The sequence below is a fragment of the Mobula hypostoma genome, chromosome 4, assembly GCF_963921235.1.
Source record: "Mobula hypostoma chromosome 4, sMobHyp1.1, whole genome shotgun sequence".
Taxonomy (NCBI): Eukaryota; Metazoa; Chordata; class Chondrichthyes; order Myliobatiformes; family Myliobatidae; genus Mobula; species Mobula hypostoma.
This window is the reverse complement of record NC_086100.1, coordinates 81211700-81283788: the sequence shown is the minus strand read 5'-3', so window position 1 is coordinate 81283788 and position 72089 is coordinate 81211700. Positions and strand designations below refer to the sequence as shown.

Genomic DNA, 72089 nt, shown 5'->3' with positions numbered 1-72089 from the left:
ATTTTGAACATCCAGCATCACGATTCAAGATTTTTACATCTACAGAATCTCTTGAGTCGTTGATTCTTGTTTCAGTTTAGGCTGTTTCCAGAGTTCCATTTCAGCACTGGTCCAAAGAACAGTATGCTGTTGTTGTGGCCAGGATCAAGGGCACAGTCTCAGTGAAAGAGTGTGGGCCATTCAGGACAGAGGTGAAAAGAAATTTCTTCACCTGCAGGTCGGTGAATCTTCGCAACTTTTTGCTGATTCGATGAGCATATTCAAGACAGATTATTATATTTTTAGGTGAAATCAGGAACAGAAGTAGGCCATTTAGCCTTTTGAGTTTGTTTAAATTTATTGTAGCCATGGGCATGTCTGTATTTGGTATAAATGCTATGCAATAGCGCAGTACCTTATAAGATGGCGACAAACACAAATTAATATAATGCACATAAGTCAGACATAATGTACACATGTTAAAAATAAACAACAAAAATAAACACGAATACTAGTGTAAGATTAAAAGAAACAAAAGTAGTCTGAGGTTACAAATGCAAAATCCTGGAGCACTCACCAGGTTCAGCAGCATCTGTGGAGGGGAAGAAATAGTCAATGTTTCAGGCTGAGACCTTTCACCAGGATTGTAAAGGAAGGGGAAAGAAGTCAGAATAAGAAAATGGGGGAGGGGAAGGAATACTAACTGGCAGCTGAGGGAGAAATTAAGTAAGAAGCTGGGATGTGGTAGGTGGAAAAACTAAAGGGCTGAAGAAAAGGGAATCTGATAGGACAGCAGAGTGGATCACAAAGGAAAGGGACCAGAGTGAGGTTAGGAGAAGAGAAAAGATAAGAGGGGAGCCAGAATAGGGAGGGGGAGAAATTACCGAAAGTTAGAGAAATCAATGCTCATTCCTTCAAGTTAGAGGCTACCCAGGTGTATGAAGAATTAGTCCTCCATCCTGAGAGTTGCTCATTGTGGCAGTTGAGGAGGCCAAGGACCAACATGTCGGAATGGGAATGGGAATGGGTAGTAGAACGAAAATCAGTGTCCACCAGAAAATGGTGTTGTTACAGTTTTGCAAGTCAGTTCAAAAACCTGATGGAAGAGGCAGCTGTTGAACCCTGAGCTGTGGTTCTTTATGCTCCTGTACCTCTTGCCTGCTGGCAGCGTTGAGAAGAGAGCATTGGCCCAGAAGGCAGAGCTCTCTGGTGATGTATGCCATCTTTCTGAGACATCACCTCTTGTAGATGTCCACATTGGTAGAGAGAACTGTACCTTTGATGGAACTGGCTCAGTCTACTACTCATTCACACAATCATGGTTGATCCTCCACCTCAATAACATATTGTCATCCTATACCCTTATGTATCTCGAAATATCTCCACAGGTGCCTCCTTCTTAAAGTATATTTAACAATTTCTTTACACTGCCTTCTATGTGGAGAATTCCACAGGTTTATTTCCCCAAGGAGTGGTTTCCTCATCTCAATCTTTAATGTTTTGCTCTAAGTATGAACTGTGATCTTTTATCCTAAATCCCACCAGCTCTGAAGCTGGGAAAATTACTCTACCTGCATCTTGTCTGTACAGCTCATTGAGAAACCTGCACATTTCAATGACCCCATTCTTACTGTGACCTCCAGTGAAGACGAGCTGCTATGGTTTGTCATGGCAATTTCTTTGTCAGCTATAATGGGAAACAAGGGTTACCTGTTAATGACAAGGCTCCTGTCACTGAAAATGATGCAAAATATGATCACAGTAATTATTTCCAAGTTTAACAATTTTCTACTGCTGAGACAGTTCACAAGAAGCCCAATAGTTCCAAGCCAAGTGCTTGTTAGAATTTGTGATAGTTGGTTGAATGCTGCTCAAAACCTTTGCCAAGTAAAGATGAGCAGCTGAGAAGCGGGAGGATTGGGTGGAGGTAAATATACATCATTCTGTCTGATATAACTATAAAGAATTCATCAAGTTTAAAACCAGCAACCAGACCTTAATTCCCCATTCATGTACAGTGAATAACTACCTCGATCTTCTCGTTACTATCCATTGATTGGGCAGCACCTGGGCAGTTTGCTCACTTGAGCAGAATGAATACTGAACCAAGTGTCTCACAATGGTAGTCTGAGACAAGGATAGACTGGTGTGGGCAACAATATGTTAGGCTGCTCATTACAACTCTGAATCTGTTGTGCAATCAATCAGCCCTACAACAAAGTTTGTTTCTAATTTTATTTTGGCTATATTAATCAGATTAAAAGACCCTATGTAAAGAAACATGCTTATTTTAGGCAGCCATGTGAGGTGTCTGAAAAATGATCTGTGGTAATTATTTGACTTTCTTTTAAGCCATTTACTCTAGTATTTATCAGGATAATTTATATATGTGCAGACCTTTTTTTGAAATGAGGCACAGGAGAGGTGTTGGTGGATACCGCTTTACAGAGAATACGGTAGAGTTATTTGTGCAGAATATGTAAATATGGTGCAAAAAGAAAGCCTCTACACTTAAAGGTGCCAATAGTCTTTCAGCAAATGCAGACATTGTTTAGAGAAAGAACTGCATATGGAAGCAGGAGAACTGGAGTGACATTATCCTCATCTGAAAATGCATAGAAACAGCACTATACTTACTTTCAGACTTGGTGCTATTAAATTTACATTATTACATTTTGGATGTGTGGAGATCACATGCAGGAATAACTTCTTGAATCTGACTTCAAACTTTATACTGAACTAACACAATATTCCAGTATTAGATTGTTGATTTTGTAATCTATAATGCAAAACTGGCAACTTAATTTCAAAGTGCCTCAGAGGGTTTGTACTCTTTATGCCTCTAGACATGGAAGATCTATAGATAATCTGATCTCGAATACAAAAGCAGCATGCTCCAAATAAAACTGCATATTCTCTGCCTTTTTAAAAAAATATTTCCATTGAATAGAAGAAAGAATATGTCAACAGGATAGGAAAAGAAATAACCAAGATTGAGTGAGGTTTCAAAATGTCTCAAATTCACTATTTCTCTATTTATCTCTTTCTGTGAGAAAGTTTATTAATGATACAGGAAAACATTATTGCATAACACAGGGAAAAATTGATTAGGATCTCCATCTATAATAGTTTCTTTGCCTGACAAATTAATCAAGGATTACACTGTGCAGACACCAAATCTTCAACTCCGTTCTAAATTGTCTACCGCTAATTCTTAAACTGTGGCCTCTGGTTCTGGACTTACCCATCAGCGGGAACATGCTTCCTGCCTCCAGCGTGTCCAATCCCTTAATAATCTTATATGTTTCAATAAGATCCCCTCTCAGCCTTCTAAATTCCAGAGTATACAAGCCCAGTCGCTCCAATCTCTCGACTTATGACAGTCCCGCCATCCCAGGAATTAACCTTGTGAACCTACGCTGCACTCCCTCAATAGCAAGAATGTCCTTCCTCAAATTTGGAGACCAAAACTGCACACAGTACTCCAGGTGTGGTCTCACCAGGGCCCTGTACAGCTGCAGAAGGACCTCTTTGCTCTTATACTCAATTCCCCTTGTTATGAAGGCCAGCATGCCATTAGCTTTCTTCGCTGCCTGCTGTACTTGCATGCTTGCTTTCAGTGACTGATGTACAAGAACACCTAGATCTCGTTGTGCTTCCCCTTTTCCTAACTTGTCTCCATTTAGATAATAATCTGCCTTCCTGTTCTTACCACCAAAGTGGATAACCTCACATTTATCCACATTAAACTGCATCTGCCATGCATCTGCCCACTCACCCAGCCTGTCCAAGTCACCCTGCATTCTCATAACATCCTCCTCACATTTACCACTACCACCCAGCTTTGTGTCATCGGCAAATTTGCTGATGTTACTTTTAATTCCCTCATCTAAATCATTAATATATATTGTAAACAGCTGCGGTCCCAGCACTGAACCCTGCGGTACCCCACTGGTCACTGCCTGCCATTCCGAAAGGGACCCGTTAATCGCTACTCTTTGTTTTCTGTCAGCCAGCCAATTTTCAATCCATGTCAGTACTCTGCCCCCAATACCATGTGCCCTAATTTTGCCCACTAATCTCCTATGTGGGACTTTATCAAAAGCTTTCTGGAAGTCCAGGTACACTACATCCTCTGGCTCTCCCTTGTCCATTTTCATAGTTACATCCTCAAAAAATTCCAGAAGATTAGTCAAGCACGACTTCCCCTTCGTAAATCCATGCTGACTCGGACTGATCCTGTTATTACTATCCAGATGTGTCGTAATTTCATCTTTTATAATTGACTCCAGCATCTTTCCCATCACTGACGTCAGGCTAACCGGTCTATAATTCCCTGTTTTCTCTCTTCCTCCCTTCTTGAAGAGAGGGACAACATTAGCCACCCTCCAATCCACAGGAACTGATCCTGAATCGATAGAACATTGGAAAATGATTACCAATGCGTCCACGATTTCTAAAGCCACCTCCTTAAGTACCCTGGGATGCAGACCATCAGGTCCTGGGGACTTATCAGCCTTCAGACCCAACAGCCTATCCAACACCATTTCCTGCCTAATATAAATTTCCTTCAGTTCATCCATTACCCTAGGTCCTTTGGCCACTATTATATCTGGGAGATTGTTTGTGTCTTCCCTAGTGAAGACAGATCCAAAGTACCTGTTCAACTCGTCTGCCATTCCCTTGTTCCCCATAATAAGTTCACCCGCTTCTGTCTTCAAGGGCCCAATTTTGGTCTTAACTATATTTTTCCTTTTCACATACCTAAAGAAGCTTTTACTATCCTCCTTTATATTCTTGGCTAGTTTACCTTCGTACCTCATTTTTTCTCCGCGTAGTTGCTGCCATGTTTGGCTGATTAGATATTTGCATTAATGATCAGGTGTACCTAATAAAGTGGACACTCGAAGCATGTACTGTTAAAAATGTTTGGCTGGTTATATCATTTCAAATGTGCAGGAATGTAAGAAGCCACAGAGTGTAGTGAATGTTGCCCAATATATCACAGGCACATCCCTTCCCACCATTGGTAGTATTTACAGAAGGTGCTGCTTCAAGAGTCCAACATTCTACCATGTATTTCCATTAAGTCTCTCCACCATCACGCCCACCATCTGGTAGGAGGTACAGAAGCTTTAAGTCTCGCTCCACTGGGTTCAAGAGCAGATACTTCTATTTAACCATTTGGTTTTTGAACCAATCAGCACAACCCTAATCACAACAGTTTAGCAACACTATGACCACTTTGATCACTTTACAGTAAAATGGAATTGGCCTTTTTTTTGTTCTACTTCTGTTCTTTCTTGTAATAAAATTATATTTAATTTATGTTTTGCATCTGTGCATGTATGTTTTTGTGCATATCACAATAAGAATCAAATTTATTATCACTGACGTGAAGTTTGTTGTTTTGCAGAAGCAGTACAAGGCACAAAATTACTAAAAGTTACAAATGAATAATTAGTGCAAAAGAGTAGTATTGCAGCGTCCATGGGCCATTGAGAAATCCGATGTCTAGAAGGAAGAATCTGTTCCTAAAACATTGAGCATGGTTCTTCTTAAACCTGACTATGACTTTGACTATCAATTAGGTGCAAATGAATAAGCTCTAGCTCACTGTGGCTGGTTAGTTTATATCTACCACGTTTAGGAACATCATATTATGGGATGCCTTTGAATTGTCAGCTAACTGGCAAGATACTGTTTATTGAAAGCTACCAGAGGAGTGCCTCTTCAATAACATCTAACAAATGTAGCTATTCCCTCTCCTCAGCCAAAATTACCGCAGAAGTGGATGTGATGGGGCATGCTGGAGGGGAGTAGCTGCACATAAATAACTGTATTAATCATCCTTACTTATGACCAAAGTTTTCTGATTGTACATAGCCTCTGCATTTATAGCTTGAGGTCAGAGATACAGTTGTTTGGAGAAGTATTCAGCCCCACAGCTACTTTCACATTTTACTGTCTCATTTTCTAAATTTAAAATATATTAAAGTAGGATTTTTTTGAGCGAATATACAAAATGTGTTGGCGCGTGCCCAAGTGATTAATGCGTTCGTCTAATGATTTGAAGGTCACTAGTTCAAGCCTTGGCTGAGGCAGCGTGTGTGTCCTGGAGCAAGGCACTTAACCACACATTGCTCTGCGCCAACATCGGTGCCAAGCTGTATGGGTCCTAATGCCCTTCCCTTGGACAACATCGGTGGCGTGGAGAGGGGAGACTTGCAGCACGGGCAACTGCTTGTCTGCCATACAACCTTGACCAGGCCTGCGCCCTGGAAACCTTCCAAGGTGCAAATCCATGGTCTCATGAGACTAACGGATGCCTATATAATATAAAAAACATAGTGCATCATGTCAAATCAAAAGAAAAATTCCAAAACCTATCAACAATTTACTAAAAATTAAAAACCAAAATTGTAAAGCTGAAAAAGTACTTATCTCCTTTGTAACTACTATGCTAACTTTCCTCATGTGCAATATACAGTATTACCTTACCAACTCACGGAGTTCGCTGAGGTCAAAAATTGGAGAATCACCTGTTTCCAAGCAATTCATAAGAATAAATATCCCCCCTCTGCATGGTCCAACAGTCTGGTATTTTTTCAACAGACCAAACCAAATGAAGACAAAAGAGCATTCATGACAAGTCAGGGAATGATAATAGACAAGAACAAATCTGGGGAAAGGTACAAGACCATCTCAAATACACTGAACATACAGTGGCATGCAAAAGTTTGGGCACCCCTGGTCAAAATTTCTGTTACTGTGAATAGCTAAGCGAGTAAAAGATAACCTGATTTCCAAAAGGCATAAAGTTAAAGATGACACATTTCTTTAATATTTTTTATTTCCATCCTTTACAGTTTTAAAATAACAAAAAAGGAAAAGGGCCCAAAGCAAAGGTTTGGGCACCCTGCATGGTCAGTACTTAGTAACAACCCCTTTGGCAAGTATCACAGCTTGTAAACGCTATCTGTAGCCAGCTAAGAGTCTGTACCGTTCTGACAAAGTGTCTCGGCCCGAAATGTCGACTGTACTCCTTCTTATAGATGCTGCCTGGCCTGCTGCATTCACCAGCATTTTGTATGTGTTGCAAGAGTCTTTCAATTATTGTTTGGGGGATTTTCGCAAATTCTTCCTTGCAAGAGGCTTCTAGTTCTGTGAGATTCTTGGGCTGTCTTGCCTGCACTGCTCTTTTGAGGTCTATCCACAGATTCTCGATGGTGTTTAGGTCAGGGGACTGTGAGGGCCATGGCAAAACCTTCAGCTTGCGCCTCTTGAGGTAGACCATTGTGGATTTTGAGGTGTGTTTAGGATCATTATCCTGTTGTAGAAGGCATCCTCTTTTCACTTTCAGCTTTTTTACAGACAGTGTGATGTTTACTCCCAGAACTTGCTGGTATTTAATTGAATTCATTCTTCCCTCTACCAGTGAAGTGTTCTCCGTGCCACTGGCTGCAACACAAACCCAAAGCATGACCGATCCACCCCCGTGCTTAACAGTTGGAGAGGTGTTCTTTTCATGAAATGCTGCTCCCATTTTTCTCCAAACATACCTTTGCTCATTGCGGCCAAAAAGTTCTATTTTAACTTCATTTATTGCAACGTATAAAATTCTAAAGGGATTGGACGGGCTAGATGCAGGAAGATTGTTCCCGATGTTGGGGAAGTCCAGAACGAGGGGTCACAGTTTGAGGATAAAGGGGAAGCCTTTTAGAAGCGAGATGAGGGAAAACTTCTTCACACAGAGAGTGGTGAATCTGTGGAATTCTCTGCCACAGGAAACAGTTAAGGCCAATTCATTGGCTATATTTAAGAGGGAGTTAGATATGGCCCTTGTTGCTAAAGGGATCAGGGGGTATGGAGAGAAGGCAGGTACAGGGTTCTGAGTTGGTTGATCAGCCATGATCATACTGAATGGCGGTGCAGGCTCGAAGGGCCAAATGGCCTACTCCTGCACCTATTTTCTATGTTTCTATGTTTCTATGTTTCATCAGTCCACAGGACTTGTTTCCAAAATGCATCAGGGTTGTTTAGATGTTCCTTTGCAAACTTCTGACGCTGAATTTTGTGGTGAGGATGCAGGAAAGGTTTTCTTCTGATGACTCTTCCATGAAGGTCATATTTGTGCAGGTGTCGCTGCACAGTAGAACAATGCACCACCACTCCCGAGTCTGCTAAACCTTCCTGAAGGTCTTTTGCAGTCAAACAGGGGTTTTGATTTGCCTTTCTGGCAATCCTACGAGCAGTTCTCCAGGGAAGCTTTCTTGGTCTTCCAAACCTCAACTTGACCTCCACCATTCCTGTTAACTGCCATTTGTTAATTACATTACGAGCTGAGGAAACGGCTACGTGAAAACGCTTTGCTATCTTCTTATAGCCTTCTCCTGCTTTGTGGGCATCATTTATTTTATTTTTCAGAGTGCTAGGCAGCTGCTTAGAGGAGCCCATGCCTACTGATTGTTGGGACAAGGTTTGAGGAGTCAGGGTATTTATAAAGCTTTGAAATTTGCATCACCTGGCCTTTCCTAATGATGATCGTGAACAAGTCATAGCCCTAACAAGCTAATTAAGGTCTGAGACCTTGGTAGAAGTTATCTGAGAGCTCAAATCTCTTGGGGTGCCTTGCATGGTGCTCCTTTCCTTTTTTCCACTCTAAAATTGTACAAAACAAAAATAATCTTGCTTAAAATGTTGACAAGAATGTTTCATCTTTAACTTTATGACTTTTGGAGATCAGTTCATCTTCTACTCACTTAACTATTCACAGTAACAGAAATATTTGCATGCCACTATATCTTGGGACTCAGTGCAATCCATCGTGAAAAAGTGGAAAAAGTATGAAACTTTAGCCATACTACCTAGGCCAGGCCACCCCTGTAATCCTAATCACTGAAAAAGAATTGTATTTGTAGGAGGGGCTGATGTGATGACAACAGTCACTCGAGTGAGCTGCTGAAGTCAGTGGCTACAACTGGAGATGAAGTTCATGACTCCACATTCTCTAAGGCCTGCACAAAAAGGGTATTTATGGAAGAGTGGTAAGAAAGAAGCCCTGGCTAAAACAAAAGCACATCTTTGCCCATAAAAACTTTGCAAAGAGTCACTTAGAAGATAATGTAAAGATGTGGAAGGTCTTGTGGTTGGATGAGACTAAAGCAGAACTTTTTGGCCTCAACACGTATATATGCTGTAAACCTAATATTCTGCAGCAACCAGGTAGCGCTATCCCTACTGTAAAGTCTGGTGGAGGTAACATCATGCTAAAGGGATGCTTTTCAGTAATAGGGACTGGAAATCTGGTCAGGATTGATGGGAAGATGAACGTTGCTAAATACAGAGAGATCCTGGATAAAAACATTCTAGCCTCTGCCAATAAGCATAAACTGGGGAGGAAAATAGTCTTTCAGCAGGACAATGACTCAAAGCACACTGTCAGAGCAAATGAAGAATATTGATGTCCTAGAGTGACCCAGTCAGAGTCCTGACCTTAACCTGATTAAACATCTCTGGCAAGAACTCAAGACTGCTGTCCACTGCCAATCCCCAACTAGCCTAGCACAGCTTGAGCAATTTTGCAAGGAGGAATAGGCAAATCTTGCTCTATCACATTGCACAACACTAATAGAGGCTTATCCAAAAAGACTACTGGCTGTAATAGCTGTGAGACGTGGTTCAACTAAGCACTGGTCAAAGGGGATGAATACTTCTGAACTGCTGAGGTTTCAGGTTTTGAATTTTTAGTTTTTCATGCTTTACAATTTTCCCTTTCTTGAGGGGCTCTACTGTGAAAAGAGGAGCATGTGAATTTTAAATAAAAATTCTCAGTTAAGTAGATCAAACTCCCTGGTAACTCCATGTATATGAAAAAAGGATTGGTGGGTTAATACTTTTATAAGGTACTGTATCGTGAAAATCTGATGTCAGGCCATTTGAGACTCCATGCTCCATCACTGCATTCACCTCTGTGACAACAGTGGGGGAGTGACTTGAACAGACAGTCAGCCCTCAGCTTTTCAATCAGTCCGGTCATAAGAAAGTGACCTGTTTATTTGAATAGGCTAATTTTATTTTATTGTAAAATGATAGATTTATTTATCTATGTTTTGATGTGGATTTAATGAACTTTATAAAATTAAAAACTATATGTCTTATATTTTATATATCTACATGAATACCTTTATCTCCACTCTCAACCTGGCAAAGCAAAACTAACTGGAGATCGCAGGTCAGTGAAATGGATCCACTCCAAAACCTTCCTCTTTGACCAAACTGAATACTTGTCTTTGGAAAATAATGGGAAGCTACCTTTCACTGAATGAATTTATAGATAATTTAGTGTTCTTCAGGAACGTAACCTTGTTAACTGAGAGGGAATTTCTTCCCCCTTTCCTTGAATGTCTCTGAAATTATGCCTCTGGCCCAAGTTTGAAACACATACTGCCATATTGTCAGGGGGAGCGGACTGCAGAATGTAGGTGCGCTAGTGTTTGCTAATGATGGGATTGTTATGGGGTCATTTTAAAATGATGCTGTGGTATTCATGTTTAATATTTAATACACAATGGACTTTGAAATGTAAACCATCGTGTTAGCCAGCATTTTTAACCTCTTTTTGCCTGACCCCATTTAAACACTGGAAATATTTTGAAATCTCAAAATTACGTATGATTATCCTGCCAATTTGAAAAAAAAATTAACAGACTAAAATTATACTCTAATAACTTCAGAACATCATTTTTATCTTTACATCGCTCTACTGGGTTGTGAACGCCGCGTCAGATCTTACGTGGATAAATAGTTCTCTGTTGGCCTTTTGTCACTGTTTTCAATTCATTTTGTTTGTGCACTGATTATGGATATCACTTCACCACAATGCCATATGCAGAAGAGTCCACTCAGCACAAATGGCAATGACAATAATATATGAGAAGTAGCATTCATAATCAGTAACAGTATGACTGTTTACAAACCCAGATTAAAGGTTGTCAGCTAAATCTTTCTGAGAACATGAAACTCATAAAGATTTCTATTGTCTGACATACATGATTTTTTGTTTAAATATTGCAACCTGTATTACATTTATTTATGGCACTCGAAAGTAACCATTTCTCCCCACAGGATTAAATTGTTAGATTTCACTTTTGATGATAACACTGAACAAATGCTTAATCTCTCTGCATAAGATTTCTCTCACTCATCTCTAAGACCACAAGGCACAGGAGCAGAATTAGGCCATTTGGCCCATCGAGTCTCTTCCACCATTCTTCCATGGCTGATCTATTTTCCCTCTCAAAACCATTTCCTTGCCTTCTGCCCGTAACCTCTGATGCCCTCAGTAATCCAGCATCCCCATCAGTGGCGGGAGCAGCGCAGAGAGGAGGCTTCTCACAGTCGGCAGCACTCGATTAAATGGAGAGCTTCACGGCCTTTCAGTATCATTCTGGCATCCCAATCAGCGGCGGGAGCGGCTCAGGGAGGAGTAAGTAAAAGTATAGAAGGTTCAAGCGGAGTGGCTATTGTTGGGAGTGGACCAATGATGAGAGTGGGAGTGTCAGGCTTTGTCTCAAAGGAGGCTCGGCTCTGGGTAAGTTGTCCAGGTAAGTTTCTGTTAAGTTTCCCATTTTTCTTACTGTGTGAGGGGTACATAGAGTAGGTTAAATGGCCAATGTGTGTTCTTCATGCTGAATGTTGGGGAACTACATCTGCGTGAAGTGCATCCAGCTGAAGTTCCTTGAAGACTGTGTTAGGGATCTGGAGCAGCAACTGGATAACCTTCGGCTTGCACGGGAGAGTGAGGAGATAATCAGAGTTACAGGAAAGTTGTCACCCCAAAGTTGCAGGATGACTACCAAGAGAAGGAATAGGATGGTGAATAGGCAGTTAGTACAGAGCACCCCTGTGGCAGTTCCACTCTATAATAAGAATACCGTTTTGGATACTGTTGTGGGGGATGACCTCCCAGGGGAATGCCATGGAGACCAGGTTACAGTCACTGAGCGTGGATCCGTGGTGCAGAAAGGACAGAGGGAGAAGAGGGAAGCGGTAGTGATAGGGGACTCAATAGTCAGAGGAACAGACAGCAGATTCTGTGGACGTGAATGGGACACCTGAATGGTATGTTGCCTCCCAGGTGTCAGGGTCAGGGATGTCTCAGATTGTGTCCACAGCATTCTGGAGGGGGAGGGAGAGCAACTAGATGTCTCCGTACATATTGGTACATAAGGAGGGAAAAGCAAAGAGGTCCTGAAGAGAGAATTTAGAGAGCTAGGTAGAAAGCTGTGAAGCAGGACCTCTAGGGTAGTAATTTATCGATTGCTTCCTATGCCACATGCCAGTGAGGGCAGAACCAGGATGATTTGGCAGATAAATGCATGGCTGAGAAGCTGGTGCAGGGGACAGGGCTTCAGGTTCTTGAATCATTGGAATCTCTTCTGGGGAGGTATGACCTGTACAAAAGGGACTGGTTACATCTGAACTCAAAGGGGACCAACATTCTTGTGGGCAGGTTTGTTAGAGCTGTTGGGGAGGATTTAAACTAATTTGTCAGGAGGATGGGAACCAGAGTGAAGGACTCAGGTTAGGACGTATGGTGAAAAAGCAAAGAGAGTGTGTAGTCAGACTTCGGAAGGAGAGGCAGATGACAGGACAAAATTGCAGCCAGCAGGGTGAGTATCAGTGCACTAGGGATGCAAAATCAAAAAGGGTACAAATACAGTACTCAAAGTGTTATATCTCAATGCACGGAGTATAAGAAATAAGGTGGATAATCTTGTTGCACTATTGCAAGATTGTCAGGTATGATGTTGTGGGCATCACTGAATCGTAGCTGAAGGAGGGTTGCAGTTGGGAGCTGAATGTCCAAGGTGACACATTGTATCAGAGGGATAGGAAGGTAGGCAGAGGGGGTGGCATGGCTCTGCTGGTAAACAATGGCATCAAATCAGTAGAAAGATGTGACATGGAACTGGAAGATGTTGAATCCTTGTGGGTTGACTTAAGAAACTACAAAGGTAAAAAGGCCCTGATGGCATTTTATATATAGGCCTCCCAACAGTAGCTGGGATGTTGACCACAGATTACAACGGGAACTAGAAAAGGCATGACAAAAGGGCAATGTTATGATAGTCATGGGAGATTTTAACATGCAGGTAGATTGGGAAAACCAGGTTGGTAATAGATCTCAAGAGAGGGAATTTGTTGAATGTCTACAAGGTGGCTATTTAGAGCAGTTTGACGTTGAGCCTACGAGGGGAACAGTTATACTGGACTGGGTGTTATGTAATGAAATAGATGCAATTAGGGAGCTTAAGGTAAAGGAGCCCTTAGGAGACAGTGATCACAATGTGATTGAGTTCAACTTGAAATTTGATAGGGAGAAAGTAAATACTGAACTAGCAGTATTTCAGTGGAGTGAAGGAAATTACAGTGACATGAGAGAGGAATCGGCCAAAGCAAATTGGAAGGAGCTGCTGGCAAGGATGACAGCAGAGCAACAGTGGCTTGAGATTCTGGGACAAATGAGGAAAGTGCAGGACAGATGTATTCCAAAAACAAAGAAATACTCAAATGGCAAAATAGCACAACCGTGGCTAACAAGGGAAATCAAAGCTAATGTAAAAGCAAAAGAGAGAGCATACAACAAAGCAAAAATTAGCGGGAAGTTAAAGGATTGAGAAGCTTTTAAAAACATACAGAGAGCAAATAAAAAAAATCATTAGGAGGGAAAAGATGAAATATGAAAGCAAGCTAGAAAACAATATCAAGGAGAATAGAGAAGGCTTTTCAATTATATATAAAAAATAAGAGAAATGAGAGTGGAGATAGGACCCCTAAAAATGAGACAGTAGAAAATAACAGGGGACAAGGAGATGGCAGATGAACTAAATGAGCATCTTGCATCAGTTTTCACTGTGGAAGACACTAGCAGTGTGCCAGTTGTTGAAGAGTGTGAGGGAAGAGAAGTGAGTGCAGTTACTATTACAGGGGAGAAGATGCTCAAAAAGCTGAAAGACCTGACCAGATGAACTGCACCCTAGGGTTCTGAAAGAGGTCACCCCACTCTTTAAGAAAGGAGGGAAGCAGCAGAAAGAAAATTATAGACTGGTTAGCCTGACCTCAGTGGTTTGGAAGATGTTGTAGTCAATTGTTAAGGATGAGGTTATGGTGTACTTGATGACACAGGACAAGATAGGACAAAGTCAGCATGGTTTCCTTAAGGAAAAATCTTACCTGTCGAACCTGATGGAATTCTTTGAGGAGACTACAAGCAGGATAGATAAAGGGGATGTGGTGGATGTTATATATTTGGATTTTCAGAAGGCCTTTGACAAGGTGCCATATGTGAGACTGCTTGCCAAGTTAAGAGCCCATGGTATTACAGGAATAGTATTACTAAGATGGTTAGAGCATTGGCTGATTGGTATGAAGCAGTGAGTGGGAATAAAAGGATCCTTTTCTGGTTGGCTGCCAGTGACCAGTGATGTTCCGCAGGGGTCGGTGTTGGGACTGCTTCTTTTTATCCTGTATATCAATGACTTAGATGGTAGAATAGATGGCTTTGTTGCCAAGTTTGCAGATGATATGAAGATTGATGGAGGGGTAGGGAGTGTTGAGGAAACAGGTAGGCTGCAGAAGGACGTAGACAGATTCGGAGAATGGGCAAGAAAGTGGCAAATGAAATACAAAGTTAAAAATGCATGGTCATGCACTTTAGTAGAAGAAATAAATGTGCAGACTATTTTTCAAGCAGGGAGAATATCCAAAGATCTGAGATACAAAGGGACTTGGGAGTCCTTATGCATCTAATTAGGAATAGGGATAGTCAGCATAGCCTTGTCAAGGGCAGGTCTTGCCTTACGAGCCTGATTGAATCCTTTGAGGATGTAACTAAACACACTGATTAAGTTAGAGCAGTGGATGTAGTGTATATGGTTTTCAGTAAGGCATTTAATAAGGTTCCCCATGCAAGGCTCCTTCAGAAAGTAAGGAGGCATGGGGTCCAAGGAGACCCTGCTTTGTGGATCCAGAATGGGCTTGCCCACAGAAGGTTGTAGATGGTTTGTATTCTGAATGGAGGTCGGTGACCGGTGGTGCTCCGCAGGGATCTGTTCTGGGACCCCTCTTCTTTGTGATTTTTATAAATGACCTGGATGAAGAAGTAGAACGGTTAGTAAGTTTGCTGATGACACAAAGGTTGGGGGTGTTGTGGCTAGTCTGGAGGGTTGTCAGTGGTTACAGTGGGACATCGATTGGATTCAGAACTGGGTTGAGAAGTGGCAGATGAGCTTCAACCCAGATAAGTGTGAAGTGGCTCATTTTGCTACGTCCAATTCAAAGACAGAATATAATATAAATAGTAAGACTCTTGGCAGTGTGGAGGATCTGAGAGACCTTGCGGTCTGTGTCAATAGGACACTCAAAGCTGCTGCGCAGGTTGACAGTGTTGTTAAGAAGATGTATGATGTGTTCGCATTCATCAACCATGGGATTGAGTTCAAGAGCCTTGAGGTAATGTTACAGCTATATAAGATCTTGGTCAGACCCCACTTGGAGTACTGTGTTCAGTTCTGGTCACCTCACTACAGAAAGGATGTGCATTCTATAGAGAAGATTTACAAGGATGTTGCCTGGATTGGGGAGCGTGCCTTATGAGAATAGGTTAGTGAACTTGGCCTTTTCTCCTTGGAGCGACTGAAAATGAGAGGTGACCTGATAGGGGTGTATAAGATGATGAGGGGCATTGATTGTGTGGACAGTCAGAGGCTGAAATAGCTAACACAAGGGAGATATTTTTAAGGTGCTTGTAAATAGGTACCGAGGGGATGTCAGGGGTAAGTTTTTCACACAGAGAGTGGTAGGTGCGTGGAATGCACTGTCGGCGGCGGTGGTGGAAGTGGATACGATAGGGTCTTTTAAGATCCTCTTAGATAGGTGTGGTAAACCATATATATATGTTGTAACTGGGTTACCTATCTGGACATGCCCCTCTGCTGACTGCTCCTGTGGCTCCTCCCACAGACTCCTGAATAAAGGCGATTTCGCCATTGCTCTTCCTCCGCAGTCCAGGGGCAGACACTCAGCATGATGGAAGTCACATTTTACTGCTGATAAAAGCCTTTCAGTATTTACTCTACCTCCAGTCTTTTGTAGTTATTGATGGTGCAGCAATAGGTACATGGGGCTTAGACAAATAGAGGGCTATGTGCTAGGGAAATTCTAGGCAGTTTCTAGAGTAGGTTACATGGCTGGCACAACACTGTGGGCCAAAGGGCCTGTAATATGCTGTAAATTTCTATGTTCTATGTTCTAACACCCTAAAGGTTAACTTGCAGGTTAAATTGGTGGTGAGGAAGGCACATGCAACGTTAGCATTAATTTCAAATGGTCTAGAATATAAGAGCAGAGATGTGATGCTAAGTCTTTATAAGGCACTGGTGAGGCCTCACCTTAAGTAATATGAACAGTTTTGGGCCCCTCATCCTAGAAAAGATATGCTGGTATTGGAGAGGGTTCGGAGGAAATTCACAAGGATGATTCTGAGAATGAAAGGACTATCATATGAAGAACATTTGATGGCTCTGAGCCTGTACTTACTGGAATTTAGAAGAAAGGGGGGAGTTTATTGAAACCTTGCAAATGTTGAAAGGTCTAGACAGAGTAGATGGGGAAAAGACGTTTCCCATGGTGGAGGAGTCTAGGACAAGAGGGTGCAGCCTCAGGATAGAGGGGTGTCCATTTAAAACAGAGATCCAGAGATATTTCTTTAGCCAAAGCATGGCGAATTTGTGGAATTTATTACCACAGGCAGCAGAGGAGGCCAGGTCATTAAGTGTATTTAGGCAGAGATTGATAGGTTCTTGATTGGACATGGCATCAAAGGCTACGGGGAGAAGACCAGGGAGCGGGGTTGACAAGGGGGAAAAGGATCAGCCATGATGGAATGGCAGAGCAGGCTGGATGGGCCAGATGCCCTAATTCTGCTCCTATGTCTTATGATCGGTCTTCTGGTCCAGTTCTATTCAAGAAGTGTTCACCTTCCCTTTAAGTACACACAATGACTTGGCCTCCACAGCCATCTGTGGCAATGAATTCCACAAATTCACCACCCTCTGGCTAAGGAAATTCCTTCTTATCTCTGTTCTAAAGAGGCACCTTTTTAATCTGAAGCTGCACTCTCTGTTCCTAGACTCTCCCATTATTGGAAACATCCTCCTTACATCCACTCTATATAGGCCTTTCAGTATTCATCAGTTTTCAATGAGATGCCCCTCATTCTTCTGAACCCCAGTGAGTACAGGTCTAGAGCCAAAAATAATCCTCATACATTAACCATTTCATTCCCTGGATCATCTGTCCAGCTTCTATTAAAATAGGAAAAGAAGGAACATCATACCACCCATGAGTCACACACTTGCTAATCTGAGCAACTGGAATTCCTTGCTTCATCTACACTAGGGTTTTATGAGACATAAAATATTTGAAATTCACTACAGATTGACCAGGAGAGAAAAAAAAACATGACATATTAAAGTATAGCATAAGAACAGGCCTTCAGCCCACATCTGTACCGAGCATCATGCCAATCTAACAAATCCCATCTGCCTGCACCTGGCCCATATTTCTCAGCTCCCTGTCCAGCAGATATGAAAATGATACCTAGAAAGACACAGTTTACCATGTGTCTCTCTAAACATCGCTTTCATATCTGCTGCCACCTTTCAGAATCGGAATCAGGTTTAATATCACTGTACATATCGTGAAATTTGTTGTTTTGCGGTAGTTGTGCGTTGCAATACATAACAATAAAAAGATCTGTAAATAACAATGGGAAATATATATAGAACTAAATTCAATAAGTAGTACAAGGTGGTATTCCGCATTAAGGTGTTGGAGCTGGAACTGGATGAACTCCGGATCATTCGGGAGGATGAGGGGGTGATAGACATGACATCTAGAGAGGTAGTTACACTGGAGGAAGCAGGAAACTGGGAAACATTCAGGAGGGTAAAAGGGTTTAAACAGCCAGTGCAGAGTAACCCTGTGGCCATCCCTCTCAACAAGTATACCTTTTGGATATTGTTGGGGGTGACCCACCAGAGGAAAGTCTCTGGCACGGAGTCTGACTCTGTAGCTCAGAAGGGAAGAGGGAGAAGGAGCGAGCAGTAGTGATAGGTTTGTTAGTGAGTGGAGCAGAAAGGAGGTTCTGTGGATGAGAATGAGGTTTTTGGAAAGTATGTTGCCTCCTGGCTGCCAGGGTCTGGAACATCACGGACTGAGTCCTCAGCATTCTTAAGTGGGAGGGTGACTAGCCAGAAGTTGTGGTCTATGTAGGTGCCAATGTCAGAGGTAGGAAGCGGGATGAGGTTCTGCAAAATGAGTTCAGGGAGCTAGGTATTAAGTTAAAGGACAGGACCTCCAGGGTTGTGATCTCAGGTTTGCTTCCTGTGCCACATGTCAGTGGGACCAGGAATAGGAAAGCAATGGAGTTTAACATGTGGCAATGGAGTTGGTATAGGAGGGAGGAGTTCAGATTTTTGGAACATTTGGCTCTCTTCCAGGAAAGGTGGGACCTGTACAGAAGAGATGGCTTGCACTTGAACAGGAGAGGGACTAATATACTAGTGGGAAGGTTTGTTTGTGCTGCACAGTGGGGGTGGGGGGGGGTTGGGGAGCCGGGAGCTTAAACTAGAGTTGCTAGGGGATGGGAACCAGAGTGCCAGAACAGATAGTGGAGAGGTAGTGGAAAGAGATGTTGTTAAGACCTCAGACAAAGTCAAGAATCAAAAGGTTGAGCATGAAGGGATTAATGTTCTGAGTTGTGCATATTTCAGTGCAGAAGTATGGTAGGAAAGGCAGATGAGCTCAAGGCATGGAGCAACACCTGGAATTATAATATTGTAGCCATTAGTGAGACTGGGTTATAGGAGGGGTAGGACTGGCACTCAGTATGCCAGGGTTCTGCTGTTTCAGGTATGATAGAGTGGGAGAAATTAAAGGGGGAAGGGTGGCATTAGTAGTCTAGGAAAATGCCTAGACTATTCAGTGCTCAATTATGACAGACTAGAGAACTCATTAAGTGAGGTTCTACGAGTAGAACTGAGTAAAGAAGGTATGACCATGTTAATGGAGCTACATTATAGACCACCCAACAGTCCACAGGATTTAGAGGAACAAATTTGCAGAGAGATTGCAAACTGTTGCAAGAAACATAAGGTTGTGATAGTAGGTGACTGGGACTCCCATATTGTAAAAGGACTAGATGGGATAGTTTGTCAAATGTACTCAGGAAAGTTTCCTTAATCAGTACATAGAGGTCCCATGAGAGTGTGTGATTCTTGATCTCCTATTAGGGAGTGAAACAGGGCAGATGACAGAAGTTTGCGTAGGAGAATACTTTGCATCTAGTGATCACGATGCCATTAGTTTCTTGGTAATTATGGAGAAAGAATAGGATTGGTCCTCGGGTTGAGAAAGGCCAATTTTGTTGGTATCAGAAAGGATCTGGCGCGTGTGGATTGGGACAGGCTGTTTTCTAGCAAAGGTGAACTTGGTAAGTGTGGAGGCCTTCAAGAGTGAAATTTTGAGAGTACAACACTTGTATGTGCCTGCCAAGAAGCAGGTTAAAAGGTTTAGTGAACCTTGGTTTTCAAGAGATATTGAGGCCATGGTTAAGAAAAAAAGGAGGTGCATAGCAGGTATGCGCATGTAGGAACAAATAATATGCTTTTGGAGTATAAAAAATGCAAGAGAACACCTAAGAAAGAAATCATGAGGGCTAAAAGAAGGCATGAGGTTGTTGTAGCAGACAAGGTGAAGGAGAATCCTAAGGGCATCTACAGATATTTTAAGAGTAAAAAGGATTGCAAGCGACAAAATTGGTCCTCTGGAAGAGCAGAATGGTAACCTATCCATGGAGCTAAAAGAGATGGGGAAGATCATAATTGGATTTATTGCATCTGTATTTACTTAGGAGATGGACTTCTATAGAAGTGAGGCAAAGCAGCAGTGAAGTCATGGACCCAATACGGATTACAGATTAAATCCCCAGGGCCTGACAAGGTGTTCCCTAGGGCCTTGTGTGATGCTATTGCAGAGGTCGAACAGAGATATTTAAATCATCCTTAGCAACAAGTGAGGATAACTAATGTTGTTCCGCTGTTTAAGAAAGCCTCTAAGAATAAACAAGGAAATTTTGGGCTGTTGAACCTGACATCAGCAGTGGGAAAGTTATTGGAAAGTATTCTAAGGGACTGGATATATGAGTATTTGGATAGTGACTGATTAGGGATAGTCAGCATGATTTTGTGTGTGGTAGGTCGTGTTATAGAGTTTTCAAGGAAGTTAGCAGGAAAGTTGATGAAGGTAAGGCAGTTGATGTTGTCTACATGAACTTCAGCAAAGCACATGACAAGGTACCGCATGGGAGGTCGGTCAAGACGGTCCAAGATGACCTGGCATTCAAGATGAGGTAGTAAATTGGATTAGACATTGGTCTTACAGGAGAACCCATAGAGTGGTAGTAGATGGTTGCCTCTCTGACTGGAGGCCTGTGACTACTGGAGTGCTGCAGGGATCTGTGTTGAATCCCTTGTTATTTGTCATCTATATCAACAATCTGGATGATAATGTGGTTAACTGGATCAGCAAATTTGCGGATGACACCAAAACTGGGGGTGTAGTGGACAGCAAGGAATACTATCAAAGCTTGCAGTGGGATTTGGACCAACCAGAAGAACTGGCTGAAAATGGCAGTTGGAATTAAATGCAGATAAATGAGAGGTGTTGCACTTTGGGAGGACCAACCAGGATAACTTTTACACAGCACAGTGATCAGTAGGGCACCGAGGAGTGCGGTAGAATAAAAAGTTCTGGGAATACAGGTCCATAATTCATTTAAAGCAGTGTCACAGGTAGATAGGGTCATTAAGACTGTCTTTGGCACATTGGCCGTCATAGATCAAAGTATTGAGTAGAGGAATTGGAATGTTATGTTGAAGATTTATAAGATGTTTGCAAGGCCTAATTTGGGAGTATTGTGTGCAGTTTTGTTCACCTACCCACAGAAAAGATGTAATTAAGATTGAAAGAATATAGAGAAAATTCACAAGGATGTTAGCAGGATTGGAGGACCTGAGTTATAAGGAAGAATTGAATATTTAGTACTTTATTCCTTGGAACATAGAAAATTGAGGGGAGATTTGATAGAGGTATACAAAATTATGAGGAGTATAGATAGGGTAAATGCAAACCGTTTTTTTCCACTGAGGTTGGGAGAGACTACAATTAGAGGTCATTGGTTAAGGGTGAAAGGTAAAATGATGGAAGGGTATGGAAGGCTACATGAGATGCAGTTCAATAGGACTAGACAGTTTAAATGGGTCAACATGGACTAGGATGAGCCTCTGTGCTGCACTTTTCTATGATTCTATGAATCTAAAATGACAGTTAAAAATGGAAAAAAAAAAGTGAGGTAGTATACTCGGGTTCATTGTCCATTTAAAAATCTGATGGTGGTGGTATAAGGTTAAATTTAACGGATTTGTATTAAAGTGGAATTGCAGCCAAATTGGATCTGTTTTTTTTTCCTGGTGTCCACTCTTTCAGTAATGATGAAACATAAAATGCTTGGCATACCTTTCCTCCCAAACCCTTGAGTTTCAGGCCAATTCTGAACCCCCTCAAACCCAGATGAAATTAACGAAAACAGAACACATCAAAGAGCAAACCTACAGATTACATGGGAATGGGGCTCAGTACCAGAAGCACAGCGTGAAGATGGGAACAAATGTTACAGAGAGAATCTGTATTTACTGACAAGTACCTTTTATTTGCTCAGTTGTCAAACACATGAATTTACAAAACTAAGTGCCTGCGTGTACACTCACTAGGTTTCCCTGAGCCTCCATGAACACTCCAAGAAGGGACAAGGTAATACCCAGGAAAAGGAGTCTAGGCAGGCCAGGCATTCTTCTTGATCCTGATGCAGTCCCTACATCTCTGGTGTGGGATCATCCACTTCATGATGGTTAGTCTCCACAGAACTGTCACTGCCTGCATTCCCGAGATCTTCCATTCTTTAATATTTTGGACTTGGAGAGTCTCCTCGAAGAAATAAGACGATTATGCACGATGTTCCTACAGAATGGCTAGAAGGTGAAGGTGAATTAGGCTCTTAAAAGGGCCGACAGGAAAACCAAGCAACCTAACAATGAGGAGGAACCCATCGCTACTGCCTGTTTCCCTATATTTCCACTGTTTCTGGAAGGATCACCAGGATTAATACTATCCACAAATCTGTAAAGAAGCTCAAGTCACAGCTTAAGCAGGTCAAAGATGACCTGGGGCTCAGAACAGCTGGCGTTTACAGGATTCCCTGTGAATGCAAAGCAGTGTATATCGGCCAGATGGGACACACAGTGGAAATCCGCATTAAGGAGCACAGGAGGTATATCGTTTGGGTTACCTGGAGAAATCAGTGATAGGAGGACATTGCATTCACAATGGCCATAAGATTGACTTCGATGGCACAAACTATTGTGCCACTCTAATGGCTTTTGGGACCACCAGGTGAAGGAAGCCATTGAAATAAAACTAGAGGAAAAGAATTTTAACAAAGATGAAGTTCTCACTCAAAGCAAGAACTGGAATTTGATTGTAAGGAAGGTGAGACAGCAGAAACCTGATTGGATGAGGGCTAACCAATCAGAAGGGATGAACAATGGTTGTATAAATACCACCAGACTGCACATACCAGGCGTCATCTCTGATGAAGATAGCACAGGTTGTCATCCAAATGTCAGTTAAAATCAATACCTGTATCCGGGTGGAAGCCTGAGACTTTATTCGTCATATATGCCAGGAAAGCACAAGATCCTTCTTCCATTCTTATTCTTGTCCTTATACGATTAATCTATAATATTTCAATTTTGTTGGCTCAAGGTCACCTGACTGACCAGTGGCTGATTCTCATTTTTAGTGACCCAAGGCTACAAGTGGTATTGCATTATGGTTCTCCCTACAGCCTTGTGCCTTAGCTAATGTCTTTTATTCTGCCCAACTCAGACTGATTCAAAACCAGCCAAACTCTGGGCCCAGACAACCAGATGCCTACTGCAAGCCTGCATTTTAGTAATAAAGAGCTTCTTATTTGAAGATGGTCACAGCAGAAAACTCATTGTGTCCATGTTCAGTTGTTCCGATTAAGATATCCCAGAACAAGAATTAGTTCACAAAATGGCAGCTCTAAGGACAGTCTTGTAAAATGGCTGCCTCCATTCTTGCAACCACACGGCAAGAACAGAGACTTTTGTTTGTTTCCATCGCCCTTGCCTCTTTCTTGTTCACTGATTTGTGGATTGTAGTTCGTTCTGGCCAACAGTATGATCATTGCTGATCTATATTGACCTCGACGCCTCTTGATACTGGCATGGTCCTGGAGGACTGGGAGATTGCAAATGTCACTCTACTGATTGATTGTGAATATGGGATACCGTGATTGTATCAGTGTGATTTATATATAATGCATTTTGTGCTACATTATTTTGATTTATAATAAGTATACTTATAATTCTGTACTTGTGTATATGAACTTTAATAAAAATATTGGAAAAAGAAAGAAAGGAAAGTGTTGGAATCTATTATTAAGGGTGAGATTTCGAGGTACTTGGAGACTAATGATAAAATATGTCAAAGTCAGCATGGTTTCTGTAAAGGGAAATCTTCAGAGTCCTGTGAGGAAGTAACAAGCAGGATGGACAAGGGAGAAGCTGTGGATGTCATTTACTTGATTTTCAGAAGGCATTTGATAAGGTGCCATACATGAGGCTGCTTAACAAGATAAAATCCTATGGCATTACAGGAAAGATACTGGCATGGATAGTGCATGGCTGACAGGCAGGAGGCAGCGAGTGGTAATAAAGGGGGCCTTTTCTGGTTGGCTAGTGGTGTTCCTCGGGGTCAGTATTGGGGCCATTACTTTTCACAATGTTTGTCAATGATTTTGATAATGGAATTGATGGCTTTGTGGCAAAGTTTGTGGATGATGTGAAGATAGGTGGAGGGGTGGGTAGTGCCGAGGAAGCAATGCGATTGCAACAGGACTTAGACATATTGGAAGAATGGGCAATGAAGTGGCTGATGGAATACAGTGTTAGGAAATGTATGATGATGCATTTTGGTAAAAAGAACAATAGTGTGGACTATTATCTAAATGGGGAAAAGGTTCAAACATCAGAAGTACAGAGGGACTTAGGAGTTCTCATGCAAGATTCCTCGAAGGTTAATTTACAGGTTGAGTCTGTGGAAAAGAAGGCAAATGCAATGTTGGCATTTATTTCAAGGGGAATAGAATATAAAAGCAAGGAGATGGTGCTGAGCTTTTATAAGACACTAGTCAGGCCACACTTACGAGTATTGTCAACAATTTTGGGCCCCATATCTCGGAAAGGATGTGTTGCCATTGGAAAGAGTCCAGAGGAGGTTCACAACGATGATTCCAGGAATGAAGGGGTTAACATATGAGAAGCATTTGGCAGTTTTGGTACTAAATGGAATTTAGAAGAATGCATGGGGATCTCTTTGAAACCTACTGAATGCTGAAAGGACTAGATAGCGTGGATGTGGAGAGGATGTTTCCTATGGTGGGGGTATCTAGAACTAGAGGGCACAGCCCCAAAATTGAGGGCCGAGATAAGGAGGATTTTATTTTTAGCTAGAGAGTAGTAAATCTGTGGAATGCTCTGCTACAGACTGCAGTGGAGGCCAAGACCGTGGGTATATTTAAGGCGAAGTTGATCATTTCCTGATCAGTAAGTGCATCAAATTATATGGCGAGACGGCAGGTGTATGGGGTTGAGTGGGATCCAGGATCAGCCATGATGGAAGGGCAGAGTGGACTTGATGGGCTGAATGCCCTAATTCTGCTCCTATGTCTTATGGTCTTATGGATCTGACCTCCACCACAGAGAGTTCCAGAGATTCACGTTACACTGCAACAAGACTTAGTTTTTGGCTGCTTGTTCAAAACAGACTTCGTATTCCTCTTCCATTGACTGACATAAAACCAGGAAGCCTATTTGAAGGGCAAAGTCAAAGTCATGCAGCATGCTACTATATTCCTACATACACTTAATGGCCACTGTAATAGGTGACTCCTGTACCTAAAAGAGGCTACTGAGTGTATGTACCTAATAAAGAGGCTACTGAGGGACTTCTGCTGCTGTAGCCCATCCATTTCAAGGTTACACATGTTGTGCATTCAGAGATGCTCTTCTGCACATGACTGTTGTAACATGTGGTTATTTGAGTTCCAGTCACTTCCTGTCAGCCACTGAGTGTATTTTGGCTGGGTTATGATTAGACAGTTTGCAAAAATCTACAATAGCAGTTGAAACAGGCCATCGGAACATAGTTTTAACCACTCCACGTGATTCTGACAAGATAATAAATCATATTATCGGTGTCATGAGAAACTGAACACTGGAAAAAGTCTGCAGATGCTGGAAATCCAAAGCAACACACACAAAATGCTGGAGGAACTCAGATCTCAGCCTGAAACATCAACTATGTATTTATTTCTGTAGATGTTCCCTGACCTGCTGAGTTCCTCCAGCATTTTGTGTGTGTCGTGATGGAGATCAAAGAGTGCAATGCAGAATAGCCTTGATCTCTGAAACACCCAAACAACTGTTACCGATGTTTCATTGCACCTAAACAAAATAATTACTTCAGAGTTCTGCAAGAAAAGATACTTATGTAACACAGTTAATAAATAAGGGCTACTGACAGTATTCCCTAATTCCAATTGATCACTCATGAGCAAAATTAAATGATGGGTTGAAACAGGCTTTGATAAAATCAGAATGTAAATCATTGCCAGACAAATACTTTAGAAACTTCAGAGTTTGTGCGTCATGATGTATGATGGAACTAAGCTCAGTATCACAAAATTTTCTTGCATTTTGTGTTGAATGTTCCATTTATTAAAGCCCTATAGCAATTAATCAAAAATTTACCAGAACAAACAGAAATTGAGATTTAACAGCTGTAATCTTTCAGTAACCAGGCTGTCATCTGGAATTATTTCAGTCTCGGATGCAATGATCAAATGTGATGTGATCTGCTTAATAATATTTAATTTAAGAGACAGGATTAGAGTCCTGCTTTAACTATTCATCTCCTTTGAATGTGCGGCTTTTCTTTACTTTTAATCATTGGGTGTGGCTATCATGGGCAAGACAAACATTTTTTTTAACCTTTAAGTGCCTTTAAGAAGGTGAGCTACTGTTTCATTGTGGCCTTCTATGTATTAAGCAACTCATTATCATGGGGTGGCAAGTTCCAAGATTTTAACACATCAACAGTGAAGAAATTGATAATCATACTTTTCCAAGTCAGGAGAGTTGAGGAGGGCACAAATTTCAAGGTGTAGGTGTCTCCATGTGCCCACTGGTGTCGCAGTAGATGTGTGCATTTCTGCACTGCATCTTATAGATATTACAGGCTGCAATTCTGGTGTATGCGGGTGGAGGGAATAAATTTTTAACATGGGTACAGTGAACTACTAAGGTTAAAAATTGTATGAAGGTTTTTGGGCGATTATGGAGCAGAACTTCTTCAGGAATGTGGGAAATATTTCGGAGAACTGACTTGTCATTGTAAATGCCAGGAAAGGTCTGTGGGAGTCAGGGCACCATTGACCTGCCCTTATAACCATAGTGCTCAAACAAAAAGTCGAGATAAGATTTGGTCAATAGTGGCCCCAAGGGTGTTGATGGTGGAGAATTCAACACTTTAAATGGCAAACTGTTATGTTAATTTCTCTAATGATGATATTATGGGCTGTCCCTTGTTAATATCAAACATTACTTGTAACCCATCAGGCGAAGTGTGGATGTGATTTAATTCTGGCTTGACATGGATGCAAACTGTACACTGTCAACATTAGAAAACATCCACAATTCTGATCTTCAGATGCTTGAAAAGTTATTGATGAATTGCTGAAGACGCTTGATACAAGGACACTCCTCTGAGCAATTCCTGCAGCAATATCCCAGGGCAAAGATGATTGGCTTCTGATAACCACATATCTCTTTCTAGGTGATTGGTATGACTCAAGCTATTGGTAAGTTTTCCCCATGATTCTCAAGGCCATTTATTTTGACACCTTAATTTCATGTTTATATTCTATTATGAAATACAAAATAGGAAGAAGCCAGACAGCCCACCTGGTCTATGTTAGCTCTCAGAGCACTCTCATCATAGGACCTTAAGATACAGTATACTGTAGGAGCAGAATTAGATAATTTAGCTCATCTAGTCTGTCTCACCATTCAATCATTTTCTTAATCGCTCTCAGCTTCTCCCCATAATTTTTAACCCCCTTACCAATGAAGAATCTATCAATCTTTGCCTTCAAAACACGCAATGGCTTGGCTTCCATAGTCCTCTGTAGCAACAAATTCAGCAAATGGCTGAAGAACTTCTTCCTCATTCATCTTTATTCTGAGGCCAAGCCGACAGATGGAAAGTATTTAGTAGTTTCCAGTGAGATTTCCCATGCCTCTCCCCCCCATTTTTCTGAACTCCATCAAGCATAGGCCCAACCCCTCAAATGTTAAGTTTTTCATTCCCAGGATCATTCTTGTGAACCTCTTCTGAACCCTCTCTGGATCATCACATCCTTCCTTAGATACGGGGCCAGAAATTGCTCACAATACTCCAAATACAACTTGAACAACACCTGATAAAGCCTCTGCAGTATATTGTTGTTTTTATATTCCAGTCCTCTCAAAATGAATGCTACCACTGCATTTCTACCTTCCTTGTTACCAACTCTACTTGCAAGTTAACCTTAAGGAAACCCAAGTCGTTTTGCACTCCGATTTTGGAATTCTCTCTCATTTAGAAAATAGTCTAAGTAGAAAATAGTTTTAAAAATGGCGCCAGCATACAACGCTCCTTCATTTGGCATCTTCTGGATAGATCCTGAAATCATCTATTTCACTTCTTTTATGACTTATATGTTTGATTTTCATCTTGAATGTGATTCTGGAACTGGAGAGATCACTGTGCTGCTGGAGAGGGGAGACTGCCTTTTTATTGCTTGTGAGATTGCTCTGTTACGGAGAAGGAGAATGTTGTCCAGGTTGTCTGCGTTTTGGATGTATATTGGACATTTTCTCAGTTTTATGGTTTTTTGTATTCTGTGTTTTTCGCCCGATCTTTCTAATTTTTTTGGAGTGCGGGGAGGGGGATTTGGGGGTTGATATGCCTGTTCCGTTTTGGTTCATTTTTTGTGGGGAGGGGCAGGATTTTGGGGTTGATGATCATGCTGACTTTCTTTTCTTTCTTGATTTCATGGCTATCTGGAGAAGAAGAATTTCAGAGTTGTATATTTTGATAATAAATGAACCTTTGCTCTTTTGTTCTTCTTTATGCAGTATTTCATTTTCCACCTTTTGCCCACTCTTCTAAGCTGTCCAAGTGCTTCTGCAGACTCCCTGCCTTCACAACACTACCTGTCCGTTAAACTATCAAAGATTATCTGCAAATTTAGCCACCGTGTCTTCAGTTCATCCAGATCATTAAAATATAAAGTGAAATGCTATGGTCCCCCATTGCCCCCAGTGGAATTCCACCAGTCACTGCAGCCGTCTGAATTGGACTCCTTTCTCTCCCCCCAGCCTTCTGCCAGTCAGCCAATCCTCTTTCCATGTTAATACCTTGCCTTTAGCACTAATGCTCGTATCTTGTTTAGCAGTCTTGTGTGCAGCACCCAGTCAAAAATCTTCTGAAACTCCAATATTGTCTTCTAGGTCTTGTTACCTCTTCAAAGAATTCTAACAGATCTCCTCCTAATGAAACCATGCTGATTTTTCTTTATTTTACCACATCTTCCAAGCACTCCAAAATTTCACTAGTAACAGACTCCAGAATTTTACCTACCACTGAGGTCTGGCTCCTTCCTGAAACAGGTGTGTTGTATTTGCACCTTTCCAGTCCTCTGGGATCCTCCCTGACTCTAGTGATTCTTGAAAGTTCACTGCTAATGCCACTATAATCTCATCAACTATCTTTGTCAGAACTCTGGGGTGTAGTCCTACTGGTCCAGGCAATTTATCCAACTTCAGACCTTTTAGCTCACACTGTACCTTCTCCTTAATAATGGCTACTGCACGCAGATCTGCCCCCTGAATTTCTGGCATGTTACTGGTGTCTTCCGTTATGAAGAGTGATAAATCTTCCCTGTAATCTGTCAACAGAGAAAGCATTGTAACAGCTGCTTTGGCCCTACCCACCCATATCAACCAATGTGCCCTCCTAAGCCAGTCCCATTTGTCTGTTTTTGTTTATAACCCTCATAATATTTTCTATCCATGTACCGTGTAAATGTCTTCTAAACATTGGCATTATACCACTTCTTTTGGCAGCTGGTGTGGGGGGGGGGGGTATAATTACAATATTTAAAAGACATTTGGACAGGTAGATGTATATGAAATATTTAGATGGGTATGGGTGAAATGCAACAGATTCTCCATCCACTCACATACAATGGAAACATTTTCCAGTAACCAAAGAACTTTACAACCAGCACAACTAGATCACTGGAAAAATACACAAACTCCTCCTAGGCAAGAATAAGGCCATAAGACCATAAGACATAGGAGCAGAATTAGGCCATTTGGCCCATTTTGTCTGCCCCGCCATGTCCTTTGATGCCATGCTCAAACAAGAAGCTATCAAATTCCGCCTTAAATACACCCAACAACCTGGCCTCCACTGCTGCCTGTGGTAATAAATTCCACAAATTCACCATGCTCTGGCTAAAGAAATATCTCTGGATCTCTGTTTTAAATGGACGTCCCTCCACCCAGAGGCTGTGCCCTCTTGTCCTAGACTCCCCCACTATGGAAAACATCCTTTCCACATGTATTCTGTCTAGGCCTTTCAACATTTGAAAACTTTCAATGAAATCCCCTCCCCCATCCTTCTAAATTCCAGTGAGTACAGACCCAGAGCTGTCAAACCTTCTTTGTATGATAACCCTTTCATTCCTGGAATCATCTTTGTTAATCTCCTCTGAACCTTCTCCAATGCCAGCACATCTTTTCTTAGATGAGGAGCCCAAAACTGTTCACAATACCTAAGGTGAGGCCTCACAGGTGCCTTATAAAGCCTCAGTATCATATCCCTGCTCTTGTATTCCAGACATCTTGAAATGAATGCTAACATTACATTTGCTTTCCTCACCATTGACTCCACCTGCAAGCTAACCTTTAGGTGTTCTGCACGAGGAGTCCTAAGTGCCTTTTCATCTCAGATTTTTGGATTTTCTCCCCACTTAGAATATAGTCTGCACATTTATTTTTTATACCGAAGTGCATGACCATGCATTTTCCAACATTGTTTTTCATTTGGCACTCTCTTGCCCAATGTCTAAGTCCTTCTGAAGCCTACCTGTTTCTTCAATGCTACCTGCCCCTGCACCAATCTTCATATCAAACACGGCAACGAAGCCACCTATTCCATCATTTAAATCACTGATATACAACATAAAAAGGAGCAGTCTCCACACCGATCCCTGCGGAACACCCCTAGTCACAGGCAGCCAACCAGAAAAGGATCCTTTTATTCCCACTCACTGCCTCCAACCAATCAGCCAGATGTTCGAACCATGCCAGCAACTTTCCTGTTATACCATGGGCTCTTATCTTGGTAAGGCCTTTGAAAGTCCAAATATACAACACCCACTGCATCCCCTTTATCTATCCTACTTGTAATCTCCTCAAAGAATTCCAACAGGATTTTCCCTTAAGGAAACCATGCTAACTTTGTCCTATCTTATCCTGTGTCACTGATCTATGATTTCCTTTCTGCTGTTTTTCCCCTTTCTTAAAGAGTGGAGTGACATCCGTAATTTTCCAGTTCTCTCGCACAATGCTGGAGTCCACTGATTTTCGAAAGATCATTACTAATGCTTCCACAATCTCTACTGCTACCTCTTTCAGAACCCTAGGGTGCAGTTCATCTGGTCTGGATGACTTCTGCACCTTTCGGTCTTTCAGCTTTTGAGCACCTTCTCCCTTGTAATAGTAACTGCACTCACTTCTCTTCCCTCGCACCTTCACCATCTGACATACTGCTAGTGTCTTCCACAGGGAAGACTGATGCAAAATATTCATTTAGTTTATCTGCTATCTCCTTGTCCTCCGTTATTATTTCCCTGGCCTCATTTTCTAGTGGTTCTGTATCCAATCCTATCCCTCTTTTAATTTTTACATATTTGAAAAAGCTTTTACTATCCACTTTGATATTGCTTGCAAGCTTGTTTTCATATTTCATCTTTTCCCTCCTAATGGTTCTTCTAGTTGCTCTCTGTTGATTGTTAAAAGCTTCCCAATCATCTGTCTTCCCACTAGATTTTGCTTTGCTGTCTGCCCCTTCTTTTGCTTTTACATTAGTTTTGATTTCCCTTGTCAGCCATGGTTGTACTATTTTGCCATTTGAGTATTTCTTTGTTTTTTGGAATATATCTATCCTGCAACTTCCTCATTTTCCCCCAAACTCATGGCATCTCTGCTCTGCTGTCACCCCTGCCAGCAGCTCCTTCCAATTTACTTTGGCCAACTCCTCTCTCATACCAATGCAATTTCCTTTACTCCACTGAAATACAGTTAGGTCAGACTTTACTTTCTCTCTACCAAATTTCAAGTTGAACTCAATCATATTGTGATCACTGGTTCCAAATAGTTCTTTTACCTTTAGCTCCCTAATATCCTCTGTTGCATTACATAACACCCAATCCAGTATAGCTGATCCCCCTAGGAGGCTCAGTGACAAACTGCTCTAAAAAGCCATCTCATAGACATTCAACAAATTCACTCTCTTGACATCCATTACCAACCTGATTTTCACAATTGACCTGCATGTTAAAATCTCCCATAACATTGCCCTTTTGACATGCTTTTTCTACTTCCTGTTTTAATCTGTGGTCCACATTCCAGCTACTGTTGGGAGGCCTGTATATAACTACCATCAGGTCCTTTTACCCTTGCAGTTTCTTTACTCAACTGAGAAAGATTCAACATCTTCTGATCCTATGTCATATCTTTCTCCTATTTGATGCCATTCTTTACTAGCAGAACCACGCCACCCCTTTTGCCTATCTTCATATCCCTCTGATACAGCGTGTAACCTTGGTCATTCAGCTCCCAACTACAACCATCCTTCAGCCACAATTCAGTGATGATCACAACATCATACCTGAAAATCTGTAAAAGTGCAACAAGATCATCCACCTTATTTCTTATACTCTGTGCATTGAGATATAACAATTTGAGTACTGTATTTTCTGCCCTTTTTGATTCTGCATCCCTAATGGACTGATACTCACCCTGCTAGCTGCAATTTTGAGTTACAATCTGCCTGCCCTTCCTGACAGGTTGATTGTTCGCTATCTTTGCTCTTTTACCAGAAATCCTATCCTGAGTCCTTTCACTCAGTTCCCACTCTCCTGCCAAATTAGTTTAAATCCTCCCCAACAGCTCTAACAAACCTACCTTTGAGGATATTGGTTCCCCCTTGGGTTCAGGTGCAAGCTGCTCCAGCCTATGGTCAGGCCACACTTAGATCCCCTCCAGTTCGCCTACCAGCCCTGACTAGGAGCTGAGGATGCCATTGTCTATCTGCCTACCTGGACAAGCCAGCGAGCACTGTGAGGGTCATGTTTTTTGACTTCTTCAATGCGTTCAACACCATCCGTCCTGCTCTGCTGGGGGAGAAGCTGACAGTAATGCAGGTGGATGCTTCCCTGGTATCATGGATTCTTGATTACCTGACTGGCAGACCACAGTACGTGTGCTTGCCACACTGTGTGTCCGACAGAGTGATCAGCAGCACTGGGGCTCCACAGGGTACTGTCTTGTCTCCCTTTCTCTTCACCATTTACACCTCGGACTTCAACTACTGCACAGAGTCTTGTCATCTTCAGAAGTTTTCGGATGACTCTGCCGTAGTTGGATGCATCAGCAAGGGAGATGAGGCTGAGTACAGGGCTACGGTAGGAAACTTTGTCACATGGTGTGAGCAGAATTATCTGTAGTTTAATGTGAAAAAGACTAAGGAGCTGGTGGTAGACCTGAGGAGAGCTAAGGTACCGGTGACCCCTGTTTCCATCCAGGGGGTCAGTGTGGAAATGGTGGAGGATTACAAATACCAGGAGATACGAATTGACAATAAACTGGACTGGTCAAAGAACACTGAGGCTGTCTACAAGAAGGGTCAGAGCCATCTCTATTTCCTGAGGAGACTGAGGTCCTTTAACATCTGCTAGACGATGCTAAGGATGTTCCACGAGTCTGTGGTGGCCAGTGCGATCATGTCTGCTGTTGTGTGCTGGGGCAGCAGGCTGAGGGTAGCAGACACCAACAGAATCAACAAACTCATTCGTAAGGCCAGTGATGTTGTGGGGATGGAACTGGACTCTCTCACGGTGGTGTCTGAAAAGACAATGCTGTCTAAGTTGCATGCCATCTTGGACAATGTCTCCCATCCGCTACATAATGTACTGAGTGGGCACAGGAGTACATTCAGCCAGAGACTCATTCCACCGAGATGCAGCACAGAGCGTCATAGGAAGTCATTCCTGCCTGTGGCCATCAAACTTCACAACTCCTCCCTTGGAGGGTCAGACAGCCTGAGCCAATAGGCTGGTCCTGGACTTATTTCATAATTTACTGGCATAATTTACATATTACTATTTAACTATTTATGGTTCTATTACTATTTATTATTGATGATGCAACTGTAATGAAAACCAATTTCCCCTAGGATCAATAAAGTATGACTATGACTATGACTAACTTTTGAACAGGTCATACCTCCCCCAGAAGAGATCCCAATGATCCAAGAACCTGAAGCCCTGCATTACTGTGCCAAATCATCCTGTTTCTACACTCACTGGTGCCGTAGCACAGGTAACAATCCAGAAATCACTACTCTGGAGGTCCTGCTTCTCAGCTTTCTACCTAGCTCTCTAAATTCTCTTTTCAGGACATTTTTGCTTTTCCTTCCCATGTCATTGGTACCAACATGTACCAAGACATCTGACTGCTCTCCCTCCCTCCTTGGTAACGGCAGCCGTAAGTTAAACTGTTATCTTCGATCCTTGATCACGTCAGCAGTGTAATTTTGCAGGTCTGTAAAAGACTGAAGATATGCTGATATAGAGGGAGGGAGAACAGGTTGCTGATAATCCCATGTTAGTAAGGATGCTCTGTACTTAAATGGGAACTTGGCTTCCCCATTCAGTTTTGTGTGCAGAATAATATTTGCCCATATACTTGGCTACTAGGCACATAATCTTACAAGAATTGAGTCTTGACCATCCCAGCTGTTGACTTGCTCATCAATCACAAGGGATATTACTGTTAACACTGCCAATCTGTCACTCATCTCTGAAACAAATTGCTCCTTACCTCAGAAAGATCCTTCCAGTGGATTTTTCCAGAAATGGTCTGATCCTTCTGAGAAGGTGGAACAGGCCTTTCCTCCCCCCTCCCCCAGAAATCCCTTAGGATTTAACTTCCTAAACCCCTAATGGAGAGCATTGGTGAGATTTACTGAGCTGAATAATCACGAGGAGTACCAAAATGAATCTCATGAAGAGATTATAAATGCCAAGTGTAGCACTGTCCAGATTTTTACCATTTATGATTAGGACTGGGATGCTGGTTTAATTACCTAGGATGGAGCTGCCTTACTTTTTAGATTGGATAATAGAGAATACATGAAGTAATCAGAGCATTTGATTTCACCGACATCTGCCAGTACTTACATTTTCTCTTAGTCTCTTAAATTTATAAACAATCTTTGGCTTAGGGTCTCGGACTTGAAACATGAATTCTGTTTCTCTTTCCACAGGACTGTCTGATCTGTTCAGTATTTCCAGTATTACTGTTATATACATATATTTCCTTCTACCTGATAGGCTTGCCCAATCTCCCCTTAGTTGCATCTAAGATTCGCTAGTTGACCATTCCACACGCACACAGCTCTCGGCGTAAATAATTTGCTTTTAAATTCCTTAATGCTGGAGGGCTGACTTTTTAAAGGTTTCAAGTTATGCTCTCAATCATCGGTAGTAATATTTTGCCGGTACAGTACTCGTCACTAAAACAGTGGCAGATTATTTTTGGGGGGATAGAGTCGTTGAAATAGAAACATTTAACTTTGGGGCGGAGCTATTTGCTGTTTGTGTCAGACTCATCAGATCAGACCAGGGAAGAGACACCGCTCTGCCTCCTGGGATTTGTAGTGTTGTTTACCCGAGGGGCACGGCGAGGCTGGGCTGAATTCACTACAACGCCCAGAAGACATTGCGAAGGGGCGGGGTGGGACGTGGACGTGATTTGTCAGGAGTGAAACGTTTTCTGTTGTAGTGCGGTTGCTTTTTGGTGTTTGTGTTGACAGGAGCCCGTCTGCCGGTAAGTTAGATGTTTTGTTGAATGAAGGGTCGGTAGCGGATGGATGAGATGGAATGTAAAGAGTTACACGGCGTTCTGGTTCCAGTTCTGCGCCGTGTCAGGATTGCAGTCAGTTCAGGCCCGGACTCGAGCCTTCGGCGGGTTCGGGGGTCACGGTGGAGTAGAGCTTGGCACGTTACCAATGTTTACAGATAAGGTGGAGCAGCCCCTGTGTCTGCAACTAAGCTCTGGCTAACTCACACAGTAAATATAATCCCCCTTTTCGGTTCTTGCACTTTCTATCTGGTCTGCATTGCTTAGAATCGGGCTTTGCAATGTAATTAAGGCTGCAAGGGATTGTGGCTCATTAAGTTTCAAAATAAAATACTTCATAGGGTTAATTGGTCTTGGTGTATTCCTTCAGTAGTGTTATCGTTATCGGTGATAACTCGTGATTCTGATAACTCGTAGAAGCAAGCATTTTTTTCTCTATTTCCGTTTTTGGTTTGCTTCCGCCTTCCACCAAAAACTTGCTTAGTCCGCTCTTCGATACATTACAGTGCCGTTCTGAAAACATCTTTATATTTCAATAAATTGATGTTAAAATAGAGTTTGTTCTCATATGCACAAGCACGCGTCTGTACAGCAGCATCACAAGCACATATAAAAGCTGCATTCACAAAAAAACCCAAACAATTTATCCAAAGATTAAAAAAATTAAAACAATCTATCATAGTTCGAGTGATCCAAGTGGTCATAGCATTGTAATTTTTAATATAATGTTTTTCATTGTATGTTTCACCCTGACCAACGCACACCACAGCAAATTCCTAATACAGGTATATGGCGAATAAAGTTGATCCCTGATCCTTAAACTCCACACTTGTGATCTAGGGCTCTGCTGGTTGGTTTAAAAACTGAATGTTTGAAGGGAAGTGGCTGTTCTTGAACTTGGTGGCGGGGGGGGGGGACTTCAGGCTTCTGTACCTTCTGCCAAGAATCCTATGCATTTTGTAAGGAATATACATTATACAACGATGTCATTGGTTTAGTTTAATTCCCAGAAAGTGTTGTGCCTTTAACTTTTTCTGACAGTTGAAGGAACTTGCCTATCATTAGTTTGGGGAGGGGACAGGAAAAATGGAAGTTTTCCCTGAGTCAGGTTCGGTATGACTGATCCTTTGTCCAAGCAGGTCACCTGGGAGATTCCAGAAAAGGTGAGATCTTCTGTTGGTACTGCATTGCAAGCAATATGCTTTGTCCCCCTCAGCATAAAACCTTCCAGAAAGGGGCAACAGAAGCAGCAGCTTTGAAAATTCTTACGACATTGATAAATAATTTTCTAGTAAATAAGTTATAAGGAAACGCAAACATGAGGAAATCTGCAGATGCTGGAATTTCAAGCAATGCACATAAAAGTTGCTGGTGAACGCAGCATCTCTAGGAAGAGGTACGGTTGATGTTTTGGGCCGAGACCCTTCGTCAGAACTAACTGAAAGAAGAGCTAGTAAGAGATTAGTCGTACTAATTGAGGGGAGTCTTCTTCACTCAGAAGATCATGAGTGTGAACGAGCTGCCAGTACAAGTGGAGCATGCGAGCCTTATTTCAACATCTTAAGAGAGCTTTGGATAGGTACGTGGATGGTAGGGGTATGGAGGGCTATGGTCCTGGTGCAGGTCGATGGGAGTAGGCTGTTTAAATGGTTTGTCATATACTAGATGGGCCGAAGGGCCTGTTTCTGTGCTGTACTTTTCTATTACTCTAATTGAATCTCAGGGTAGTATATATTGACAATAAATTTACTTTAAAAATTTGAAACAAGGGGAAAACAAGTTACCATGGGAAGATGAGAATGTGTTGATATAATGGTCAGAACAGTATGAAGGTTTTGAATGCTACGGTAAGTTTGAGTGCTTGAGTGCTTACCCCAGCTAGTTTGCATACTTGTGCTTATGGTTGCCAGCATTGGCAGTGAAGGGGAAATGTATAAGCGTTGTAATTAATATGCTTTCAGTCAGGAAATGTTTTGAGACACAAGCCACTTTTTCAAGAGATTGCAAATAAGAAAGAGGAAGAACTTAAAGAAGATTGAAAATGGCAACATTTTAAAATCAAAATATTATACAGTATGCTCACTATTTGTGTTTGCAGAATCTTTGAATTCTTTTCATTTCTAATACTTCGAGCTTTGTCACCACTCCTATTGACTTAGGTTGAATCTATAAATCATTGGTTAATATATGACATGCATTATGAATAAACTCTTCTCGGGCTTCCAGCCGGGTACAAGTGCCAATTATAACCGACAATTCAGTGATAAATTCTGCCATGGCAGAGTTTGTCATCGTAATGTCGGTTATAATCGATAACTGTACCCGGCTGGAAGCCCAAGAAGAGTTTATTTATCACATTAACTGGAAAAGCACTAGATCGTTTTTCAAGACATGCATTGTCCCTAATTCCGTATGCCTGTAATGCGTAATATTGTAGTTTGTGGGCCTTTGATTTTGGCTTTTTTAAAATGCCTTTTTCTTTCCTCAGACGTTTTGTTGTCTCAAGCATGGCCTACATTAAAAGTGGATGGCTGCATCGGCAGAGTAAGTTGTACAATCTTCAAGTAGGAGCTGTGATATTATTAAGAGCAATTGTAAGGAGAGAGTTTATGTGGTCATAAAGTACAATATTTTCCTGATATGAATCATTGTACACCAAATAAATAAAAAATTCCAATCTAGACCTGAATCTGCTTTGTTGGACACCAACAAGAAGTGAAAGAATGTTAATCCTTTGCTCCCCACTGCCACTAATTACAAACTAATGTCACCCTCTGCTAACTACTGCTCCCTTCTTTTAACTGGTGTGCTAGTCTCTTCCTTATGGGTTAATTGGAACATGCTGGGAAACCACCTGCTTTCACACAACTTTCAGTCATCTTGCTTGAAATTCATGGGAAGTTATTTTGTGCCAACATTAAATTTTCCAGATGCATTTGCGTGATGCATCTGATGCTAAAAAAATATCTTTAAGACAATTAACTTATACCCAGGAGGTCTGTTGGCCTGCTCATGCAGAAGTAGACTAATGAACCATTGGGCTGCTGATATTTAGCAATGTGATGCAATTTTATTAGATGTGCACTTTCTGTGGAAAAAAAATTGAAGGGTGCGGGTGTGATTGAGGATATTCATAAATGTTTTTGCTGTGTTTCGGGTCATTACTCTTGTTTGTAATGTTCGACAACTTCATTAATTATCTTCTGTTTCGTGGCCTCCTTCTTCTGAGCGAGGAGCTGTGGACTTTGTACTGATGGGAAAAGCTTCATGTTTTGAATGCTTTGTTTTGCATGTTAGGTTCAGCTTTCTTTCCCTCACAAATTTGAACTGTTTCAGGTACTATTTTAAAACGATGGAAGAACAACTGGTTTGACTTGTGGTCGAGTGGTCATCTCTTTTACTATGATGATCAGTTGCGAGTGGACATGGAAGATAAAATGCACATGAAAGTGGACTGTGTTAACATCCGATCTGGATATGAGTGCAGAGGTATTATTCTGATTATTTTTTGACCTTCATAGGTGTTCAGTCAAATCTTTGACAAGGCTGTACTTGGTTAAATTTAATGCTTTTTAAAATTATGTCCTGACATGTTTGTATTACATTTCAAAAGCTTATAATGCAACTAATAGTCCAGTAGGGTTGGTCGGTACCATTTGAAGGGAATAATGCTTTAGTGATTTTTGGCAAGGTATACATCTCTAGAGTTAGAAAATATGTGATAGCATTGCACCAGTGGTAGCTTTATTACTTCAAATAAGTAATCACTTTTTGTGTATATTCCATATTAACATCAGTACAGCAGAAAATGTTACTCCACCCCCCCCCCCAAAAGGTAAAACACTTCATTTGGAGAGATTTCTGGAGTTTTATCAATGTCATGAAATTTTCCATATTGTTGTATCAGATCAAAACAATCTTAAGCTTTTGTCATAGCATATAGAATAACAGTACAATAATTCAAATGTGGGGTTCCACACAGCCATAACCTAGGCCCCATTTGGTTGTAAAATGAATATATTTAATCAACGACTGCTTTCCATACTTCCATAACCTATTAATAATCATAATAATTTTCCAAGTCTTCCACATCTTCATCTGATCTTTCATCTAGCCTGAAATTCTAGCTGAATGTTGCAACAAGTAGGACTTCTATTGTGCATTTTCTGCAGATTTGCAGTGCAGTCATGCTTAAAGCTATAGTGCAATCAGTTAAAAGATAACTAGGCACTAGGCTGGGAAAAGCTTTGAACTGGCCTAGTAGCTTTGAGTGTAGTACTTCCTTTCAAAGTTTATGTTGGTTTTCGCTTTTTTCCCCCAACAAATTAGATTTCCAGCCTCCAGAAGGAAAATCCAAAGATTGTTTACTCCAGATTGTGTGCAGAGATGGAAGAACCATCAATCTCTGTGCTGAAAGCCCTGATGATTCCTTGTAAGTATTTTCTACCTTTCCCTTAGTTTTCAACATTTTTACAAAAAGTTACATTTGTTCTGAGTGAAGGAGTCAAAAATATATTGTAAAAATATAGGAGGCTATTTTGTTGGCCTTAATTTCATTGGGTTTCAAATAGAGCTGTTCTCCAAACAGTTTTGTTGCAGAAATTAGGCTGTAGAACTACAAAGGGAAAGACCTGAGTTTAAAAAGGAATACGTTGCACTGAAAAGCATTATGTTACTATTTTGTTAAACAGCATATTTTTCTGACTAATGTTGAGCTACTGTACACCATAAGAGATTTGCAAGTTCTAAACATTAAACAAGAGGTTCTTCAGACATATTTGCAGTTTTGGTCACCTACCTACAGGAAAGATGTAAATAAGATTGAAAGAATACAGAGAAAATTACCAAGGATGTTGTCAGGTCTATAAGACCTGAGTTACAAGGAAAGATTGAATAGGTTAGGACTTTATTCCTTGGAATATAGAAGATTGAGTGGAGATTTGATAGAGGTATAAAAAATTGAGGGGTATAGATAGGGTAAATGCAAGCAGGCTTTTTCCACTGAGATTGAGTGGGACTACAACTGAAGATCATGGGTTAAGGGTGAGAGGTGAAAAGTTTAAGGGCTCCTTATTTTAGAAAGGATACACTGACATTGGAGAGGGTTCAGAGAAGATTCAGGAGAATGATTCTAGGAATGAAGGGGTTACCAAATGAGGAACATCTGGCAGGTCTTGGGCTGTATTCTCTGGAGTTCAGGGGAATGAGGGGGGATCTCATAGAAACGTTCCAACTTTTAAAAGGCCTGAACAGATTAGATATGGGAAAGTTATTTCCCATGGTAGGGGAGTCCAGGACAAGAGGACACAACTTCAGAATTGAGGGACGTCCATTTAGAACAGAGATGTGGGGAAATTGCTTTAATCTTAAGGTGGTAACTCCTGTGGAATTTGTTGCCACGAGCGGCTGTGGGGGCCAAGTCATTGGGTGCATTTAAGGCAGAGATAGATACGTTCTTGATTAGCCAGGGCATCAAAGGGTATGGAGAGAAGGCAGGAGAGTGGGATGACTGGAAGAATTGGATCAACCCATGATTGAATGGCAGAACAGACTCTAAAGGCCGAATGGCCTACTTCTGCTTATATCTTATGGTCTTATGACATCAGTTTCTTGGCATTCGATGTACAAATCGGATATGAATTCATTTTGGACACCTGAGTGCTCCCAGATAAGTGTCTGCTTTTACTCTTTATGCAGGGCTTGGAAAATTGCTCTTCAAGATGCACGGACCAACTCAGTAAGTAGACTGTCTTTTGGCTGGTATAAATCCTTTTCTATTTGAATGATGAAAGCATTCTGTTTTCATATCTCACCTGCTAAAGCTTGCTGATGAGTCGGGGAGTTTCAGGGATGCTTTTCATCACTTTGTTTCTGACAATGATTCTGAGATGTGTATTCATTAACAGCGACACCCTAACCTCCCCTTTCCCTGCCCCCACGCTCACCTTCCAAATCCTCAATGCTTCGTACCTCCAGGAGATCAGGTCTGGTGGGTAAATTTCGATGTTGAGTGCTAGCCTGTCCTTTCATCATGTCACTGAATGCAATTGTGTTATGCAATCTTTGTGAGTAGAAACCTCGGTATCTTCACCTCCTCAGCATATGTATCAAAATTAGTTCTAGTCCGAACTTAGTTTTTCAACTAAGAAAGTTCTGAGTTTTTGATGAAGTGACAAGGATGATTGAAGATAGAGCTGTGGATGTTGTCTATGTGGATTTTAGAAAGGTGTTCGTCAAGGTCTCTTGTGGGAGGCTCATCCAGAAGGTTAAGATCCATGGTGAATTAGCTGTTTGGATTCAGAACTGGCTTGCCCATAGAAGACAGAGGGTAGTGGTTGAAGGGATTTATTCGAGCTGGAGGTCTGTGATCAAGTGATGTTTCTTGGGCATCTATGCTGAGACCTCTGCTGTTTGTGATGTATATAAGTGGTCTGGATGAAAATACAGATGGGTAGGTTAGTAAGTTTGCAGATGATATGAAGATTGCTGGTGTTGTGGAAAGTGTAGAAGTCTGGCAAAGAATACAGTGGGATATAGATCAGTTGCAGATGTGGGCAGGGAAATGGCAGATGGAGTTTAGCTCAACCAAATGCGAAGTGTTTCACCATGGTAGGTCATAGAAAGAGACAGTATACTGTTCAAGGCAAAATCCTTAACAGTGTTGATGAACAGAGGGATCTTAGCATCCAAGTTCATTGCTCCCTAAAAATGGCTACACAGGTTGTTAGGGTTGTTAAGAAGGCTTATGACATGGTTGCATTTATTAGTTGAGGCATTGAGTTCAAAAGTCAGGAAGGTATGTTGCAGGCTTTATAAAACTCTAGTTGGGCTGCATCTGGACTATTGCTGGCCCCACTATAAGAAGGATGTAAAAGCTTTGGAGAGGATGCCAAAGAGGTTTATTAGAATGCTGCCTGGATTGGAGGACTTGTGCTATAACAAGAGGTTAAGAAAAATCTGTTGGGTTTTCTCCGGAGTAGAGGACACTGAAGGGAGATGTAGTACAGATTTATAAGATTGTGAGAGGCATCGAAAGAGTAGACAGTATCTTTTTCCCAGGGATGAAGTGTGTGATACCAGAGGGCATGCTTTTAAAGTGAGAGTGGTTCGTTTCAAAGGAGATGTGAGGGCCCACTTTTGCTTTTTTTAAATGATGGATGTCTGGAATGTGCTGCCTGGCGTGCTGGTAGAGGCAGCTTCATTATGGACATTTAAGAGACATTTAGATGGCACATGAATGTGAGGAAAACGGAAGAATGGATTCATTTAGTTGGCCATTTTGATTACTAATTTATTTGATTCTCCACAATGTGGACTGAAGGGCCTGTTTTTGTGCTGTACTGATCTATGATCTGTGAACAAGATTTGTTAATGTATCCTGTTCTTCATTAACAGTATAACAAATGACCTCCACGATGTCTATTGTCATAACACCCCTAATACGTCATGATCATTCTAGTGTGTTGATTGCAATGTATTTATGCTGTGTTTCATATATGAAGACATATATGTAAATGAGTGAATGCTCAGCATGCAGAGCATTGTGTTGGCTGCTGCTGATTTCAAGAAGATCATATTAATATAAAACCAGAGCTTATATTACTAAATTTTCTTTATATAATTGTTAATTAAATTTTTACTAAGTTCTAATAACAAACTTGTGTTGATATATTTGACTCATTGCAGAACATTGCTGTTGGTCCTGAAGTTCTCGGAGATAATGCTGCTTTTGACTCTGCACCTCCACCGTACACGGCTTATCCCACAACACCAGCACAGGTAGGTACCAGCCACTACTTTGCAAGCATTTATTTGTTTTCACGTGGGATTGTTCTTGGGTAATTTCTTCGTTTTGCTGAAGTATACAATTCCATCCCCTGTGAGTTGCAGATAGGGAAACAAAGCGAGTGCATTATTTGGGTCAAGAAGGAGACAGAAGGATGATGATGGGAAGAGTGCAGTAGATGAAAAGGTAGCTGGAATGGACCTAGGCACGGAATAATAGTGAAAAGTGTGTGGGAATTGGATGGTAAAGGTACACACATGAGAAGATGTAAAAGTGAGGAGCTTGGGAGTGGTGGAGGAAAGGGGAGAAAAATGACAGACTTTGTAAGGTTTGACCTTTTTATGAGTGAAGGATTAGTCAGTTTTGTCCACTGTACCCGCCCTGAATTTCCTCATGGGGTGTGATGCAGGCATATTGCGGTTGGATTGTCTTCTCTACCAAGAGAGAAGTTTTATACTGCTTAGGGTCTGGCTTTGGTTTTCTTGGAGGTGCCCAGGGCTTAGTTTCCCTTTCCTTATTGGCCTATCTTGTGTAGCACATGTAAAATGCTGCAGAAACTCAGCAGTACAGGCACCATCTATGCAAATGAATAAACGATCGATGCCTCAGGCCAAGACTCTTCTATCTTGTGTGTTTGTTTGAAGGGTAATGAGAAATTATCATTGTTCTCTCTCCGTCTCTCTAATAAATATACAGATGGTGAAGAATTTACTTACTTTTGATTAATTTACTTTGTGATTTTCGTAAGTGGTAAATTTGGGCCATTCAGCACATTCTCTTCTCCAGGCACAATTTTAATAGCTTTCTATTCCCTCCCAGGATCCATCCCAGGCTACGAGGAGAGGGCAAAGTTGGGGATGGGGCAGTGGTGTCACACTTAAACTTTCCATTCCATAGTGCCAATGTTGTCACAGTAAACTGAAATGTACATCTGTCATCAAATCCTCATCAAATTTGTTTTCTTGTTGGCAGTCATGGCATGTAGAGTGATTTCGTTTTGTACAGATATTGTTTGAGGATACTGCTTTGTTACAGAGTTGCACTAACTTGCTTGGGGGGGGGGGTTGTCAGTGGTGCATTTGGTTTAGGTCAGATCAGAGGTGGATTCCCCAGTGAAGGGTTTAGTTTCTTTTGTGTTTACTAGCTTGCAAATTTCCTGAGTCACCATTCTTTTCACCCCTTCTGTTATCCAGTATGATGAACATTATGTTGACTTTGTGGAGTAAATTATAATTCCATTGCTAGGTTTAAAACTAAAGTTACTTCAGATCATTCAGCATTGCAGGTAGTTATTGTGCCACGGTTGCAGTAGACAGGCTTTGCAACTTTTAAAATGGTTTATAACATAGGGTATAACCGTGGGTATAAGATTTCCCAGTCCACTTTGAGTTGGAATGCTATGACCCAACAAGTATATAACCATAACGACATATATCTAACCACTGATACCATTAAACAGGTTACCGGTAAGTGCAGGTAAGAGAAAATGTACAGATGCTGGAAATCCAAACAACAAACACAAAATACTAGAGGAGCTCAGAAAGCCGGGCAGCATCTATGGGAAAAAGTACAGTCGCCGTTTCTGGTCTCTGAAACATCGACTGTACTTTTTCCCATAGATGCTGCCTGACCTGCTGAGTTCCTCCAGCATTTTATGTGTGTTACCAATAAGTGCTGTCATTATATAGGTATAACACTTGTGTTCTAACAGAAATTTGTAGTAAACTACAAATTTAAACAAGAAAATGAATAGATAATATTTGTTTTTAAACATAAATCCCAATGAAACGTTTTACAGCCTTTAACCCACAATACAGTTTCTAGCCTAGGGTGGCTGATGTCTGTCTTCTGGAAGTCTGCTTCTTAGCATTTGGAGTGTGATCTAATGGCTCTGCTGATACCGGGGGTGGAGGATGGTAGTGGCTGTCTGACTTCAGTCTACCGCCCACAGCCAGTTGAGGGATTGTCTGGGAGGACTGCGGGGATTGGGTGAGGTGAGCCTGAGAGAGCATTGTACCAGTTGATGTTTCATGGAGAATGAGAAGACATCAATGTCCTGAATCTTCACACCAGGCAACCTCATGGGAGACTGGGTGGGGAATTGTTGTGAAGGTCAGACAGCAATTGGTCCACCTCATCATTCTACTCCACATTGGTGCTGACCCTCATGGGTCCAGACATCCCTGTTGCTCACCTGCCTTCATTCCTTGGAGATCACCTTCATGCAGTGAGAGGAGAACAGTGCTCATGTTTAAAGTATGTGCATTGAGGGTGTATATTCTGCTCTTGATTCTGAGGGAATATCTCTGGTATCCCAGAGCTGCTGTGCTGCATGAGAGCAATCAGTTTGTGGTTTGTTTTCCTGTAAGCTACTTGTGTGCAACATCACTGTGGGGAGGATGACTCAAACTTGCTCATAAGTTACTCTATTATGGCTCAGCACAGTCCACTATAAGATATAGAGAGGGGCTCCTTCATCCTGCTTATCAAATCCCACTACCGGTCACCTTTACCTTCTCCAGAGGCATCCCTGTCCTGGTACTCACGTGAGGCATTATAGATGTTTGAATTTTTTTCCCCAGGCGAGCTCTCACACTTTGTTCCCAAACTGCGGACTGGTGGTGTCTGTTGCAATGTGACACACCCAGTAACATTGTGATCTCTTTATGGTACCGATGACTGGCTATGTGTGACACACTGACAAGAGTGTACAAACCTTCAGGGCTGTCCTTTTTTTTTCAGGTTTCTTTTACTCCCTTGAGCATCTCACCTGCCTGTTCCCAGTCCATTAGTTCTTCCTCTTCTAGGAGAAGGATACCTCAAGCCTCCAATAATAACCTGCAAGGGCAGGAGCAGCTATGAAGGCTTAGATGCTGAATCTTCTGTTAATATAGCAGTGGTGAATTATTTGATGGTGTGCATGCTGAAGCATACGAGAATCTGGGGCATGAAGTGTTTTATGATCCATCTGCTCTATTAGATGCCTGCAGCTCTTGTTTTTTGGCTGCATAATTGTTCCTGCCTTTTCCTGGCAGGTTTTGCTTAAGTGGTAAAGGAAAATGAGTATTAACAGACAACGTATCTGTTTAAATGCCTGTTCCTTGAATGGAATCTGTTGTGGCAGGGGCAGGTGCTACTGTAAAAGAGAGGAGTCTCTTTGAGGGAGAATAAATGTCAGTAAGCGTCACATCTTTTATGGTTGTACACATTTCACCTTGACATTTCAGCTCAGATCATGGAACTACTTGTAACATAGTTCCATGATTGTTACTGTGATGAGGCACTATCCTAGCAACCTCCCAGACTTTTCTAATGGTGCCCCTATAGGTTCTCTTTGCAACAAAGGACCGCCTTCCTCTCATTTATGACATCAGTCAGCACTTACAAATCTGGCAAATGAAAATGAGTTCTCTCTCCCTTTCCCCAGAAACCCCTTTGTTCCTTGCTTGACACTGTCAGCACAAGTTCGGTGATCAGCATCCTAAGGGATCACACTGTTGTGTGCGGTTCATGTCTCTGCTTGTTGTGTGCTGTGCCTTTTGGGGGCTGTCTCCCTGGCCAGTTTAGTGCTGAGCAAGGTGTGCCGTTATCGTTTAAATTGAGTTGGATACTTTGTGAAATAGTGCAAGTCCCAAATTACAACATTATTCCAAGTGAAAAGGTTCAAGTGCTTTTTTTGTTTAAAGCTGTTAGTATATTTTGTCTTTTGTGGAGAAAATATTGAAGTGTTAGTGTTTTGTAGCCGGTCGGTGGTGTAGTGGCATCTCTGCCGGACTTCAAGGCTAGTGCTCCCGGATTTGAATTCAGCTGGCTCCTGGCACACTTTCCATCTGTGCTGGGTTGTGCGTCGAGCTAGCAACTTGACTTCATTTTTTTAAAAAAAAGCAGACCAAACAAAAATACTGAACAAACAGCAAGGCGCTGTTGCGCTGCAAGGCTTGGAAAGGAACAACAATATCTCCAGTTAAAACACAAAAATAAAAATTTAATTTATAGAATTATCCAATATTTGATATGTTATATCTGATTCTAACCGCAGTATTGTAAGAACATCAAGAAACAGTCCATTTGAATACTCTAGTTTGAGGTTTTTGCCTTGAATTTGTCCACAAGAACCTCTTCTTTCTTTTTCTCTCCTGCTGAATTTCTGCACCATTCTCTCTGTATAGAGTCATGGAACAATACAGCGTGGATACAGGACCTTTGGCCTAACGAGTTCATGCCAACCACAGTGCCCACCCAGCTAGACCCAATTTTCTGCATTCAACCCATATCCCTCTAAGGCCCAACGCTCCATGTACCTGTACCTTTCTAAGTGTTTCTAAATGATACATTTTACCTGTCTCAGCCACTTCCTCTGGTAGCTTGTTCCATATATTCATCCTCTGCACAGAATACATTGTCCCTTAGTTCCCTTTTAACCTTTTCCTCCTCACCCTAAATTTATGGCTGCTCGTTTTGGACTCCCCTACCATGGGGAAGATTCTGTCACCATCCATCTTATCAATGCCTCTTACAATTTTAAACATTTCTATAAGATTGTCCCTCATTCTCCTACATTCCAAGGAATTAAGATGTAGCTTGGCAACCTAGCCTTATAACTCACGCCCTCTAGTTCTGGCAACGTCCTTGTAAATCTTTCCTGTGCTCTTTAATCACATCATTCTTACAATGGGTTGACCAAACAACTATACAATATTCCAAGTGCGGCCTCACTGACACATGTACAACTGCAAATTGATGTCTAAGTTCCTATACTCAGCACCATGGCCTTCATTAATCAGGGCAAAGTGCCTTTTCTCACTGCCTGTGGTGTCTCTTTCAACGAGCTGTGCACTTGTTCTCCAAGGTTCCTGTGTTCCTTTACACTCCCTGATACCCTACCAATCATAGAACAATTCCTGTGCTAATCTGAATTTCCAAGAAGCGTCACCCACACTTATGTGTTGAAACCCATTTGCCACTGCACTCCTTGGCCCACTTCCCCAAATGATCAACATTCCCCTGCAACTCTTATAATTCTCTTCACTCTCTGCAAACTTACTTAATAAGATTTGTGCTTTCGCACCCAAATCATTTATAAATAATGACTGACAAAGATTATAACACTGACCTTTGCGGCACACTGCTTCTGTTCCAAGAAACAACCTGTAACCACCACCCTCTGCTTGCTATCTCAATCCACCTAGCCAGCTCTCTCTGGATTCCATTGGACTTAAGCTTCCAGAATAGTCTACGATACAGAACTTTGCCGAAGGCCTTGCTGAAGTCCAAGTAAACAACACCCACTATCCTGTCCTTATCTACCTTTTCAGTTATCTCTTCAAAGCAATCTAGAAGTTTTTTGTCAAGTCTGACATTCCACGCACAGAGCCATGCTGACTCCTAATCAGATGCTCTATCCAAATGGTGGTCGATCCTATTCTTCAGAATTCCTTCTTCACTGCTGATGACAAGCCTGTAATTCCCTGGTTTGTCCTTTCTACCCTTTCTAAACAGAACAACTTTAGGCACCTTCTAGTCATCAGACACTTCAAGAGCTAATAATCAATCAAGTATCTCTGTAAGGGCCTTCACAATCTATTCTCTAGCCTTTCACAAAGCCCAAGGAACATTGGATCAGTCCCTGGAAATTTGTCCACCTTGATCTGCTGTAAGGTTCCAAAACACATCCACTTCTGTTGAGCAATTACTGTTTTCTCATCAGTATATACAGAAGAGCAGTACTCATTAAGAAATCTCTCATCCCCACCCCAATCTCCTGTGGTTAGGGCAAAGGCAGCCCTTCTGATCTCTAAGGGGACTTGTTCTCTCCCAAGCCACCTTTTTATTAATATATTTATAAGACCAAAATGCAAGATATTTTGCAGATGCTGGAAATCCAAGCAACACACACAAAATGCGGAGGAACTCAGCAGGACAGGCAGCATCTATGAAGGGAAATGAAGAGTTGACATTTTGGGCCAAGACCCTTCATCAGGACTCTTGTGAGCCCTGACAAAGTGTCTCAGACCAAAACATCTCTTCATTCTTGTCCATTGAGGCTTCCTGATCTGCTGAGTTCCTCCAGCATTTTGAATCTATAAGGATCTTCCTTGACTTTACTTCCCAGATCCATTTCATACCCTCTTTGCCCTCCTGATTTCCCTCCTTAGTGTATTCCTAATTTTTTGTAGTCCTCACGGGATTCCTGACCTCCTAAACCTCATGTGTGCTTTACTTTTCTTGACCAGAACCTCAGTATCTCTCAAGCCAAGGTTCACTGAACTTTCCAGGTTTAGCCTTCACCCCAAGACAGGGGTTCCCAACCCGGCGTCCACAGACCCCTCGGTAAATGGTAGGGGTCCATGGCATAAAAAAGGCTGGGAATCCCTGCCCTAAAGAGGAACATACTACTCCTGGGCTCTTGGTATCACAATCTCAAAAGCCTTCCACTTGCTATTTGTTCCTCCTCCTTCAAGCAGAATCGTCCATTCGACCTCTGCTAGGATCTGTCCTATTCCACCAAAATTAGCCCTGCTTCAATATAGGACCAACCTCTGGGCATGCCCTGTCCTGTCCTTTTCTATCAATATCTGAAAATTAATAGAATAATGGTCATTAGAGCCTAGGTGCTCACTGACAACTGCTTCAGTTACCTCCCTGTCTTGTTCCCCAAGACAAGTTCGGGTATTGCACCCTCCTGAGTTGGGCCCTCCATGTACTGACTTGGGGAAACTTTCCTGGGCACGTTTCACAAATTCCAGCATGTCCAGATCTCTAATGCTCTGGGTAGTCCAGTCAATACCAGGGAAATTAAAATCTCGTGCTAATACAATCCTATTATTTTTGCAGCTATGAGCATTTTTCATATGCACGTGCTCTTCCAAGTTCTTACTGACTATTGGGCAGTTTATAATACAGCCCCACTACAGTGACCCTCTCCTTGTTTTTACCTACCCTGCCTCACTGAGCAATCCCTCAAGATTGTCATCTCTAAGTACTGCTATTAGCTCCTCCCTTACCTGTGTCTTTGTCATACCTGTAACATCAGTATCCTGGAAAATTGAGTTGCCATTGTCTGTCCATCTCCCAGCCACATTTCTGTTATGACTGTAACATCCCATCCTCAGTCAATCCATGCTGTCAGTCCGTCTTGCATGTTAAACCTTGAGCACTGAAATAAATGCAGTTTAATGGTATTTATTTCCCTGTGTTTACTGTGCCTTTGGCTATCCTGATTTCTGGCTACTGCTTTATCCCATGACTTGAACCTGCCAATCTAGTTTCAGCACTACTGTGTAGCACTGGCAAATTTTGTTGTAAGTTCAAGTGCAACCTGTCCTTCTGCCCAATAGATGGCAGTCACCAACTGTTGGAAAGGTATTTGGAGGACACAGCTGTTGTAGAAGACGGTGTAACACTTTACTTGCAGAGGAAGTAATTTATTTTTCTTCTGAAAGAGCCAAAGAGTGGAGGAGTAGGCATAGACCTACTTTGATGGGCTTTAAGAAGGCAGCACAAATGTTGTTGAATGTTGGGTTGAATTTTGGGATGTGGTCTTTCTTTGAGAAGCTGCCTCTTGCTAATTGGCTTGACATAGCACAGAATTATGCAGAATAGAGGTTTAACATCAGCACTCGCAGAACCACTGGTTGCCAGTGAGAACCTCATCCCAATGCTTTCCCATAATCTGGAGAGAATCAAACAGGAGAAAGTCTGCAGTTGCTGGAAATCCAAAGCAACACACACAAAATGCTGGAGGAACTCAGCAGGCCAGGCAGCATCAATGGAAAAGACTGAATACAACTGTCCTGATGAAGAGTCTTAGCCCAAAACGTCAACTGTATTCTCTTTTCCATAGATGCTGCCTGGACTGCTGAGTTCCTCCAACATTATGTGTGTGTTGCTATTATTTAAACTCTGCATTTGTCCATAGATATCTCTGTTAATAGTTTACAGAAAAAACTAGGAGATAATCAATTTTAAAATTATTGAATAATTACACTAAATTGTGCTTAAATGTCCTTCAGATAATGTAAACTAAAATATGCCGGTATGTGTGCTGATCAGTAACCATCCCTGTTGCACTCTTTCTTCCTGCTGCCGCACCCCCCCACCCCACCTGTCTTTTTGAGCTCTGATATTATGGTCTCCATGCAAGTCTAGCTATTGTGCAGCACATCAAACGTTGATTACACCATCTTCGAGAAACAGCACTACATCCTTCATTAGGGAGGGGAAAGTGCCGTAGGTATACAAAGCTGAGAGGATAGTAAGAAACTTTACCCCAAGGAAAACATGTCTAGAATGAAAGGATATAGATTTAAAGTGTGGTGAAAGAAGTTTATATGGGATCAGATTAATTTTGTTCTCACTCAGAAGCAGGTGCTGTAGGCAAGTACTCTCAGAACATTTAAGAAGCATTGGAACGAGTCTCTTTCCCCCCCCCTCCCCCATTTAATAATTCTGCTACCCACCTGGATTGAGATTCACTTATAACACACAATGAACCTGTTAACCAACATATATTTGGACAAGGGCAGAAGCTGGAATCTACAGAAGACTCCCACAGACTTGAGGAGAGAATTTGCACACAGCGAGCATTGGAGGTCAAGATCGAGCCTTAGTTGCTGCAGCTGTGTGTCACCAGCACAAACGCAGTGCTACTAGTCAGATTTGCCTTCAACAAATTGTTAAGTTCTTCCTTTTGGGGTGATGGGGGGAAGCAGTGATTAAATTTGTTCTTGACTGTGAGTTCTTTGCACCACTCATGTGAGCTACCCTTTAGGTACTAACTAGGGTCACTTAGTAATTTTTTGATGCGAATGATAGTTTTTTGTTAATTAAAGGGATCAAAGTATATAAGATAGTTTCTTGAATTGGAACACTTGCTAATCTTTTAATCTACTTTGGCTTTACAGTGTCCTAAAGGGTATGGGAAAGGCACTACTTAAATGAAGCTGCTGCTCTTTAAATCTTTTGGCTAGGATGATGAGTACAGATTGGTGGCAAACAGAATTGTGTTCATAGTTATTAATGCAAAGGAATAGCTAAAGGTACCTTCGGAAGATTAGTATTTGTGAAACATCATCCTAGATATGGCTCTTTTCTCTAAAGTTGCCTAGGCTTTGTATCCAACAGGCTGTTGGCCAGTTTCAGTTATGTTGATTTCAAGACAAAGGCAGAAGTCCTTCCAGCATGTGTACAAAGACATTACCAGACAGCATTGACAGCTTGTTGATCCATAGGAAAACATGACTCTCTATCTACTTTTTAATGCTACGGGCGCACATGCACTGAAATCGTGAATAATATCTGATCTGATTTGCACAAAATATTACATCCCATCCATGGCTATATATCCAGAGTGATTCTAACTTCATAATTGGCATGTTGATGACTTGGTGCAAAACTTACTTGACATCAATCCTAAAATTATCTTTTCTAGCTTGGAGCCATTTCATTCAAAATCTTAATCAACTTGGTCTTGCCACCCCTACTTCTCAATACTGCTGCCCACTCTCCACCCACGCCTGCACTTTGATCTCTCCCCCCTCCCCACCCCCAGCCTACTGCATTCTGGAATGTTGAAACATGGACGTCACATTGTGTAGTGTAGAGATCCCACAATGGTGAAGCCCCAGCCAGAGAGTAAAATTTGGGCATGGGGCACAGACATTCAGATAATTTTAAACTATGAAAATTGAAGTGAATTACCAAATGCTCTTCAAAACACTTGAAATACTGTATATATCAATAAGGCATTGAACTAAAGCTAAGTAACTTTGCTGAAGTCCCTATTTAAATCTGTGCAGTCCTAGTATTTGTGCCAGATGTGATGGGAGGGGTTGTTCATCTTCCTCCTTCCACTTTCCTGGCTAATTTTGGAGAGAGAAGAGCAGGTTTTGCTGCCAGCTCTCAGTGCAAAGCAACTGAGGGCACGTTTTGACATCCAGCTACTGACTCAGTCTTCCACTCCCATCTGTAAATACCTGATATTTGCATCTCACTCATATTTGTGAAACTCCATTGACTTATTTTAATTTTGAATGATGGCTGATCACGTATGATCTGCCTGCTTCAATGAACACAATCTGGCTGTGAGATTTCCCATCAACACTTAGTTGATGCTTAGGTATTCTGATAACAGACTGTCCGTTCTTGTCTTGAGTGGTGGGTTTCTAGACAGGAGTTGTAAGATTTTGACCTGGCAACAATGATGCAAGGCCAAGTTGAAATGAGATACAAGTTGGAAGTGATTGTGTCCCTGGGCATCCCATGGCCGTCTTCTTGATCAAGGTCAGTGTGTTTGGAGGATGGGATGCCCGTGTCCACCACAACATTGAGGTCATCTTCCATCGCCTCCGTCTCCGATCCCACCCTTCACTGATGAACCTTATCACATCTCCAACCCTCCTCTTCTTGGACACCCCGCTTTGGTTTCTTGCCTACTCTCAATCTTTTCATCTCTTAATTGCTGACGAGACATCAAGCAGCTCGACTTCAGCACTCCTTTCTCATCCTTGAACTGTACCCCCTCTAAACGCACAGCCTTCCACTCTGTCCACATGAATCCCAACCTTACCATCAAACCCACATTCAAAGGGGCTGCTGTTGTAGTCTGGCGGTCTTACTTCTACCTTGCTGAGACCAGACAGCAACTCTCAGACACCTCCCCGTACTTAACCCTGAAAAGGTCCTTACTCTGAACTATCAGAAACTATCTCCAACACCATCACTAACCCTGGAGAACTCCCGTTCACTGTCACCAAACTGACTTCCCTTACCCTGTACTGCTCATTCCCACCTCCTACCAAAGATCCACAAACCTGACTGTCTGGGTGGCTCCATTGTCTCTGCCTGCTTCTGCCTCAATGAACTCGTACCTGCATAGCTTGACTCCATTCTATCCACCTTGGTTCAGTCCCTTCGCACCTACATCTAAGACAATTTGCATGCTCTCGATCTCCTCTTCTGGACTTTCTGTGTTACTTGCAGTACACCTCCGGCTACAAATGTTTTGTAAAGATAGATACTATTTGAAAAAACACACAAAATGGGGTCATATACTGTGTCCAGTGCTCCCAGTGTGGCCTCCTGTATATCGGTGAGAGCCGACATAGATTGGCAGATCGTTTTGCCGAGCACCTACACTCCATCTACAAGAAGAAATGGGATCTCCCAATCGCCACCCATGTCAATTCCACTTCCCATTCCCATTCCGTGGCCTGCTCCAGTGTTGTGATGAGGCCACACTCAGGTTGGAGGAACAACACCTTATATTCCGTCTGGCATCCAACCCACTGGCACGAGCATTGAATTCTCGAACCTCCGGTAATGTTCTATCCCCCCCCTGCCCCCACCCCACTCCTTCACCATTCCTCATCCCCTTTTTCCCCTCTAGCCTTATCTCCTTGCCTGCCTATCGCATCCCTTGTTTTCTTTCTTCCGTGGCCTTCTGTCCTCTCCTATTAGATTCCCCCTTCTCCAACCCTGTATCTCTTTCACTCATCTACTTCCCAGCACTTTACTTCACTCCTCTCCCTCCCAGTTTCACCTATCACTTTGAGTTCCTCCTGCCCCTCCCTCAACTTTTAACTCTACTCCTAATTTTTTTTTTCCCTCCAGTCCTGCTGAAGGTTTTCAGCCTGAAATGTCAATGTACTCTTTCCCATAGATGTTGCCTGGCCCGCTGAATTCCTCCAGTATTTTGTGTGTGTTGCTTGGATTTGCAGATTTTCCCCTGTTTGTAATAGTTGAAAAAGCTCTGAATTGTCACTCAAAGGGAATAATATTTGCTTAACCATTTTGCCTCTAGTGTTTGAGTGGAGCAAAAGAAATAAGTGCTATTTTTGCAACTGACCTAGCAGTTCACTTGGGAGCTGCCTTCTACAGTTATTGTGTGCTGAAGATGCTTAGTGGGAAGAAATGCTCATACTAATGTAAGGGGCTGACTGGTTGAGAACAAGAAGTAGCTTTACAATAACCTATAGCCTTGAGGGCACATGGCCAAGTGGTTAAGGCATTGGACTAGCTACCTGAGGGTCATGAGTTTGAGCTCCAGCCGAGGGAATGTGTTGTGTCCTTGAGCAAGGCACTTAGTCACACATTGCTCTGCGATGACACTGGTGCCAAGCTGTATGGGTCCTAATGCCCTTCCCTTGGACTACATTGGTGTCGTGGAGAGGGGAGACTTGCAGCATGGGCAACTGCCGGACTTCCATACAACCTTGCCCAGGCCTGCGCCCTGGAGAGTGAAGACTTTCCAGGTGCAGATCCATGGTCTCGCAAGACTAACGGATGCCTTTAATAGCCTTGAGGATGGCAATTGGGAGAGAAAGAAGATGCATGTTCTTTCATCTTCGCTACAAATGCAAAAAGCACATTGCTAGGTAAAGATTTAAAGTACATTTGTCTTCTACTTAGTATGTAGATGTAATCATCTTAAAGCAGTATTCTGAAGTATTAAATGTTTTGAGTGCTTAAAATTGATATGAAATTTTTCAGGTCTATAGCTATGATTCATACAGTGGTACCTACACTCCACAGACGCCCGCTGCATCACAGCAAGTGATCTACACAACCAATGGTCAGCCTTATGCTGTGGCCTATCAATATCCCTACCAAGGTGAGTGTTTGTATCAGCCTGCCTTTTCAATATTTCATAAAGTCTATTGACTGAAAGGTGATCTGAAAGCAGCAATCCAAATTACAGACTGAAAGTGCAGCTTCCCATTTGGAAGATCTAATGCTCGTTCGTTATAACTTTTTATGACATCTACCTTTCAGGAGAATAAACATTTTGATTGGTTGCTTTTAGTAGTTCGATGAAGTTGCTTGATCATCATTCTTTAGCTGACTATATTTTCTGGCCATCCTCTGGATCATCGAATACCGTGTTGCCCCAAAAAGAGATGACTTGTTTACTGAGGCTCTCTTCATATGGACTCTGCCTGCAGTATCAGCAGGGAGGATGTTGGCACTAAAACCGCAGGCATATGGCAGAGCCCTGGCAGCTTTGTTTGATGTATTCTGATAATTAGAGAAAAAAACCTTTACAACCAGGCCTTAAAGCTGCAGAATACATCAGGAGAAGCAGTATGGTATGCCCCATTCTACACAAAACTCCATTAACAAGCTGCTTTATCATTTGACATTGAACATTTGCATTCATAATGTTATGTATATGAAGGGCTGGAAACATTGTTGACGATCCCTACCAGCCATCCCACAATCTCTCTGACCCACTACCATCAGGAAGGAGGTACTGGAGCATTGAGATTAGGACTGCCAGACTGGGTAACAGCTTCTTCCCCCCAGACAGTGAGACAGATAAATCCCTTGCCACCACCAAGGTCTGTCACTAGGACTGTGAGCTGTTTGCTGTTTACCTGTACTGCACATACTGCATGCATTTTGAATTATATTTTATAAACTTATTTGTGGTGATATTTTGTTTATTATACTGTGCCTAATATACGTGTTGGTGCACAGCAGTCTGGAGTAATTTTTTTTTGGTTGAATATATGTGCAGTCGGATTACAGTAAACTCGAACTTAAACTTGGCTAACTGTAGCAGTATGATTTAAAGGGACTCTGGAAATAAGCCCACTTAGAACTCTGGTCATTTTTGACTGAATTGAAATCGGTAAGCAGAAAAAGATGTACGATTGATTTAAGTGTCGTGCCAAATTGGAACGGTCAAGCACAGGCCAATTTGAGGCGAAGTATTCCAGGCCCCAAGAGTGTACGAAAGCAACTGAACCTGATGATTGGACAATGACTTGGGCGCTGGGTCAGATTGAAAAGGTCAGGGTGTTGGGGCCTGAGGTGAGCAATGGGCCAATTCAGCTCACTGCTCTACTCTGCAAGACAGACTCTCTTTGTGGACTTCAGTTCAGAATGCTATTTGTTTGCCTTTATTGTTCACATGATTTGTTTTTTTTTCTCTCTGCACATTGGGTGTTTGATGTTTTATTTTAATGGGTTCTTTTGGGAATTTTTGCTTTGTGACTGCCTGTTAGGAGACACATTTCAAGGTTGTATAATGTATACATACTTTGAAAATAAATGTACTTTGAGATGGTCTCTAACTTCAAGACAACAGATTCCCACAACTTAACTGTTACTGAAGTGAAAAGTATGGGTCAAGGTGATTGTCGGGTTTGATCGTATAAAAGTCGATACAGAAGTCTGATGTGTGTAATTAATCTTCCATGAGGTGCATACTGCTGGATCATGAAGTATTCTTGTTATCAACAATTTTAAGAGGCATCTCCCAGCCATATTTGCTGGTAAGGATAGATTTGGAGAAGTTGAAATGAAATGACGTCTTATTCAGTTTTCCCATTGACTGGCCAGATGGTGGCAGTGTTAAGCTAGTTTCAGAACTCTGAAGTCATCTTCTAGGGAAAATGAACTTGTATTTGTTCACTGACCTTGAATAATGACTGGTTCATTATTTTACAAAGACTTGGCATTGTTGGGTCAATGTGATAATGATTAATGGACAATAACTGTTCTCAAAGAGTTAGAGGAGATTTGTCTACATGTGCTAAGCATCTGCTAATGATTGCTGAATTTGGGACTGCCCTTTGAAAATTGTATCAGATTATAATTATCCAAGTAATTGCCCCCCCCCCCCCGATCCCAGTGCTGTGGCATGACATTCTAAAATATCCCTGATTTTGTTCACATTCTCATGCAGGCCTTGCACGAGACCTGATCCTTCCCACTTGCACAGAATCAGGTTTGCACTGACAAAACTGCCAATGTGAAATTATCCCAGACAGCATTTATTTTGGAGAAGAGCTGACACAACAATCCATTAACCTCCGATGTACCTCATTACCAGGGGGCATTTGCCAATGTCATCTTTGGTTTAGCTTTCAGAAATGCTAGCACTAATTTAAAATGCTTGTTTACTGTTTGAAAGCTTTCTGCCCAATGTCAGAGATAGGCAGTTAATCTCTTTCCCTTTCCCATTCCTTCTGCCTGTTTTTATCTTTTCCAGCTTATTTTTTGAAAGTGGATTCAACTCCACATTCTTAACAGGATATTCTAGATCATTGCAACCTATTGTAGGAATATATTTGTGCCTCCTTGGCTTTATTTTTCAGTTGTTAATTATATAACCATTTCCTCTCCTCAACAACCCCTTTGCCAATGGAAGCAGTTCTGCTTTTTGACATAATTTCATCCATCACTAAATGGTGTAGTTTTTGAATATCTGTAAAATCTTCCCTTAACCCTCTCTGCTCTAAAAGTAACAATTCCAACTTGCATTGCCAACTGGCGGTCCCACTGCCAGCATAATTCTGCGATGCTGACAGTGTAGCTTTGCTGCAACAATTGCTGATGAGTACTTACTGCCACGACATCGAAACAAAGTGCTTTTGTGACACTTGGTGCTCATTCTGTGCTTGCCTTGTCATTCATTGCAATGGCACCAGGTGCTCCAGGTCATGTCTTTCTAGAAAAAACTTGTGCAGATTCTTCTAACACTGCCTTTGAAGTCAGAGTCAGAATCAGGTTTAACTATCACTGGCACATGTCGCAAAATTTGTTGTCTTTGCGGCAGCAGTATGTAATCATAGAAAGAAATAAAACTGAGTTACAGTAAGTATATTTGTTAAATAGTTAAATGATACAAAAATAAAAATTATAAAATATGTAGTGAGGTAATGTTCATGGGTTCAATGTCCATTAAGAAATCAGTGGGGGGAAGAAGCTGTTCCTGAATCGCTGAGTGTGTGCTCTCAGGCCTCTGTATCTCCATCCTGATGGTACTAAGGAGAATGGGTTCGTTAATGACGGGCGCCGCCCTTCTGAGGCATCGCTCCATGAAGATGTCCTGGATACTGTGGAGGCTAATGCCCATGATGGAGCTGAAAGAGTTCACAGGTCTCTGCAGCTTCTTTCTATCCTGTACAGTAGCCTACCCCCCCCAACCCCAAAACCAGCCAGTGATGCAGCCAGTTCAGCCAGTTAGATGCTCTCCACATTACACTGTAGAACTTTGCCACGCAGCTGGTCTGTATTTTGTTGGTGATGCACCAAGGTAGTAGAACTGCTGCCTTATAGCTCCAGTGACCTGGGTAAGATGTTGGTCTCTGATCCTGTCTGCGTGTTCTCACTTTGGCCATTGACTTTGCTGGGGTGCCCTCATTTCCTCCTGCCTGTGTGTGGCAGTTTAATTAACCACTGTAAATTGCCTCTGCTGTGCGTGTGCATGGTGGAATGTGGGCCGGTTAGTTCACAGAGAAAATGAATGAGGGACTGGCATTACTTTGAGACAACGTGGCCAGATGCAAGTCAGAGAGGCATTTGCCATTGGGGAATGCACTCATGAATCTAAATTTTTCACCCAGCCAAGTAGAATAACCGCTGTGCATGTTGATTTTAAACAACTAAATAAGGTTATGGAAAACATAGTCCATGTACTGCATAGAAAACCCAAGATAAATTTTGAATGCGATGGCATAATGATTACCATTGGGTTCACAATTAATTTGTCATATTGTTAATATAATTGATTAATCCTGGAAACTCAGCCACTATTACATTCAAAGCCATGTTTTAATCTATCCAATATGTGTCCCAACCTTTTCCAGCCAAGGACACTTGGTTGAATAAAACTTCCCTGCAGAGCGTGCACGTATCCACACAATTTGCATTCCTCATGCAGCACGTTTAGGAACTTTTAAATAAAGTGTAGCTTTGTTATTAAAGCTGGACTCTATTCTGCCAGAAGTGGTTGATCAGGCGCAGTTTTGTGACATTTCTCCATTCAGAATTGGGTTTATTGTTGCTGATGTTAGTCATGAAATTAGTTGTTTTGTGGCGGCAGTACAGTGTTATGGTTATACCAACTTTACTATAACAATAAATAGTGCAAAAGAGGAATAGTGAGGTAGTGTTCATGGACTGTTCAGAAACCTGATGGCAGAGGGAAAGAAGCTGTTCCTAAAATGTTGAGTGCAGGTCTTCAGGCTCCTGTACCACCTTCCTCAAAATGGGGACATATCCCGGATGATGAGGATCTTTAATAATGGCTGCCGACTTCGTGAGGCACCGCCATTTTGAAGGTGTCCTCAGTGGTGGGGAGGCTTGTGATTGTGATGGAACTGGCTGAGTCTGCAACCTCACTGATGCTTCTTGCGATCCTGTGCATTGGTGCATTTATATGAGACTATAATGCAGACGATCAGAATGCTCTCCGTGGTACAAATGCAGAATTTTTTTTTTGAGAAACTTCAGTGGCATACCACATTTCCTGAAACTCCTAATGAAGTGTTGCTGTTGGTATACCTTCTTTGTGATTGCAACAATGTGTATAGCCTCTGAGATGACGATGCCCCGGAGTCACTAACCCCTCAATATGGACTGGTGTGTGTTCTCCCAACTTCCCCTTCCTGAAGGCCGTAGTCAGTTTCTTTGTCTTGGTGACATATAGTGCAAAGCTGCTGTCGTGGTGCTGCTTTACCAGCTTGTGTATCTCACTCCTGTTCGGCTCCTAGTCACTGTCTGTCAACAAGAGTGGTGCCATCGTTGCATTTGTAGATGGCCCACACAGTCACAAGTGGAGATAGAGTAGAGCAATAGGCTAAGCAAGCATCCTTGTGGTGCTCTTGTGTTGATTGTCTGCGAGGAAATGTTGTCAGCAATTCATTCTGACTGTAGTCTCCCAATGAGGATGTCAAGAATACAGGTGCAGGTTTGGAAAGCTGCTGGATATATATTGTTGAAAATGGCACCAAAACTGAGATTGTGGATTTTGACAGCACTGGATATTCACTTGCGGCAGCCGACTGGATCAGTGTGCCTTCGAGTGCTGGAAAATTGCATTGGCTGGGCCGGGTGGTGGCGCAATGACATCGGCGCCAGACCTGGGAGTGGAGGTTCCTGGGTTCGAAACCAGTTGGGTCTGCTCCCGAGTATGCTTTCCATCCATGCGGGGTTGGTTGTCAAGATCGCAACTTGACCTCGTAAAACAAAGGGAAATTACTACGAAAATGTCTGTGTGAGGAGTGGCGTGTCATACAGTCTCTCTTACGTTCCACGCCTTGTAAAAAAAAAGCCGTGAAAAACATAATCATCACGGACGCATGCAGACGCACACATACAGACTCGCATGCACGCAGGCACACGGCAAAAAAAAGAGAAAATTGCATTGACAATGACACCGTTAAATGTTGCTAGTAGGAATATTTCAAAGCTGCTTCTTGCTTCATTGTAAGCCTGAATATGGCTTGCATCTAAACCTGTGCAATTTATCGGGGCTGGTAAGAAGTTTTCAGATCACCGAGGTGTCACTTGGGTAGGAGGCTTTGCACAACGTGATGTATTAGCAAGCAGACTGCTGTTTGCAGATGGCTGTGGTATTGAGGAGTTTTACTTCCCCTCTCGGGTAATATAAATGTAATGGGACTTTTCCAATAAAAAGCCAGCATATTACTTTGTGCTGCAGCACTCTGACGTTCTGCTCTCATATCCCTGCACAACAATGAGAAAAGACAGCTTCAGAAACCACGGTTCATTGGGAATTGCTCCATCCAATACTGAGAAGGGTACTCGTCTTAACGCTTTGCGTGTGAGAGCTTGCAGTGTTGCAGGGAGTAAGTAGTGAATTAGCAGCATATCTTGCATAAAAGTTATTTGGAAAATATATCCATTCCAAAGATGGATTCATTTTCCAACTGGAAAAATGGGCTGAAAAATAGCAGGTGGAATTTAATAGAGATAAATGCGAGGTGTTGGACTTTGGTAGGACCAACAAGGGTAGGTCTTGCACTGTGCACAGTAGGGCACTTTGGAGTGTGATAGAACAAAGGGATCTGGGCAAACAAGTCCAAAGTTCTTTGGAAATGGTGTCACAGGTAGATAAGGCAGTGAAGAAAGCTATGGGCACATTGGTTTCCCATGGTGGGAGAGTCGAGGACAAAAGGGCACAGCCACAGGATAGAGATGCGAAGAAATTTCTTTCACCAAAGGGTGGTGAATGTGTGGAATGTGTTGCCACTTGCAGCTGTAGAGGCCAGGTCATTGAGTGTATTTAAGGCAGAAATTGATAGGTTCTTGATTGGACATGACATCAAAGGTTATGGGGAGAAGGCCAGGAAATGGGGTTGAGGAGGAGATTTTTTAAAAAAAGGGTCAATCATTATTGGTGGAGCAGACTCGATGGGCCAGATGGCCTAATTCTGCTCCTATGTCTTATGGCCTTCATAAATCAAAGTATTGAGTCCAGGATGTTATGTTGAAGTTGTATAAGATGTTGGTGAGGCCTAATTTGGACCATTGTGGTTAGCTGCCTACAGGAAAGGTGTAAATAAGGTTGAAAGAATACAGAGAAAATCTGCAAGGATGTTGCCGGATCTGAAAAACCTGAGTTATAAGGAAAGATTGAAAAGGTTAGGACTGTATTCCTTGGAATGTAGAAGATTGAGAGAAGATATGATAGAGGCATACAAAATTTATGAGGGATATAAATAAGCTAAATGCAAGCAGGGTTTTTCCACTGAGGTTGGGTGGGACTACAACCAGAGGTTAAGGGTGAGAGGTGAAAAGTGAGAAGTTTAAGGGGAACGGAAGTGGAAACAACTTCACTCAGAGGGTCATGAGAGAGTGTGGAATGAGTTGCCAGCACAAATGGTGCATGGAAGCTTGATTTCAACATTTAAGAAAAGTTTGGATAGGTACATGGATGGTAAGGGTATGATCTTGGTTCAGGCCGATGGGAGTAGGCAGCTTAAATGGTTCAGCAAGGACTGGATGGACAGAAGGGCCTGTTTCTGTGCTGTACTTTTCTATAACTACAGTCAAAGTACATTTATTATCAAAGTATGTGTACAGAATACAACCCTGAGATTTGTCTTCCCACAGACAGCCACAAAACAAAGAACACCATGGAACCCCTTCAAAAGAAAAACATTAAAACCCCCAACACACAAACACAACAATTGTGCAAATGGCAAAAAAAAAACCAAGCAGTAAACACAGAATATAAAGCACTATACCGCCAAAGTCATCAGAAAAGTCCAGGCATATTCGTCCAGCCCAGCTCAACCCAACGCAGCACTGTGTCATCTATTATCTTCAAAATCCTCGATCAAAAACACACAAAATAGTAACAAACAAGGAGTGACCAGAAACGCATTATAACATGAACTACTGAGTCCATTCCACAAATGGCATCATTTAAACCTTGCCCAGGACTCTAGCATAATCCTCTGGCAGCATGGAGTGAGAAGGAGAGAGAGACCATTTGAATATAGAGACCTTCCCCTGGAAGCAGCAGACGAGAGATAGAGACCGTCACATACAGACACGTTCGGCAGCAGTGAGTGAGTGGCTTTTGGAAGACACTGAACACCTGCTCACCTTGCGCTCTTGCCTTGATGATTTCAGTGTTCCTCGATGCTTTAATTGGCGAGGTCAGCAAGAAATGGACTTAATTATGGACTCACCCTGTCTCCAGGATCCTTGCTTCACTTGAAACATCACCAAAAACCCTCAGGGACAGCAGAGCACCAGATCGCTCAATTGGCCCAAAAACATGCCAGCAAAATGTAGATCACAGGCTCCAACGATAGCAGAACCACGTTTAAAAGAACGAAGTGAAAATAGTTTTATGAACCATCTGGAGGATGTTGCCCTTCATTGCTTTGTTTGCTGGCACCATCTTCTTCCCTGTTTTCATTTGTCCATTCTCAAACTATGCCATGGTCAGTGTAATTATATTCTCTTGAATCATATTACCTTTTGCAAAATATATTTTCTTTACTATCTTTGTTGGTGCACCTGATGTTAATCTAGAGTTGAGCATGATCATTGATGCCTGTTCACCTGCCAAGCTGTAAACAATTTCACTGTCAGCAGGTATATTTTCTTTATGGCAACTTATTTTTGAAAGAAGAGCCATTTTATTGATACCTAGTGTACAGTTGCACTCCCACCGTTTTTAAATGTTGGTAAAAAATGTAAATGCATGCAGCAATGTTATCTGTTTAATAAGCTGTGATCCAAATAGCTTGCAGCCTGTGCTTTATCAGGACACTGTTAAATTCCTGCAGAATCAACACTTGTTCTTTTGTTGTTGGGGGGGGCACAAAATTATTGAAGATGAGAGACAGGTGTTTGGTTGTAAGATGTCATTTCAGAATAATTGGCAGGGAGAGGTTGGCATAATTTTCTTCTCTACCAATTTACAAAGTTAAAACCACTTCTTATCACTATAAAATGTGCTGCAAATTAAGTGGGAAGCTGATTGGAAGTACTTTTGAGGTCAAGCTTCTGCGTAGGCAAACTCAGAAAGGTCCCAAGCTAATCAAATTTTTTCCATCTTAATGTTAGTCTAATGCTTATTTCTCATTCTCCTCCCCCACCTTTTCTAATCTGTCTCCTGGAGCATCAGCATTTAAATGGCTAGTTGGATTTTCATGCCTGTCATATGGAATCTGCAACAGTTATTGTTAATTGTACCTTGTTCTTACCACCAATATGTAGCATTTTTTTTTATTAAGTTTTGGCTGCTGTGTTATTTTCACACACCTTTCATCAACACATCTTTATCAGCCCATTCTTCTCCCCTTTTTGTTTATTGTGTGTTGCATGTACGTTTAGAAAATGTGTTCTGTTCCCTTAAGTCCAAGTTATTTAAATATATTAAGAAAAATAGTGATCCCACTATCTCCTGGGAACCCACACTATGCATTTCTGTCCAGTCTGAACAGCAACCTTTCCCTAACATTTTCTGTTACGAGGTAACTTTCCTACCCGTCTGCCACAGACCCTTTTGTGCCCTTCAGTCTTGATAACAAGCTTATAATTGGCACCTTTATGAAATGTTCTTTAGAGTTCCACATACAATATATCAACTTCAACCTGGAATCACACTTGTGATCATAATTCTCCCTCTCTTTCCCAAAATATAAAATCCCCTGTAGCAAGTGCTCAGTCAACTGTTCCCTGCTTCCCCCGTGTAGCAGAGTTGCCCATGGTGCCAAGTTCTGGAACCTGGCTGTACTCTCATAAGGAGCCGTCTTAACCCACTGGTATTCAAAATTTTATACAGGTTCAAGAAGATGCCTTCAGGAGTGTCTTGAATTACTTGCCTATTTGCTGTTCCTCTGCCTATCATTCACTCCCCCTTTGTTTGCATGCTCTTTATAGGGTGTATCCACAACATCCTGAACCTTGCCAAAACACCATAGTGACATCAGCCTTCGTTTAAACTCTGCAACCCAGAACTCGAGCTCTTGCAGCTAGCCACATTTCATGTATTTGAAGGCATCCTAAGGGACATGAATTCTCTGACTCTGAGGTGCCCTTCCATCATTTTTGTTTCAACTCCAGAATTTAAACTGAACAGATTTAAAATTCTCTCTCCAGTTCCTGCTTTTTATGATGGTTGACTCATTTTCTCTGCCGGAGGTAGTAGAGGATATTGCTTCTGATGTGATGTCCAAAAGGGGAGCATTCCTTGTTGAAGACCTCTTGTATGATACCTCAGTGTACTGATGTGATGAAATAATTGGTATGGACGGTATGCAAAACAAAGTTTTTCACTGTAACTTGGGACTTTTGACAATAAATAGATTTGCCAATTTGCAGCATTTGGAACTGACATATACTTGCCATCAACAATTTTGCTGGATTTCTTTTTTACATGGTCCTTGGCTGTCGATACTTAATGATCTGGATGCAGAGAGCTGATCTGATTTGGTTTCCACACCCTGGATTTGGATGGCTAGAGTTGTGTCAGTAGTTGAGTCCACTCTTAGCTAATTATATTCCAGTAGAGTGATCTGGGATGTTTTCTGTGTTTAAGGTAAGTACTAAATTTGTGCTTTTAAAAACCATGTTCATCTCAAAGATTAACTTCTCACATTCATAACCCACAGGTCCTTACCCCCCGGCAACCAATCACGTTATCATTCAAGACCGGCGACGTGATGATGGAGACCTGGCATTGGGTATGGTGGCAGGAGCTGCCACTGGTATGGCACTGGGATCATTGTTCTGGGCATTCTAAAGCTCTGAACGGCTGAAACAGTCTGCTGCTTCCCTAGTCTTCACTTCCTGCCTGGAGCCACTCCTTGCAATTTGCACCCTTCGTATAATTCCCTAGCACATGCTGCCCTCAGCACTTGTTTAGAATCCACATTGCACCTTAACCGTGTTGAAACAATTCCTGAGATCTGCAGTGATGTTTCTATAGCAAAATGAAAATGTGTTTATAATATATATATATATATTGCAAGACTATAATTAACTTATTTCAGAATTGCTAAGAATAACAATATCATGTGTTTTTCTAATCCTAATTTTATAACTTCCAAAAATATTGTTGATTGTATAAAAGAAAAGAATGATTTATGCTGGTGTGATGTGATGCAGTTCCCTTGGGCGCCTCTTTTTTTTCAAATTCCGCTTAAGATGTTATAATGAAGATTCTTGCTTATCCTTTCTGAAGTGTTCCTTTTGGTGTGCAGTTAAAGCTCTTAATAATTATGTAAATTTAAGATAGAAGTGTGTCTTTTTCACAGAATCTGAACTGTGCCCATTCTAGCTGCAGATAAGACAGGTAGAAATTGATGCTCTGGAGTAAAGTGACGTCTCAGGCTATGTTACCAGATTGTTCAATAGTGAGTTAACTAGGCTCCTCTGTTTTCACTCTGAAGTATTGAAGAGTTACTGCCACAGTCACAAAATGGGTTTTCAATGCTCATTTATTTGAGTTGGAGGTGTTTGATATCCACATGCGTTTTGGATAAGGAAGATCCCAGATCAATCTGTTTGCTTGCTTTCTGTAACTTTGACCTCTCTGTGACTGTGGATTCACAGATTTCCATTGCCTATAGCTTTAAATGATTGATTCACCAGTTGTGGTGCAATGTTTTGGAGCCTGAAATTCTGGCATTTCACTTTTCAGTAAGTACCGGTTTGTTTCCTATTTTTAATTTATTGCTTTTCTTACAGAATCCCTGTATAGATATTCTGCCAATCTTTATCTCTCATCACTTGTGACCAACTCTTTGCTCCTTTTTGTGCAATACTGTCCATAACATCATCATCAAATCCTCATGCCTTTGGCCAATGCTTCAACCTGACAGAGTGATTTGTGCTCAACTTGTCCTTGAGGGCGCAGAAACAGTAAATACAGAAGTGAACTTAGCAGGAATCAATAGGGCTGACAACAAAATTGAAAGATTAGTGTAGGGCAGGATACAGAAGCTGTGAATACTTAATCTGGGTGGTGAGGTATTGATTTCATAAGTGTTTGAGTTAAGAAAACTTACTTTGAAATGAAGGAACCACTTAAAATGTGTCGCTGCTGTAAGCAGTTTCATACATTGGCTGTGGAATACCAAACAACATTGTTTCAATTATTGAGTTAATAACTTCAAATTTATTTGAAGTACTTAATTGCAGTCCCATCTGGTCTAAATGCAGTTCAGAGCTGTAATGACAATACACATCCATGCTTAATATTTTCCTTGTGAGCTCTGAAATACAAGTCTTTACCTCTCCACCCCCACCCCCAAGAAAGTAAAGCTGAGATCACTGACGTATTAGACGATATCTGTACATGGCTTACTAGAGTACTGTTGCAAAAAGTGCTTGAAGAAAAACTTTTAATTGAAAGAGGAGAGGGAGAAAATTGTTTTCAATTTATCTTGCCCTGTATTGACAACTTTAAATTGCTTTTGGGTAATTTGTACCTTTAGTTTTAACCTCTTTGTCAAAATCAAAGTTTTAGTGTAAATGTTACAATAAACTGTTTTTCTCCAAAGCAGCCTGCAAATTCCAATTAATCAATAGACCAGTATAATTATAGTTGCAGTTTCAATTTGAGCACCACCAGCTGTTACAGTACATTATCCTCTTTAGGTGTACTGATTTCACAAAAGGCTGACAAGTTGGAGACTCGCATGTGGCCTTAGGCCTGCAATTGTCTTCAGTGTCCTTGTGTTTATAATGTGAAGATGTAGGATAAAAGCTAAATATTGATCCAGTCCACTCTTCCTTCGTTGACGGGAAGATGGGACCTATATAGTCATTAATCCTTGTGCAATCTGATAGTTTTGTGCAAGGTTTCCTGGAGTTTTGGTTGAACCGTGTGGAGAGGTCTTTAAGTCCATTGTCAAGCTTACATAGAGGCACTGTATCTAGCCTGAAGCACAGAACTTCAATTCACTCTCAATGATGTCCTGAGCATGTTCTAACCAAAGTAACCATATCAGCTTCCCCTCAAAACATCAGTTTTTTTAGAGTACAAATGATTCTTCATAGCCCGAGAAGATTTAAAACAAAAAGTAGACAACTTTCAGGTGAAGGAAGAAAATAACAAATCAAGAGAGAACAGTCAAATCTGAAGCGCTGAATTAATGGAAGTAAAGTGGTAGGTCAGGTGCAAGAATTTAAAATATCGCAAGATGGTGAAAGAATGAAGGAAGGCACTGGAAATCCAAGTAGATATTCAGTTTTGATTGAGGACACGAGTTAGGTGCCACAGTGACAGGCAGTTTATCGGAAAATTTATGAGTGGGCTTTAAATGGTTTAACCTTGTAGCTGCTGGTTATGATTTTTATTTTATTACTCACATTTACCGTATAGATACTTGGCAAAGCATCTTGTCCTTTGAAGTTACAATGTCTCTGTGTAGATTTAAAATTTATACTTCAATCATTTGATTTGCTGAATATGCTTTAGAAATTGCTCAATCAGTTTCAGTAGAGTAATTTATAAAGTTTATTGTGGAATTTAAGTTTGTGTAATTAAATAAACAAATATAATTGCATGTACAGTTGTCTGATTTTTAAGACCAGTGATCTAGTTAATAACTTTGCAGTGTGAGGTTGTTTACTCACAGTGTGTATCCACTGCTGTATGACAATCCATGCAACATCTGATACAAACATTTTGTTTGGATAGTGATGAGAAGGACTACAACAGAATACAGGAGGATATTACAGGACGGATTAATATATCTGTGTAGGTATCTCCTACCAAAGTATGTAGTCAAGTCAAGGTGGGGTAGAATACTAATGGGACCTGAGGACAAGTACTAACTTGATACAAGGCTTTTTTGCCCTAATACTTGGTTTTCCGTTTTTCAAATTCTGGAGAGAGGGGATGAAAAAGTAGGAAGTTATGCTTAGCCATATTAATCTCTGGTTGCTACATTATAGGAAGGATTAGCTTTATTTGTTACATATACATTGAAACATACTGTAAAGTGTTAGTTAAAGTTAAAATCTGTCCCGAGCCTTATAGGCTCATCAGGCTTATACTGGTTTCTGTGGCGTGAAGCGACTCAGCGCCAATGAGCTTATGTATGGGTGTGCCTAATAAAATGGCATCTGTTTATCAGGGAAGGATACACAGTGCTTTGAGAAAAGAAGGCTGAGAGGTAATTTAAAGGTTTTAAAAATTATATTTTTGATAAAGCAGTGGCAGAAAGTGTTTCTTCTTGAGAAGAATGCAGAGGCCATTGTTATAAGATGTACACAAAGCAATCCAATACAGAATTCAGAAGAGTGTATTTAACTGCTCACTCCCCTCCACCCCATCCTGAAGAGAATGTGGGATTAGCTACCTCTGGAACTGGTTGAGACTAATAATCTAGGGAGGCTAGGCAAGCATATGAGAGAGAGGACAGCACTGAAGAAGTTTTTGAGCAAGAATCATAAGTGGATCATCAGTGCTGACATGGACTGGTTGCACTGAACGCTGTTTTTGTGCCGTACAGCAGTAAACAAGATCATGGCCCTCCTCAAACTTTAATTTCATTCTTTTCCTTGAAGACCTGAACACTGAAGTTCATTACAATTTCAATTCTATCATTGAACACATTCAGGATTGATGTAAAACTAACTTCCGAGATCATTCAGCTACCTCCGCGAATCATCAGGGATTTTGCACTATTTCAAGTGGATTGCTAAAAGTAAACTATTCCCAAAGAAACACTGAACGACTGGAAAAGTTGAAGGTGTTAAAAGCATCCGTAAAGTCTTTAGTTTGAATTATTCACTGTTTCTGCTATTATACAATTATAGCTTACATTTTTCATTACTGTGGCTTGAACATGTGTTCTGTTTGTGTTTATTAACCCGTGGGCTTTTGTATTGACTTTCAATACTAACTCTGGACTTGGCCTAATGAATGAAAAGAAATTAGGTCTCCAAGTAATTGTACTTTATCAAAATAGCAAAGCAGACAACATGAGTGATCACCTATTTAAAAATTGCAACACCCATCCCTTTTTGCTATTTCAAGAAAGCTAAATATGTATATCATATCTCCACCATCCAGGCTCTGCCTGCTTCTCACTACTACCATTGGCAGGAGGTACAAAAGCCTTAACCCACAGCATCGGGTTCAGGAACGGTTATTACTCTTCTTGCCAATGATCCTGAACCAATATGGAGATCTACAATCACCACTATTCTGTGAACTGATTCTGTAACCTACTCTCTCACATTCGTGGAATCGTTATAACTCGTTCTCAGTATTATTTTTTATTTGCATAGTTCATCTTTTGCACATTGATTGCTTGTCAATTTTTGTACATAGTTTACTAATAAATTCTGTTTTTTCCCTGTAAATAGTTTCAAGAAAACAAATCTCAGGTAGAATACAGTAAAGTGTATGTACTTTGATCACAAATTGAATGTTGAACCACCAGATTAGTTGCAAAGGTGACGCAGTATTTGGTAGTTTGTTGATATTTGAAGGATGTGTTCACTTATTTCTCCTCGTAGGTGTGTGTATGGGGTGGGGGGGGGGAGTGTGGAAGAGGAGGGGGATGAACACATTTAGGTCCAAGCAAAGCACTTTTCCCGTAGAGCAACAGTGCACCCCCAACCCACAAGCTTTTGTTTTCCCATGTCAAGACTGCACTTTCAAATAGGGAAGCACCGCTGGGGAGTGTGAACCTCAGCAGAACAATCTGGAAGTTGCAATCTGATGAAGTTTAAAAGTTCTTATTTTTTGGGGAGGACAGTGGTTGTGCAGAATTCTGCTAAACATTGGTCATGTGCTTTGAATCAGAAGTATCTCCTCTTAAATGTTATTTCCTCTTGGGTTCAACTTTGGGCAATAAACTTTTGAGGGCATCTGTCACATCTTACAAGAATGTGACTTTTCATCTTTTTTGGACATTGCTCTAAAGTTAGAAATGATCGATTGTTCCTTGTATTTTAATGTTCAGAGTTCAAATCAAACTGTCGGTAAGTGTTGCTTTTATCAGCTGGACACTAGTCACTTTAACTTGATTGAGGATGCACTTAGAGGCCAGGTTTGAGCTTCACTGGTCTAAAATGAGAAAGGTGCAATTCTCTTAACAAAATGGTAGGCCTTTTTTTTCCATTTTTCTTCACGATACGATGCTGTTGTCACGTTTAAAGAAAAAAATGTGCAAGTGTGATTGAGTGGCAATATACAGCAGCTAAAATGAAGCAGACAATTGAAGTTCAGCAGCTGACTCAGAGTATCAGCTCTGGTAATATTGCTCATGGATCTCTCTGCTTTTCTTCCCCACGCTTGGAAAGCACGCTTCAAAGCAAATATCATCTTTCAAAATGATAGACGCTCCTATCTGAAATGTTACATTGTAAGGTTTTTCAACCATACTGATAAAAGGCCACGATTATATTCCCTGAATGTGAGCAGGGGAAAGCAATGAAAGACTGGAGAAGCTTGAGGTAACATCTTAACAACCTTTGTGTTTGTCAGTGTCGCTGAATTGTATGCATTAGATGAACTCCAAACATTTAAATTAGTGAAACGGATTTTGATATATACTTTACTG

General features: G+C 41.6%; 1 protein-coding gene across 1 annotated transcript; it reads left to right on the top strand.

Moving 5' to 3' along the window:
• The first annotated feature begins 35375 nt into the window (after positions 1–35375).
• On the top strand, positions 35376–69077 carry plekhb2 (pleckstrin homology domain containing, family B (evectins) member 2). The gene is made up of 8 exons (XM_063046048.1): positions 35376–35471; positions 37993–38048; positions 38841–38993; positions 39834–39936; positions 41202–41241; positions 43191–43283; positions 55780–55900; positions 66177–69077. Exons 2-8 carry the CDS (start codon positions 38012–38014, stop codon positions 66305–66307), a joined length of 678 nt encoding a protein of 225 aa, XP_062902118.1. The 5' UTR covers positions 35376–35471; positions 37993–38011; the 3' UTR covers positions 66308–69077.
• Positions 69078–72089: the final 3012 nt, after the last annotated feature.

Excerpts from the sequence above, each read along its gene's own strand:
- plekhb2 (XM_063046048.1), top strand. The coding sequence starts at position 38,012 with ATGGCCTACATTAAAAGTGGATGGCTGCATCGGCAGA. Across the intron at positions 38,049-38,840 it reads TGGATGGCTGCATCGGCAGA|GTACTATTTTAAAACGATGG; the intron begins GTAAGTTGTACA and ends GAACTGTTTCAG. Across the intron at positions 41,242-43,190 it reads AAGATGCACGGACCAACTCA|AACATTGCTGTTGGTCCTGA; the intron begins GTAAGTAGACTG and ends GACTCATTGCAG.